This window comes from Tachypleus tridentatus, chromosome 7 (assembly GCF_004210375.1).
Source record: "Tachypleus tridentatus isolate NWPU-2018 chromosome 7, ASM421037v1, whole genome shotgun sequence".
In the NCBI taxonomy this organism is placed as follows: domain Eukaryota; kingdom Metazoa; phylum Arthropoda; class Merostomata; order Xiphosura; family Limulidae; genus Tachypleus; species Tachypleus tridentatus.
In genome coordinates this window covers 155,387,710-155,459,798 of record NC_134831.1, presented here as the reverse complement: position 1 = coordinate 155,459,798, position 72,089 = coordinate 155,387,710, and the positions used below count along the sequence as shown (strand labels likewise).

The 72,089-nt window shown below is 33.6% G+C and overlaps 2 protein-coding genes across 4 annotated transcripts; both read left to right on the top strand.

The window, feature by feature from the left end:
- The first annotated feature begins 323 nt into the window (after positions 1–323).
- On the top strand, positions 324–35,647 carry ND-13A (NADH dehydrogenase (ubiquinone) 13 kDa A subunit). Its single transcript, XM_076514909.1, has 4 exons — positions 324–597; positions 3,988–4,041; positions 20,741–20,863; positions 33,276–35,647. Exons 1-4 carry the CDS (start codon positions 457–459, stop codon positions 33,345–33,347), a joined length of 390 nt encoding a protein of 129 aa, XP_076371024.1. The 5' UTR covers positions 324–456; the 3' UTR covers positions 33,348–35,647.
- An 8,618-nt stretch (positions 35,648–44,265) lies between these two features.
- On the top strand, positions 44,266–69,890 carry LOC143256965 (uncharacterized). 3 transcript variants are annotated; one of them, XR_013031641.1, is made up of 4 exons: positions 44,266–44,541; positions 53,126–53,476; positions 67,067–69,565; positions 69,762–69,890. XR_013031641.1 is itself a non-coding variant. In XM_076514908.1 (3 exons), the coding sequence occupies exons 2-3, from the start codon at positions 53,130–53,132 to the stop codon at positions 67,686–67,688; spliced, it is 969 nt and encodes a 322-aa protein (XP_076371023.1). In that variant the 5' UTR covers positions 44,267–44,541; positions 53,051–53,129; the 3' UTR covers positions 67,689–69,679. The 3 variants fall into 3 exon arrangements, 1 of the variants encoding a protein (XP_076371023.1); XR_013031640.1 differs by having other exon boundaries at positions 44,267–44,541; positions 53,051–53,476; XM_076514908.1 differs by lacking the exon at positions 69,762–69,890 and having other exon boundaries at positions 44,267–44,541; positions 53,051–53,476; positions 67,067–69,679.
- The last annotated feature ends 2,199 nt before the right edge of the window (positions 69,891–72,089 follow it).

Here is a 72,089-nt window from a genome sequence, read left to right as displayed (position 1 = left end):
ATAAACACTTCACAATAACACACAGTTATTTTATTGTACTGAACTATCCTTAGCCAATGTTTACTTTTAGTGCTACGTGCTAATGGAAATAGCCGCAATACATGTGGTATATAAATATCTTTCGTATTAACGTTATTATGTAGCATTATATTTATTATTTGTTGTAAATATATATATATATATTATATAGTTAACATGTGACCAAAATAATCTAATAAACAATATATTTTCTTGGGAGACAAATGTGACATTTGTAAAAATATAAACTTATTCGAAAATTATTTTGAAACATAGTATTACAAATATAAGATAGTTTTTGTGCTTATTCTCGTCACCAAATTTAAGACACAATATGTAGTGAATTAGTAGTAACACTTTTGTTTGATTAGACCTTACTGAGATTCGAGCGTGAAATAACGAGTGCAACGATTACGTTTGTTTTTTTTTCTTCGTATAATGGCGCATTTTGGACTCTTAATTCGCTCGAAGATTGGGAATTTTCTCCAATCTCAAGAGGTGAGATGTTATTCTACAGTGTTTCATTTTGGTAAAAAGAAGCAGTGGGAACCAGAAGAAAAGAAAACTCACACTGGTCAGGTAAGTTTTTTTTTTTTAAATAATAATATACAATTGTTTACCTCTTTTTTTTCTTCTGGAGTTTTAAGTTACAATACAACAATAAAACTTAAAATAGAATTAGGCTAACGCTGTAAGTACAAAACTGAAAAGTACAATTACCGTTGAGACCTAATCTGTTTTTGAAATACTGTTTTTATATTCTGAATCTAAACAATATTATGTTTGTAAAGTCCATTGCGTTTCATGACTGCATATAACTTTCCCTAGCTATTGAGAATAATTGCGGTAGTTATTATTATAAGTTAAGGCACTGCTAGGGTTTTCGTGTGTTAGAAATAAAATAAATGATTTTATCCCCCACTCCTTCTTTTTTAACTGTATTGACATCAACAACACTTTATAGTGCTTGTATTGCAGTTCTGTAACCATATTTATAATTTACTCATTTTGTGTGCGTGTTTTCGCATAGTAAAGCCACATCAGGCTATCTGCTGAGCCCGCTGTTCTCATTTTGTAAAAATCGAAGTGGAAAATGTATTTACTTACTATGTAAAAAACTAGTTCATAGTATGTGATAACTGCATAGACTGTTACATTTCACTCAAAAAGGAATACAAATAGAAAAAACAAAACAGAGTAGAAATGATAATTTAAAATTGGAACACTTCCTAACTTTGACAATACATTAATTCTTAACTTAGTTTAAGGCAATGAACAGTATATAAAAAAGAGGTTTGTAATTTGTAATATATTCAGGTTCATTGTGGATATTGAGATATAGCAGAGTGACTTAAATTCATTGGTTAGTAGTGTAAAAGAAAAGGGAATTGAAGCCAGATGTCTGAGAGCATAAGAAGCAAAATAGTATAAGAATTACTTACTTAGGTATTGTGAGTTATAATTAGAAAAATTTTTTGCTTTTCAGTGTTGAGTTTTTCATAATTATTTCTACTGAAGTTGTATTCTTCAGTTAACATAATGTTTTGGGACAACAATGAACCTATTGGTCTTCCTTGGCTGTTCCATCCCATAAATGAAAACTAACTATATTTAAAAAAAAACAAGTCATGCCTCGCAATTCATATAGTTATCAAGCTTTCTTCTAAACTCATTTAAATGTTGTGCTTCCATAACCCCTTCTAAAATCAACCATCCTGATAGAAAAATAACTGCCTTAGCTAAAGATGACTCCTACCCTTCCAAAATTTATATTTGTAACCCCTAGTTCTACTATTCTCGCTGTTAAGTATGAAAAAAAAAGAAGATGCATCCATGCTATCAATTCCCTTTACAACCTTAAACACCTCAATCAGATTCCCTCTCTACTCTTCTTTTTTCAAGAAAAAACAATTTGAAATATATCAAATTCTCCTTATATGGCAACCCTTTCATCCCAGGCATCATTCTAGTAACTTGTCAGTGAACCTTTCCAACAATTCAATGCCCTTCATAAGGTCAAGATCCCACAACTGAACACAGTGCTTCAAATGTGGCATAACCAGTGACCTATACAATGAAATTATAACCACTTTGAGACTTGTATTCAGTATTTCTATTGATACGACCTAAAACCATGTTTACCCTACCACCAGCACCTGCACACAGTTTGGATGGTTTAAGAAAATGATCAGTCATTATACCAAGATCCATTTCTTTTTTTCTTAACAATGTCAAGGTTATTTCCATCCAATTTATAATTCAAATGATCATGACCCACATGAGCATTGCCTTGCATTTATTATAATCAAAAATGATTTGCCACTTTTATCCTCAATTCATTTAATGATCTAAATTATTTTGTAAAGCAGCAACACCCAAGATCTTAATATCACTAGTAAGTTAAGTAATTTACTGACCAGTTTTTCATTTGTGTTATTGATGTAAATGAAAAAGAGGAGAGATCCTAAGACTGAGCACTTAGGTATCTCACTTGTAACATTAATCCATTTTGACTGAATTCTGTTTATAATAACCTTCTGCTTTTATCCAATTAGCTAATTTATCCTCCAAACCTATAAAAATAATTTTTTTACAAGCCTTTTATATGGTATCTTGTCAAATACTTTCTGAAAATCAAGATACAGCAACCCAGGGGGATGCAGGTGACCCCCACAGAATGACTTGAAAAATTTCACACGTGCTCATCACCTATATAATGAAAAACTGGTAGATGAGCACATGTGAATTTTTTTAAGGCATTGTGAGGGGGTCACCTGGAAAATTTTCCAAAATCTGAATGATTTGATATGGAATGACCCAATTGCAAGATGGTAACAGTTTGAGAGATTCAGAAGATGAACAAAATGGAAAAGATAGTGAGGAAGTAGAAATTCTAAGCCTCTGTTGGGCCATAAGATACATGTACAAAAATGTAATTCAAGTTAGTTATATGATAAGACAAAGTCAGTTAGATGGCTAGCTTAATTTAGACTATGTGGTTGTGAATTTTAGCTATAAAGAGCATATAGTGGAGATTTTTAAAGTGAAAGTATCACTGATTATGTTGCAGTAATAGAATAATTCATGTTTACTGTTGTGTTCAAAAGTAATTGAACAAATGCAGAATTTGATGAAAAAAACAATTATTTAAGGTTTGGATTCTTCTGTGATAACTGACTGTGCAACAAACATTTGTATATAAATTTGACTTGTTTTATTATATTATTTTTGAACAAGTGTACTGTGTACTGTTTCTTTATGGTTGAAATTTATTGCCAACTAGTAACAGACACCTACTGTAAAGAATTGGACTCATACATGCATAAAAAATGGAAATTATATGAGGCAAATGACTTTTCCTTGTGCTCTCACAAATATTGCATATTGATCATTTATATATACAACTTTAATGAATTTAAGTAAAATCAAACAAAATTAAAATGAAAAGTTTGTTTCATCATTGAAGCAATTTTATACATAACTCTGTCTTCATTCATTACTGCTTTGATGATTACTTCACATTTACTTTATTTTAGTTGATTGCAAGTAAAAGTAAGAAGTTAAAAACAAGTAGGTGTCAGTAGACTACTATTACATCATTCATTCAGTCTCAAGAAAAGTGAGGACGACTGAGAACTTTCTGGCAAAGTATTTGTTGTGCAACTCAACTAGAGTCCTGTGTTCTGTCTACTAAAACATTTGAAAATTGATTTGGTAATTATTCTCTGCACGGTTTAAGCTTGTTAATTTCAACTGAAACTACTCTGCTGTTACTTTTCATTGGAAGACATTATGTATTAAATGTATTTCATTTAAACTTACTTATTCAAGAAAGGTGACTAATGAGAATAAATATAATTACTTATGTTTAGTCTAAGCCTAAAAATACAATCAGATTGTTGCATTGTTTGGCACAGATATAATTTTTAGTTCAAGAATAATTATTGTATTTTTTGCATTTTGATATAGGAATGGAGTAAAGAAGATTACCGACTTGTTAGATTTGTGGATCGCCCAAAACAGGTGTGCCGAGATTTATGTTACAAACTAACTTACTTGTAGTTGGTGTTGCAACTGTGGCACTACACTTAGATTATTGTACTTATTTGAACTGATTGTTATTTTATGTAAAATATGGAAATTTTGTGTGAAGACACTTTCATACATGTGTAAATGTATATGTACAATTATTTATAATAAACATACATTTCAAATTAAAATATATCCACGAAAGGGTAGCAGCCAATATAAATGTATACTTTTATATTTTTCAAAGAAAACATACTCTTTTTACTTATTGTTAACTTGTAGCTATTATATTTTGTGTACGAATGAAGTGTATAAACATGAATAATAATATATGAAGTATGTGTATAATGTATACTCTTCATTTCATGTTTCTTTGTTTTTCATGAGTTATTGAGACAGTAAAATTATCATTTTATTAGTAAAACTAAACTATTTCTGATAATATTAGGTACAATCAAAATATTCTAATCTGTTTTCCAATGATACATGAATCATTTTCACATTGACAGATTCTAAGTTTTACAAATCAAATACACAAATTATACCAAATAGTTAAGAATTTTATTTGTTCTTGGTAGGGTGAATTTTGAAATTGTTTTGTAAACTGTTTTTGCTCTAAAATACATTCAGTTATAAAATATTTCCTTGCCACATGCTTGGAACATTTTTAATTAAAGTTAAATATTATTAAATGTGGCAGTCAATTGATCATTTGGCTCTGTAATTGATTGCATTCAACTAACTGATTATTTTTGCACTTGGATAGGTGGAATGATTGGAAATGCTAACTCTAGCTAATTGGTTATTTTCTTCTTGTAACACTAATTTATTTAAGTTGAACAATCTTGAATTAATGAAAAGCAATAAGGAGAAATCGTAATGGCATTATACTGATTACATGGATAGCTGATTCAAAAGCATTAATAATCAGAAACTGTAATTTTTATTGACTATTTCATGTTATACTGGTCAAAGTAATTGATTCTCATAGGTGATAAGTAATGTTTAATTGAATTTATCACCCAACTTTAGAACACTAACAATAAAAAAGTGGTGCCTTTCTTGTAACAGTAATGGAATAAAGTAGGGTTGGTAGATATGGATAAATGAGCAATTTTCCATTTTCTATAGCTTGAACTGTTGTAATTTAAACTATCATATATTTTCAGCAAATTTGCTCTACTGGACTCTGACTTTACATACCAAGGCAATTCATTAAGAAATACAGGAGGTATAAAATGTTCAGTTTTGTTTGAATTTCTTCCTTTTTGTACCGAAAGTGTGGAAACTTTATTTGATAGAAAAACATATTTTCATGGATATTTAGAAATTTGTTATACTGATAGACCTTTACTTTACAACCTACAGTTGTGTCTCATATTTGGTATAAATACTAAATATAAGCCATTTGTGTAAGGTTATTCAACAAAAAACCACTCAATATTGTCCAGAATATTTGCACACACTTATAGCAGTTTCTAGCTCAAGTTTTAAAAAGAATAGTTGAATAGTTATTATTGATTGCCAACTTTTAAGCAAAATTTTGCCAAATTTATGAAATTTTCCTAATTAAAGAGTATTTAGCATTACATGATATTAGATTAGGCAGTTAGTATAAATAATGGTGCTTGACATGGCTATACCAAGTGCACGTGAATGATGACAAAAAAAACTTAATCTAGTTTTTGTGGTATTGCCATAAAGGAACTTATTAACATTGTTTTAGAGAGAAAAAGTACCACAATATAATTTGAAGAATCTGGTGGATTCTGCAAAGTATAGGTCTGTTATGAATAATAGGATTGCAAATCTAAAGTTCATGTTAGTTACTGTTGAGTATCACTTTCTTATTTTTTGTGGTTTGTTGGTGTCTATTGATAGAAAGTCATGATATGTAATTATAAACACCTAATGTTTGAAAAAAAGGGTGCATCCAAAAAGAGATTGAGCATATGGCTTAAAGGATTGAAATCAAAATTGGATTTGTTCTAGACATGGCTTTATCAGTGAAGGAAAATTCTTGTCAGTGACTACTCTAAAGTCTGGTCTATTAGAGACTTTTTTGTCTCTCTTCACCAGTCCTTGGTTTCCATTTTTGTCTGATTCTGATACATCTGTTATTCAGATTTCTTCCTTTTCTTTTCCATTTCATTTGTTCTCCTTCATCTTCAGTGTCTGAAAGATGTGGACTTAAATCTTGTGGCCAAAAAAATGCCATTGTTAGGGTGTTTACCCCAACACCTGGTTATTTCACTGCACTTTTTCCACTAAAAGACCTTTCCAGCAGACGACTTATAGGGATCCTGACATTTCTTTAGGTCTCCCTAATGTGAATTTCCCCTTTCTTCAAGTGGAATACAGGAGACTCTGGCCACTTACCAATTTCTAATTTCTGGGGTGGTGGATCTCAAAGTTTCTCACTGTTATGCAAATCACAGTAAGATGGGAAGTAGGGCAATGGTGCAGAATGCCATTCACCTCACAAATGGCTTGTGTCCTTTTGCAACAGAAAAGGTTTGCTATCTCAATTTCTGTCTATCCAGTTGAATCAAAGTACACACACACACCAGACAGTGTGATTACACCTTACCCACTTTTGCTTATCACTGTAACATTTTTGGGTCTTTTTATCATCCTTCTGTTTCTTTCTGGGCAAAGAATATACTTTGTTCAAGATGTGATTTTTCACAGGTGTGTTCCTATGGAGCCCTTTTTGAAGGGTGTAATATCCTTTGGGCTTTTTTGACAGGTGCTTTTTGAAGAGGGCTCATCTTATCTTAATTTTGCACTGGTCTTTCCATTATTTCATTGTGGGATTCTAGCTATTCTGGTTGTGTTGAGGTATTTTCTCTGAAGTTAAATTTCAGATATTTCTGTTATTCATCTCCACACACCTGTTCTCTCCATTTCCACTTTCTCCTTGGCTCAGTTAAGAATGAGGCTATTTCAAAATCTATCAAAAGTTAAAGTACTTTACTTTCTTTGTATACAAAAAAATTATGAAAAAATAATCCAATTTTTAATATTATATAAGTTTCTTAACTTCTTAATTTCATAAGGCAATATTTTAAAAAATCCTGAATTTTGCCTAGTGTGAGAATTGAGAAATTTTCTTTCCAAGCATCCTTTTTCTCTAATTTTTTTACTACCCCAACAAGAAGTAAAAATATTAATGTAAATTACTTATTATAATGTTCTTAGTACTTACACAAATCATAATTTTTAAAACATTCAGTGTTGTTTAGTTACAGAGAAGTAAAATGGAAACTCTGATCCCTCTTGGCCTGCCCATCTGTCACATTTTTTTTTCCAGAAATAGCCAATAGTTTTCTCTGACACTCAGTACTGTATTATTTATAACCAATAGGAAGTCAGAGTTTTCATCTATTAAATGTATTCTATTACATTGCTTTCTAAACAGAGAATTGTTAATACACTCTTCAGTACAAGCTTGATTCCTCTGAGAAACACATCAACTAGCTTAGCTGAATTTGTAATGGCTCTTGTCACACAGAAATTCAGAAATATTGTGATATATGTATATGCAAAAACGGCTCGTTTGGGTTGAGAAAATATTTTACATAGAAGAGTGAACAACCCTGACGATGACCGAAGAAGGTCGAAACGTTGTTCGCTCTTCTATGTAAAATATTTTCTCAACCCAAACGAGCAGTTTTTGCATATATATTTCCCTACAAGTGGGTTTTCTCGACATCACTAAATATTGTGATAGTTATGAGGCATTGTCTACCTTTTTGTATTTTAACGTTGTTTCTTTGATGCATTACTCAAACAAATAAAAATTTCATGCAGTTATTATTATTATGTGTAAAAAAAAAGAAAAATATAGTTAGGTGTCATCATCAGAAAAAAAAAGCCCATGGAAGTACAATTTTCTTGTTTTTAATTTTCATTATTCATTTCTTATAATAGAAATAATGTTTAAATTTTAATTATTTCTGTTATAAGAAATAAAGAATAAAAAGAGGATTTACATGTGCATTGTCAGATCATGTCAGTTACAAAACAAGTCTGGTACATGATCAGAGTAACTGAAATCCTTCTATTTGCTGTGCTGATTATGGTATTTTATATATTTCTTTAAAAGCCCATTCTTGGGATTTTTAACCTTGTGATGACAGTATATTACATTGTAAGTAGAAACTCTTATGAATGTTTTTAAAAATAAGTAGTTTCAGAATAATAGAACATTTAATTTTGATTAAATTTCATTTGTATAATCTTTAGAACCTTATAAATAAATAGAAGAAACTTTTGAGGTAAATATGTCTTATTTTACACAAACTACATCTTTTATCATCAACGTACAATGCAATTAAGTGTTCAAAATTAACAAATAGAAATATGTACATACCTTTCAAATTTTTATAGAAATCCACTAGAATAGCCCCTCACTGTGGATTCGTGTATGTGGTGAGGGGACCTCCCAAGGAAGGTTCTGTTCTTTCAGTTTACCTCCTCTGGGATCTAAACATCCACCCATGTGTTTGCTGTGGTTAGCAACCCGTGAAGGGGAAGAGAGGATCCTGGTGGTTGAGAGGTCCAACCCTAACAAATCACTTTGGCCTTGAATTCCTGTAGATGGGTGGCCTTGGGGTGGCCCCCCTTGGGTCAGTCGGCTGTTCTACTTGGGCTAGGGTCAACCAAATACTAGTGTTGGATGTTTTCAACAGGTGTTGTGGGCATTATATCTGATGCTAGTGTTTGGGTATAGTGCACACGAAACCCTGGCGTTGCTGCAGTGTCCTTGTTTGACATTGTAGTGCGTCCCCTCGTAGGGCTCCATGGTTTGTGGGGTCAGTGAGCACTGAAATTTCCCTCTCATTATTATGGATACTTTGATTAAAAATCCTGGCGTTGCTGCAGTGTCCTTGTTTGACATTGTAGTGCGTCCCCTCGTAGGGCTCCATGGTTTGTGGGGTCAGTGAGCACTGAAATTTCCCTCTCATTATTATGGATACTTTGATTAAAAATCCTGGCGTTGCTGCAGTGTCCTTGTTTGACATTGTAGTGTGTCCCCTCGTAGGGCTCCATGGTTTGTGGGGTCAGTGAGCACTGAAATTCCCTCTCATTATTATGGATACTTTAATTAAAAATCATAATAAAATAGTGAAAAAACAGTCTACACTTAAACAACCACATCTTGAAGATTCTGAGCACCAATCCTCATCATTTGTACCACCTGTTGTACCTCATTTTCTCATATTGCATTCACTTTCAGACAAACCTTTCGGGCAAATGTCTCCCTTTTTCATTCAGAAGGAACAAGAGGGATTAGCTGGCTCTCCAAAGTCAGTATAAAAGCTTCAATCTGGTGACATATTGGTGGAAACATCCACATCTCAACACAGTGAACTCCTCTTGCATTCAGAGGCACTTGGGGATATACCTATTGAGGTTACACCTCATGCTACTTTGAATTCATCATGAGGAGTTATTGTTGAGAGGGATTTGAAGAACATCCCAGAGTCGGAGATTCTCGCTGGTTTCTCCACCCAAGGAGTTTCTGCAGTGAGGCACATGTTCATTTGCAAAGATGAAATTATGGTGCCGACCAATGTCCTCATTCTCACATTTACGTCACCACGTCTGCCTGCCACCATAAAGGCAGGTTATTTTAATTGCAGAGTACGGCCATACATTCCAAACCCTCTTTGATGTTTGCAGAGTCTAAGGTTTGGTCACTCGAAGATGTCATGTAGAGGTTCCTTGATGTGTGCTCGTTGCAGTGACAAGGACCATGATGCCTACGAGTGTGAAACGTACCCTCATTGTATCAATTGTAATGGCTCTCACTCATCCTACTTTTGTTCTTGCCCTAAATGGTTGGAAGAAAAAGAGGTGCAGCATTCAAAAATGATTCATAACATTGCTTATCCTGAGGCTCGAAAATTGCTGTCCACCATCTTATCTCGGACATATGCTGTTGCACTTCATTCCACAACTGCAGTGGGAGTGCAGACAGATCTCTCTGTGCCTCCAAAAGACTTGTTCTCCAAACAAATGAAAAGTCTTTTGACCTCCAGGGTTAAAAAAGTTGATGCATCAACTTTAACACCTATCTCTGTACCTTATATACATTCCAACAAACCCCAAGATCCACATTCTTTGGTTCCAGGTACAGGCATTTTCTTGGATACATCTTCTTCCCCCACCCCAAGATGCAAAACAATCATTCATTTATGTCCTCAGTCACTGGAATCCCCTTCCAACAGCAAAGACCTGCCCAATTGTCCCAGGGCAGGATCCATGGAGGTTGATAGACCTCCGTCAAATAAGGAGAGTAAGGAAAAAAGATGTGGTCATAAACAGAAGGGTTCTCCATCTAATACGTCTACATGTAAATAAAAATGGCCATCCTGATACAATGGAACTGACAAGGTTTACATTCTCATCTGGATGACATCAAAACACTGATTGCTTCCTACCATCCTGTTTGTCTTTCCTTACAGGAAATATTTCTGAAACCTGCTGATACTGTCACCTTTCAGCAGTTTTCTTTATACAGAAATGATAGGCTATGTGATGGACGAGTGCATGGAAGGGGTAGCATTGTTGTTTGATCAGCATGTGCCCACGCTGTCTTTACTACTCAACACATCATTGGAAGCCGTAGCCATCTGTGTTTCCTGTGGTCATACCATCACTGTTTGTTCTCTCTACCTGTTACCTGGAGAGACATATGATCAATTAGACCTTGATGCTCCCATTAAACAGTTGCTGTCTCTTTTTTTAATCCTAGGGGATTTTAATGGACATCATCCCCTCTGGGGAAGTGCTATTATTGATGGGAGGGGCCGATCTGTAGAGCGGATGCTCTCTGATCACAACCTTTCTCTTTTCAATAGCAGTTCTTATACTTATTTTCATGTATCTAGTCAGTCCATCACTGCTATTGATCTTCCAATTTGCTCCCATTCATTATTTTCCCATTTTTCATGGAGGGTAAACAATAATCCACAAGGCAGTGATAATTTTCCTATAATCTTGAGAGAGACTGGCTGTGGTTGATGCCACCTGACCCACGTGTCCCAGTGGAAGCTGGATCAAGCAAACTGGCCCTATTTCACTGCTCTTGCATAACTTTATCCTGCTATCGTCTGTAAGCCTTCAGCCTGTGGGAGCAGTAACTGACTGTACTATACAGGCAGCTGCTAAATGTATTGCTAAAACCTTGACACGTTTTCCATGATATCCTCGTCTGTGGTGGAATCCTGCCTGCCACATGACATGGAAGGCTCAAAAACAGGTCTGGGATACTTTTGAAAAGTATCCCACACTCTTGCACTGCATCTTTTTCCAGCAGGCCTGTGCACATGCTCATTGGGTAAGAAATAAAAGCCAGAAGGAGTCTTGGATTAAGTTTGTAACCATCATATATTCTACCACCAGTTCCAAAGTCATATGGGACAAGATTTGAAAGGTCAGTGGGCAATATAATTCTATCCCCTTCTCGATCTTGCTCTCTGATGGCCAGAAATTAGCTGATACCTGGAGCATGACACACATTCTTGGCGAGAGCTTTTGCCTCCACCTTCTTAGCCATCAAGACTTGGGTAGAGCGATCATCTCTTTCCTTTTGAGCTGATTGTCTCTATGACTATAATCATCCCTTTACACTGGTGGAACTCAAACTGGCCCTTCATTGGTCTGGCAGTACATCAGTTGGACCTGATGATATACACTACAAGATTCTGCACCATCTGTCTCGTGCTTCTCTTGCTATTCTTCTGATTGTTTTTAACCAGATCTGGCAGGAGAATGTTTTTCCTGATGCTTGGTGCCAGGTGATTGCCCTACCTTTCTCTAAGCCTGAGAAGGAACCCAAGATTCCTTCAAACTATCATCCAATTGCTTTGACAAGCTGTCTCTGTAAGACCTGAGAGAGGATGGTTAATGTTTGTCTTGTTTAGTTCCTCAAATCAAACAACTTCCTCTTGCCCATCCAGTGTGGGTTCCAACGATAGTATTCCTCTGTGGACCACCTGATTTGACTTGAAACGTCGATCACAGAAGCATTTCTAAAACAAGAACATCTTGTATCAATATTTTTTGACGTTGGGAAGGCTTATGATACAACATGGAGGTATGGCATTTTGCGAGACCTCCATATATATGTATTACATGGCCATTTGCCCAATTTTATTAATTTTTTAATGGACAGGAGATTCCAAGTTCATGTGGGTTCGACACTTTCCCATTCTTTTGTATAGGAACATGGAGTCCCTCAGGGCTGTGTTTTGAGTGTCACACTTTTCAGTATAAAGATTAATGCCATTACTGAACAACTCCCTCTCACTCTTGCAAACGGGCTCTATGTTGGCAACTTTCACATCTCATGTCAGTTGTCGAACAGGAGGTTTATTGAGCGACAGCTACAGACTGCCCTCAATCTATTACTGAAGTGTACCACAGCAAACGGCTTTAACTTCTCTCTCTCTAAAACCATTTGGATGCACTTTTGCTTCCAAGGGGGTATTCACACTGATCCTGAACTCTGTATCGGTGAAGTTGTGCTGCCTATGGTCCCTGAGGTTAAATTCTTGAGGCTTATCTTTGACTGTAAGCTGACCTTTATACCACACAATAAGCAGCAACAGATCAAATCTACAAGAGCACTGAACATCCTCCGTGCCCTCTCTTCCACTACTTGGGGAGTGGATCGATGTTCTACGCTAAAGATATATCGTGCTCTTTTTTGATTGAAACTTGACTATGGATCACTGGTCTATGGCTCTGCCAGAACCTTGGCCTTAAAGATACTGGACCCCATTCACCTTTAAGGACTTTAGCTCTGCACTGTGGCTTTTTGCACTTCCCCAGTTCAGAGCTTACACCAGGACTGGAAAGGCCAACATCAGGTGACTAACGCTGCTGTTTGAATTACCCATTAGTCATTCTGGCGAGTTGTTATTAATATATTGCTACACGTCTTGAAACTTTTATTACTTTACTTTTTGATAACGGCCATAATGACACATAACTCAGAACCAGGACTGGAAAGGCCAACTTCAGGTGACTGACAGTGGTTCTTGTACTTACCTGTTAGTCTTCCTGGTGGGTTATGATAATTACCATTATGCTACAGAATGTCCTTTACAACTTCTCTTACTGTAGTTTCTCTCTTAACGTTATAGACTAGATGTCAACATTGGTTTTATGCTATTTATGTTTTTAAACTTTTTTTTTTACCTTCATTTCCTTTTATGAATTTTACTACAATTTACTTTATACTTTTACCTTTTTACTGGATGTTTGGTGCAGATAGCCTAGCTGCTTTGTGCCATAAAACACTAAATCAACCAACTAACCAACCTTTCACATACATCCCACTGATTTGCTGGTGTTTTCAGGGTTGTATACGCCAATTCTGAAATATGAGTATTGTGCTGCAAGGGTAGAGGAAGCTACCTACACTGGTATAGAGGATGCAGTGGGGTTGGTGGAGGGTGGTTGCATGATCAACACATTGCTGCAATGATACAAAAAAATATAGGGATATAAAAGACTTGTGTGGTCTTAAAATGTTTACCAATGTCCAGAAAGCAAATGGAGGTCAAGATGGTTGTAAGTGTGTAGATAAATATTTATCTGAAATACATTTTTAGATTTAGAAAATGTTAACTTGTAAGGGTACAAGTGAACTGTTGCAGAAGTTAAGGTTTATTAAAATGCTTGGATCATGTGACATGAAACTTCAGTTTAAGTATTTTTTGAAAGATTTCCTTTGAAACAAAGTAATTAAAACTAAGATGAGATAAAATTTCAAGTTATAACATATAATGTTAATTTGTTTAAAATACACTTGTCTTAAAATGATTCAACTAAGTTTTGCAGGTAATTGTAACATGCACAGAATGAGGTTAATGGGTTTAAAAATAATATTTTAGCTATAGAGTTAAGGAATACTGTTATATTTATGATTTTTGGACTGAGTTAAGAAGTGCTAAGTAGCATGAATGTCCTCCTTAAATATGATCCTCTGTTGTATGTTATTTACAACCAATAGAAAGCATAGGTTGTAATTTATCAAATTATGTGTTTTCTACTCTACAGAGAATTGTATATTTTGCTTCCAGTTTAAACTTTATTTCCATAGGAAACACTGATGAGCTTAGCTGATTTTTTTACAGCTCTTATAGCATAGTTAAAAAGCCAGAAAATTTGTGCTAGTAATGGGACATTGTTTGCTTTTTATATATTATCATTCTGTGTTCTCTGGTACATTATTTAACTACGTAAAATAATTTAGTGCAGTGGTACCATTAGTGTATAAAAAATAAAAAAATGTCGGGTTAAGTCAATGGCAGTCAACAACCAGCAACAAAAGAAATTCTGGTAAGTACTTTATTTCTTGTTTCTCACATATATTCTTTAATCATTATTATGATTCTAACTAAGATATAAAACTTGAAATCTTTTGAGGTTAGATTAGTTAAAATAGGGCGATGATGGTAAGTTTTCATGAAGTACACATGCAGTCTAGGAGCCCATGAGTTATATAATTCAATAAGTAATGTGAGCTACACATACATCAAATGATTTACAACTTGTATAAATATGAGTTAGATGTGGCTTTAAAAGACAACACATATAATAAAAAGTTAAATATAAATGATGTATATTGTTACGAGTTTAAAACTATGTTAGAACTTGAATCATTCTAAAAAGAAAAAAAATGGTAATTTAGATTTAGTATGAGTTTTTTTCATTTTTTTTTGTGGTAATATGGTTGTTCAAACTGACTGCTTCATATTGAGTTAGGATAGATTAAACAGAATTAAAATGTAAAGTTTGCTGAAAAAAAAGTAATTTATTTAGGAGGTTTTCAGATTACTCAAATGGAAATTTTGAAATGAAGAAAAGTATATTTTATCATAACATGATAATAACTTTGCACTTGGAGCATTTAACACTTTAACTCAATACATAAATGGAGAAATTTTTATTGAAAATGCTCACTTAACAATTTTGAATTTTTGTATACCAGTGACTCAATGACTAGTTAAAGCTTGTAAAATTTCCTGAAGATATATAAAACATATTAGAAATTATTATGTGGAAACTACCAAATTCAATGTGAGGCCAAAACCTTGACCAGTTTGAATGAGCCCATATCAACTTTCCAGTTGGAATTAATTGATGAATAGACAATCAGCCATTTTACTGATGTTTATTTTGGTTCTGTATTCAAATTCACATTGTGTTTCACACATCACATTGATAGATATACACTGTTATTTTAAACATAGAACTAAACATCATATCTTTATTAAGCCTGCAGCAGTCTCCAATCATATAAATTCTTTGTTCCAAAAATATATACCTCCACTCCCACTTGTAGCTATTAACCAACTGCCAGGGTTTCCTTTTTACTCATTTAAGCAATGGTTTTTTATACCCCACTCAGTTATTCTTGGTGATATTTTCCACCTACAGCAATGCACCATATTGCCTGATACTGTATATAAGCACCTCATTCAGATTATTTCATTGCTTTTTTTTAATAACTGTCAGAAATGGTATTTGTAATGAGACATATTCAGATCTGCGTTGATCCTGTGTGGGGCTCTGAGGCCGCACTTGAGGGCAGTTCTCGACATTTTGGAAAGTCCTTTCATTTTCTTTATCCTCTGTCTTCTTCCAGTTTGTTGGATTTAATCTTTCACCCCCGTATAGTCAGTGATAAGTTTGAGGATTTTTTACGTACTTTGATTTTCTTTCATTGGTTCTTTGAGTGTTTATGCAACTTAATTGATGGTTGAAAGGTCTGGGAGGAATTTTTTTTCCACACCTAGAAATTATGGTAAATGCTGAAAGGTTTCCTTTTCAGTTACATAAAAGGACAGTTAGGTTTTATCTGGCATGCTGTTGGAACTTCATGATTTTGCCCACCACCACTAGGTGGATGCATTTTTCTGAATTTCAGATATGTTCTTCTCCTTTAATTTTGGGATTGTAAGGTGGAGTTTGTAGTTCACATATGTATATGTCTGTGTACACTGATGGCACAGAGTAAGTCTACAGATGCAAAATTCACCTTCAGCATTTTGTGTCCTTTTGCTTTTCTTTGTTCAAAACTCAAGATCACCTGTTTTATTGAAAATGAGGTTGATCCATTACTAGCATGCATGTTGGTTCACTTTTCAGTTTCTGCATTCCTCCTGATTGTTGTGAGTTTCAACTTTCATTGGCTCCTACAGGGGTGTCATAGATCCACTCCTGTTTGTGAGTATTGTTTCCCAACTTTAGCTCCTCAGTTCATTTGTACTCACAATATATGTTCTTTATTTTCAAGGTTTTTACTGGTTAGTTGGATCTCCAGCAGCATTGGTTATTGTAAACCTTTCAGGTGCTGTGGAGGGTGTAGTTCTAGGATTTCTGAACATGCAATTAGTCCAGAAGTTTTGCAGGTTCTTGGATTGCAATTAGTCATTCAGTTTGCATCTTTCCTGCTATTATTCATCAAACCTATAGGGTTTCCATTTTTCACAGTTTATCACAGGATTTGGAATGTACAGTTATGACAGAAAGTGTTTGTACCCCTGCATCCTGAGTAGTTTTTTGCTCCTAACTTAAAAACTATCATGATTAGGCTAATAGATGTATCATATATTATAAATATTATACTAACACACATCTACATAAATTTTTATGTAAATTAAGCACACAACAAAATATGTGCAATCCTGATTGCAGAGGAACCACACAAGTGTTCTGGAGTGGCCATCTCGGTCACCCAGTCTCAATCCAATTGAAACTGTTTGGCATGAGTTGAAGACCAGGGTTCATCAGCGTCATCCGACAAACTTGCAAGAGTTGGAGGCCTTCTCTAAAGAAGAATGGAAGAAAGCACCAGTCAAGTACTGTCAAACGATCACAGAGGGCTATGAGGAGAGATTACGCTGAGTAATTCACCTGAAAGGCTACACAACTGACCATTAAAGTAGATGCACAAACACTTTCTGCCCCTCCTATGTTTGGTTATTTGTTTATAAACAGTTTATTTGTCATTCAATTTACATAAAAATTTATGTAGATGTGTGTTAGTATAATATTTATAATACACTATAGTTTCATTATTCTAATCATGATACTTTTTAAGCTATGAGGAAAAACTACTCATGATGCAAGGGTATGAACACTTTCTGTTGTAACTGTAGTTGTAAGGTTATCTAAGTCTGTTTGGTCTGGCAGTTTGGAGAAAGCTGGGCTGAGTCTTCAGATATTTTATTTCTGTTAGTTGTTAAACCTATGAAAACAGGAGATTGGATTGGTGTTCAGTCATCAATCTTTTTTATCTATATTAATACCTAGATTATCAGGACTAATCTTATCACCTATCTAGCTTGCCATGTTCCATGGGTGATGCTTGTAGTAGCAGGTCCTTTATCTCAGTTCATACAGATTCTCTCAACAGAATAAATGTTGCATCACAAAGCTCAGTTGCATTTCTTCTCATTTTGAAACTGTAATTAGTGGGTTGGTCTCTCATTGGATCTCCAAACTATTAACAATTTGGTTTCTGGTATCTCATCTTTGGACCTTTGCCATAAATGCTTTCCATCTGGATAGGACAAGATTACCACTCTGTCTTCTCTCCACTTCATATGTTACCTAGGGTATGAAATATGATTTGTTTCAACCTATTGCAAGATCCACTTGAGAACACCAGATTAGTAGCTACACCCTGGTTTCTGCTTTTTCAATCTCTTCTTGTGTTTCCAACTCCTTTTATACTTTGTGTATTTAAACAGCTACATATCTTTCACCATCTTAGCTTAATTCACACCACTTCTTTGTTGTTGCCATTCTCTTATCCATTTGGCATTTTTTCATTTCCTCCTCCTTTTTTGTGGTTATGATCAACTCTTACAGTTCTATAAATCATTAAGGGGATACTTATCCCATGACTGTTTGCTTCCATTTCTTGAACCTGCTTTGTGGACTTATTCCCATTGAATTTATCTCATGTATAGTCATGTGCTTGGGGCTCTGAACTTGGTAGATGTTTGCCTATCTTAGTCAAGTAGGGTTCTAATCATGGCATAGTAACTCCACCACCCCTACCCCTCCTCACTTGTCTGTGTTGGATTTGCTCTCTGGACATGTCTCTTATTGATGTCATCACTACTGTCAACACTGTATTTCCCCATTCCTGGTATCCAGCTCCTCACCTTTGTCTCTATCTAGAAAAGATCTTTCTTCCCCACTTTTCAGTTGTTCTGGAGGGTGTTTATTTTGTACATTTTGTCACATCAGTTTCTTCATCTGTTTTACTCTCATTTTCACCAATCCTTGAATGATGTCCTTCAGTCTGGCATGTAAATGAACTCACATTGGTTTCCTTTATCTTTGCCATCTGTTTGTTTTATTTGCTGCAGGATTTCAGCTTCTTCTAGTTGAGGTTTTTTCAATGTAACTACATATTGATTCTGAAAAAGGGAAGTAACTTTTCTTCAGAGCCTTTTTTTTCCTTTACTGAATCCCACAAATTGGTTGGTGTTGCCTCTTAAGACATGTCTATGTCAAAAATTGCATTGGACTAGGGGTAATGGAAAGCATTTGCTCCATTTACTCTGGCTCCACCAGTACCCATTGTTGAGATGTGTTTTGTAAGAGTGCTAGAGATAACTTTGTGATATGCACAAGACTCGGTTGTCCTATCCGTATTATACTATTCCATGGACTGTCATGCATATTTATTTAGTTTGTTCTAGTCAGTTTTTAAAAGTAGGGTTTTTTGTTCATCCACTGTAATATCTTCAGTAAAAGACCTTTTCGGTAAGTGTTCAGTTGTAATCCATGGACTTCATGTCTCTTCAATGAAAATTTCTCAACTCCCTTCTTTTAGTAGAGCATGTGAGAGACACTTGCTACATACCAGCTACTAGCCACTGGGATAGTGGATCTTGGAGAATTCCATACCAGTTTACACAGCATTAGTGGGAAGTAGGGCAGTGGTGACACTGTTCATGTAGCACAGATCACCCCTCACATGGCTAGTGTGCTGTCCTCCTGCAGTGAGAGTTTACCCAGTGAAGTTGAAGTGAGCCATAGAGCCTGTTCATGTCATAACCACACTACAATTCTTTGCTGACTGCTTGTTTGTAGGTGCTCAGTTGGTCATGATCAACTCTTACCCATCTCTCTGTAGTTTCTTTGTTGTTTGTTTTTTTCCTTCTGTTTCCTTCTGGATGAAGAGTTATACCCAGGTCATGACAAGATGTGGCCTTCCACAAGTGTTCCTCTATGGACCCGTTGCTACTGGGTATCACACTCCATGAGTTTTCTTTCAGGCACTTTCTGAAGGAAGCTTACATAGATTTACTTTTTTGCTCCAACCCCTTCATCATTTGAGTGTGGTAACTTAGCTGTTCTTTGTGCAGAAGTGAGGCATCTTCCATAAGATAACCTTTTCATTATCTGAAAGTGTATTCCTGATAGTTACTTACCTTTCACACATTTCCACAATCCTTATGATATCTAGGATGAAACAAGACTATAAAAAATAACTTTGTAGAGAAGTTGACTTTGTTTCCTTGTTAATAGTGAAGTGTGAAAACTAATAACACATTCTATGTTGTGTAAAAGAAATTGGGAAAAAAAAATCACAATGGAAATTGAAAGGTAAGGTATTATGTTTGTTCTTTATCAATCTTACTTTTATTAAAGGTTGTAACCAAATAGCTTGTATTCAAAAGTACTTTGTTTACAACCTTGTATTAGTATTTTTATACATTTTACAATACCATGAAATGCAACAAGTACACAAAAATTTTTGAGGCTCTTGAAATCTGGCTGTTGGTCCTTAAATTTTGTCTGGATAACTTTAGGAATCCTGCAAAGGTATTTAGATTTTAAAATTAATATGTGTGTGTGTAAATTTTCATTGTATTGTGATATATTTATTATATATTGTACAAAGTTTCACAGCTCTCATTAAATGCATGTAATTCTTACATATTTTTATATTTCCAACTTGTAATCTTAACCACACAACTTGAACTAAATATTGCCTACTAACAATGTGATGCTCTTACTATCACATCGTATGTGATATGGACATGTGACCACGCTGTATAAAGTGTATCATGTGGTATGAAGCTGAAGTTTTATTTACTATCACTAATTAATAAATGTGATTGTATTGAAGTGATGCTTGCATTTAATACTTGCATGTAATGTGAAACAAACATATAAACATCATTTTTTTCATGTGGTACAGTGTCACTGATTACATACACTTGTCAGATTTGATAATAAATAACTTTAAAACAGAATTGTCTTTGAGAGGTGTAGAGATATTGATTTTGTACTTTTCAAATGTCAAGTAAATTTTATGAAAATTTCTTATGGTTTATTATTGATTACCAGAAGTTCAAGCTCTATCACAATGAAGTGAAACATGAAACTACTTAAAGTGATACAGAATGTTTTGGTTTAGATACTGAATGTAATATATATAGATGTATAGTATCACTTGAGAAATCCTTAGCCTACTTGTATGTAACTTTAAGTTTTATGTTTTAAAGCTACATTAACATATGAAATAACACATATATAAATGCATAGAAATGTATATTTTTCTTTTGTTAAACTTGCATGTAATAGGCTTGTGACCTTTTTCAAAGACTGTCAGTTACAGATATTTTCTTTTTTTTTTTTGTAGATTAATACAAGATTTGCTATTAATCTAATTCAAGAAATTCCTCCTAAACCTGTGGACTCTCGAGTTACTTGGTGCGATGGTGGAGGAGGTCCTTTAGGCCATCCAAAAGTCTACATTAACCTGGTTAGTCTTAATGAACCATATAATGCAAATGAACTGTCATATTCTTTGTTCATGTATTTGAAAAACTTAACAAGAGATAAACTTTATAACAAAACCAGACTGAATATTCACACTAAGAAGGCTTTACAAGAAATGGATATGTAAATGACAATTTAGTTTTGTTATTAGTGTTACATAATTTACAGAAGTCAAAATTTGCCTTATAATTTTAATGAAATTGTAATTTTGCTGGTAAATATATTGATTCAGAGTGACCTAACTTCTTACTTGTTGAGGGTGGAAACAGATACTCTAATCTATCTCTTTTGTGATTTAGGCACATAGAGGGAGTCACATTCTTCATGTGGGTTTACTATGTTTCTATTGGTGGAGAGGTTATGCATGATGATTTACATGAAACACGTTAGATTCACTTGATTACAATAAGAGGGGTGGAATGGAAGACTTTGGAATTGAGTAAAGAAAAAGTTGGCATACAGAGGGTGGCAGTGAGGGAGAATAGCTAATCTTGTGAGTGGACCAATTAAATATGCATTTTCAGTATAGAAAAATTACAACTTTAAGCATATGTGGATGCTCTAGCCCACAGCACCCTACATCTTTACCTCCTTTTGCTGATGCAGCCAGATGTAGGAAGGTGATTGCTTACAAGAAAGAAACAAAACAAAAGTATTCCAACCCCAAAATGATGTTTTGATATAAATACAAAGATGAGAAGGTATTACTGTACCAAGCTCGACCAGTATTATAAGCATAGCTCCCATATTCTCCTCTTCCATGCTACTATGTGAATTTTCATTAGCCCTGAAGTGATCCATGCAGTAGAAGGTCTAATATAGGAAAGATATACAATGCCCAATAATTACCGTTACTTCCCCTATGATAAATTTTAGAAATGATTTTTTATTGAGAATGTTATATTATCATTTAATTAAATATTTAAATTATTTTATAATAAATGTAAAAAAATATTTATACAAATTTGAAAATAGTGATTTAATCCTATGCCAAGAATTTTTTGATGAAGGTTTCACATTCTAGCATTTCTAAGTTTAAGGTCAACCATCCCCATGTGCAAAGTCAAAGCTGTGTTTGAAGTTGAATGGCATGCTTACAAACAATAAAAACAGGAGACTTTACACTTTCAGTTAGATACTGAAGAAACCTCCACCACGTATAGATTTGTTGCATGAAATACAAAAGAAGATTGGTTCATTGTTTTCATGAGGTGCACTTGGTTCTTGGCAAGTGTCTCTTCCCTTGTATGTATCAGTTTGCTAAACATTACAGTTGTATTTATGTTTTCCATTTATATTTTAACCCTTTTTCTCCTGGCCAAGTATAATGTACATGAGTGAAGTATTTATACTATAACTTTTGATGTGCTACGTGTATGTTCACAAAACTTGGTAGACTTTTAGCAGATGTTTGAAGTGTTTTGTACACAAAGTAGTTTCTGTTGGTGAATTCATTTTTACGAAAGATTTGTTTGTGACAATATTGAGTCCATTTCATTACTAGTTTGAATGAGAAGGGATTTTTCATATTATGAATAAAAAATTATTCTTCATCTTTAAATACATTTCAAACATTTGTTTCCAATAAAACTTTATATTCTGTCTGTTATTTTCTCCACCCTAACTACATGGGGTCTACCAAGTTGACCATTCACATAGTCACCATAAAAAAACTTGGAAATATGAACTGTGCTTGTTTTTTTGTTCAAGAATGACTATAGATTGACACAAAAAACATATTTGTATAAATAGCTTAAATCTTTGAACTTTATACATTCATTATTTTTATTGTACTGACCTTCCAGTTATACATGGTTAACAGTACATTGAAAAGGCATATGTGCATTCTTGTTACCATATCTAAGAATATAAAACTTTACAAAGTGATCTGCTTTGGCTGTGTTTATGTGAAAAGTACAGTCACATTTTATTTATAATACATTATTACTATTTACAAATAAACCCTTGAAGTTATTTTTCTTAAAACACAGAACAGTAAATAAAAGTATAGCAAAATATTATCTCTTTTAGTTACAAACTTTGTGCTTGTTTGCTACTTGTCATAGATTGCTAGTCCTATCAAATTTCACACATGTAGGTTGTGAAATGAAATAACTTTTAGGTTTTATATATACATTTAAAATAACCAAAAATCATAAATTGTTACATCAGTACCATAAAATTCCACTATAATTTGTCAAACGTACTAACTAAACTGTATTTAGGTCTGAAATCTTGAGCTGAAAACAAATCTTACCAGCTTAAAATCTTGGATGGAAAGAATGAGTTGGTGTCATTACATTTTAAAATGGCTGAAAAAGCCACTAGATGGACATTTTGAGCTTTCAGTTAGTTATTCACATAACATAAGTAAAAGTACGTGTGTGTAAGGGAGTGTTTCCAAAAATGGGAAGAAGTGAGAGTGGCCATTGTGTATGTTTTAGAACATGAGTAATGTTTCAGCATATAGAAAAGATAGGAGGCTATTACTCTATATTCTAGCTGTTAAATGTCAATTATTTGAGTTCCAAAGTCATACAGAAATATAGATTTTGTATTTTGACATCGTAAACATATAATTTGAGCCAATGCTCCATTCAACATACCAAGTGGCATAAAAAATCTGGAATTAATTGAGTGTGTCCTTCTAATATATACTTTTAAATTAAAAATTTAACTATTGTATATAATACTAGAATGTTAATTATAGTCTGTAATTGAATACTAAAGTTATTGACATAAATTCATAAAATAATATTTCAATGAAATTTTGAATGCAAGTCAACAAATGTGATGACATGGCTTTTAACCCATTACCTATCATAATATGGTTAAAGTTTTGTTCTTGAACCCTTTAAAAATCAAATCACTTTATAGACTGATATATTAATATTAAATATTAAAAATTGTACATTATTACAAATTATACAAAAATGTGAAATGTAAAGTCATTTCTTTTGTCATAAATATTAATTTTAGAATGATTGTTAATCATCTCATTGTTTAAATCTAAATAATGTACTTCAAATTATACAAAAATGTGAAATGTAAAGTCATTTCTTTTGTCATAAATATTAATATTAGAATGGTTATTAATTATCTTATTGTTTAAATCTAAATAATGTACTTCAAATTATACAAAAATGTAAAATGTAAACTTATTTCTTTTGTCATAAATATTAATTTTAGAATGATTATTAATTATCTTGTTTAAATCTAAATAATGTACTTCAATATTTGATGTAGCAGTGTTATCAGTCTTTAGTACTGCAGGATATATGTTATTTGTGTAATTACTTATTTCTGGGTTAATACTAATCAAATTTTTAATACGTCTGTATGTTAAGAAAAATAACTCTGAGTTTGAAAATTAATGATTTATTTTCGTTATAGTGAAGGTATAAATTGGTAACCAGGTTGAATAATTACTATCCATTGGTATACCTATTATTTGTAAATAAATATACTCATCAAAGTAAATATAGTTGTTATGTATGCACAAACTAAAAATGCTTTTAATCTTATAAGCACTAAGCTTCCTAAATTAAACATTACTTCTGTTCACATAAATTGTTAGTTTCATTTAGTGCTGCTCTGTATGTGCAAAATTTCTTTTGCATTCCACTACCCTTGAAGCTCCCACTGATTCAAATGGGTCTTTCTTGCAAATCATCAGGTGACAACCCTCCAGCAATAAAAATGTAACACATGTGTATGTGCCTATTTCTATTCAATTAAACCAAACTGTCACTTTTCATTTGGCAGTGTTTGTGTTGTAACATTTAGTTTGTGCTCTCTTCAAGTGTTCATTTTTTTTCTGTATCTTTGTGTTAATTTCTCTCAATAAGTTGACTTTTTTTTATACAGTAGTATTATTTGTAACTTTCTGAGTTATTCAGAAGTGGAATTATTTTCTATTTCTACCCTGTTATAGAACTTATTACTTCATTGCAAATACTTTTTATTTGTTCATGCCAACACAGTTGTGTTTGGTTACTCATTTTGTATCATGACTCCCGTGTTACCACTTCAGAGGATATACATTCTAGCAGTACATTTACGCAGGCTTCAGGTATTGGTACTTCATGGAAAGAGTTTTTTACTTTTGTTCATCGAGTGATTGATCATCTAATGATCTTTGTCAGGCCTTGCATCAAGTTGAGGCCCACACATTTTGACATACAGTACATTGACTTTGGAGAAATAAGACATTATACCATTATGGTTTTTGAATAATTTTACTTTTAATATTATTATTTATAGTTATTTGGATTCTATAACATAAACTTTGTTAGACTGGTTAATACTCATATTCTGGTTCAGGTTAGCAATTAGTCTTAGTTATATATTTATTCTTATCATTTGCTTTGGCTTAACGTGGTATTTGTTATTTTAGGATTACTTGTAATTCATCTTGCTAGTATATCAATCATTAGTTTAACTATATTGTTTTTCTTCTATACATTGCATCTCCTATATTTGTTGTTATTACTACACGTACTTAATTTTATACAGTCACATTTATGTCATTTTTGTTCCTATTAACCTTTTATCCTTCTTCCTCTTCACTAGGTTTGTGTGGAACCCTTGAACCAAGGTTCATACAAACTTCTTCCAATATTGCACATATTTATTGTTAGTTTAATATTTTATTTTAGTGTTAACTGATATTCTTTATGCTGTACTAGTTGATTAGGCTTAACAAATGTTTATTAATTTCAGTTTACCTGCTATTCTCCTTCTGGGGTAATTTATAATTGTGTTAAATATCTTGTTCAATGAGGTTTAATAAATTTTTATTTTTCTTCACTCATGTTCTTGTTTACTGGTTAATTAATAATTAGATTAAATATCTTTTCTTCAACACAACATTACACGCCTAGATTTCCATATACAATTTATTGACTGTTTCATTTTTATCTTTCTTCATAGTTTATATTTCTTACATTCATTCTGTTTAACTTGTACTTCTTACCATTTATTTTGTTTCTGAAGCCCCTCTGGAGGCTGGAATCCACCCTATCTGCTGCCAAGTTATTTGCATTTCTTCTATAATGGCTGAACTTATTTTCCTACAATCCAAGATTTATTGTGGATTACATTCCACGCCTTTACTGCAGAATTTGACGAGACTGTTTCAGTTTTAGTTTTTTAGATATGCTTCACACTATATTTCCTTCTTTTGACATTGTTTCACAATGATCTTTTTTGTCTGTCTTTTGAGAGTGTGTGCTTGCACATTTCATCTCATACAGGCTTTAATTTAAGTATTTTACTTCTTGATTTTTTTCTCATTTGTATCTGGGATAATCCTATCAATTTTATCTTCTACATAGTTTCTTCAGCATTCCACTTATATTTAGGGATTTTTGTGGGATATCCTTCCATATTGGGGTGTTTGCCATTCTCATTTACATCCCTTTACACAGAGCTCCTTCACTTTTGGAATCACATAGGGTGGAACACTGCTGTTTTGTTTACCATCTACTGCTAATAGAGACATACAAACAGTTTTTTCTCCACCAGTCTATTTTTGGGATTATTCTTGTATGTTTAGTGTCATTTGGGGCTTCTGTAATAATATATTTAATTTTATTTTGGTTGATCTTTAGTTTCTTTCTGAGATATTATCAATCAGTTTTTAACTTTTCCCATTTTAATGTGTAGTCTTTAACATATAGCTAGGCTGTTTTTGCATGGCTGCAAATGCCCATGGTAAAGGTTTTTATCTTGGGTTTTTTAATCATGTAATTTGGTACCAATTTTATGTTTTTACTTTTGAACATGTATCCAGTTCCATATGTCTTGTGGAGCAATCTGTGCTTTACCAGACTTCCACATTTTGGAGGATTTGAAGAACACCATTTACTGGATATCTACCTTTGATTGGCTCCTTCCAAATGGCAGTGGTCTTAACATACTCATGTACTTCTTACACAGTCAGCTCTGGTAGTTGTATATGTCGGATATGTTTTTCTTGTTACATACCTCACATTCTAGTCTCTTTCTGGATCGATGTTTTTAAACACGTTTCCATCAGGACCATGCATTCAGTACAGTTTCCTGTTATCTGAGCTTTCACTTTGGGTTTGTCTTAATTTTCATCCTTTCCTGTTTCTCTATATGTGTTGACAGCTGACCATATCCCCAGTGATTTTATGTGTACTGCTTCTTTCTCCTTTTCTGTATTGTTTCTCTTTTTCTGCACATTGCTGAGATGAGTTGTTCTACAAGATTTCCTGTAGGTTTATCCTTATGTTATGTTTGCTTCATTAGTTTGCCCCTCCAAGACTGTATTTAGTCATGGACTAGATGGGTAAAGTAGAGTGGGAATAGCTGCTCATTCCTGCCCATGTCTTACACTGAATAAATTGTTATGGTTTTGTTGTCACCGAGTGCACTGTCTCAGGTGTTGTATGTGATGGTCAATCCCACTATTCGTTGGTAAAAGAGTAGCCCGAGAATTGGTGGTGGGTGGTGAAGACTAGCTGCCTTCCCTGTAGTCTTACACTGCTAAATTAGGGACGGCTAGCATAGATAGCCCTCAAGTAGCTTTGTGCAAAATTCAAAAACAAACAATCCTGTGGACTTTCCACCATGCTTTCTCCCTGAATGAAGTGGTGGACTGTGGAACATTAATGAAGTGTATTTGTGTGTAATTATAAGACCTCTCAGTTGAGAGTAAAGTGGTGGTGTTAGTTATACTGGTGTGGATTATGAGATATCCTCCACTATGTAACATTGGAGTGAGCCATTTAAACTGCAGTTCACCTCCTTGATCCTACCTTCTTGTGGATGTTGGTTCTCAGTAGTTGGGTTTTGGATTTAGACCTGAAAAAATTAGCACAAGTCCTTGCACATGTATTGTAGATCTTCATTCCCTCACTTATTAACATTTTTACTACTCTGTCCATGTTGTGGATCATGATGGAGATACTTGCAGATTACCATGATTCTTGTCGTGTACAATATATTGTACCCTTCCTATTCTACATCTAGAGGCCCATTGTTTTCATCATACTACTCACTTTTATGTTTTATGGGATTGAGTACAGTAAATATTGCATGGTTCTGATCCTTATCACATCATAATTCTCTTCCACTTGGATGTGGTCTTTCATGTATGATCTTTTACTACAAGGATCTACTCTTCAGGAGTGTACTGCAGATGTTTTCAAAGGATGCTTCTTTGTTTCTCTTGCACCTGTGAGAAATAAATTTTCAGTATAGGAAAATTAAAACATTTGTTTTTTATATTTTTATGAGTGGATCTATAAGTTCATATATTAACAAATTTATTACTATTACCAAATCATTAAGTAGTATAGACATAAGCATAGTAAAATCATATGTATGAATTTCTGTTAATAGCATTTTATTTAAATTTTCTAAAGTTTTTAAGACACATTCATTATATTGAATTATCAAAAAATCATGTTATTACTTGTATTTTGTTTTAATTTAACAAATAACTGACTTACTAATTTTCTTAATAAAACTGTTGGTTGTTCCAGTATAGTGTTCACCAAGTTAGGGGGGGGGGGGGGAAGGGAGGTTTATATAATTTGGTATTGAATATAAATATAGTAATTCTGTATATGGATTTGTTTAAATATCAACTTTTTATAGCTTTCAAGTTTTTTAATGATATATTTAGATTTATTCTACAATTTAAAAGTCTGTAGTATCTAGCTCATTAGTTATAATTTGGGCAGAATGATGTTTACAGATAAAGCTGAAATTACAATTGGTTTTATTAATAAGTAGTATATTACTATTTTGTTAAGTTAATGAAAGCTAATGTTTTTGAAGTTCTATTGAATAACATATTTCTACTCTAAAAACTAGTTGGAGGATAATATGTAGAATTAAGTTTTGAAATATAATTATCTACTCTTCCTTTATGGAATTTAGAATATCTAGTTTCGTACATTTGGTAACTATTCTGTATTTAATGCCTTTTTCTTTGGGTTTTATTGAAGTATTGTCTTTAGTTATATTCAAATTTCAATAATAATATGCTTATGAAAAAAAAATTGTTAAAGAATTTGAGTCATCCTTACATGGGAAATTCTTCATAATAGCAATAACTAAATTATTTACAAGGTCTGTATAATTAAGTATAAGTGGTCCTGTTGGAATTTCATATTTAAAACTGATAACAGGTTTGTCAAACTATAAATGGACTTTTCTCTCAGTAAGAAGGCAGAAAACTTACAATAAAAGTATTTTAACAGAGAAAAGTCCTTATATAATTCTTTGTATTTATTTACCTACTTTATGGGCCTTAAACAACAACTGCTAATTGGTTTTAAATATTTTAAAGGAAAAATATTTTGTGTTGCATGCAGAAACATGCAAAATTTTAGAAATTTATAAATCATTAATAATTGTTTGTTTAGTATTAAGTATTATATATCACAATTTTTTTTATTGGCAATTCTTTGGTTATCATTTAAATTATTTGCCTTAAACCTAAATTTTATAATTTTGGAAATTGTGTTTAACACGATTATTTAGAGACAGTTGAGTTTCAAGTAAAGTGTTTTTATATGTGTGTGCGTGTGTGTTTATATATATATATATACAGTCATATAGAAATAACCATGAATGTTAGTAAGAATGTAAGAAATTGATCAAATCAACTCGTTTAATTTTACTTTTTACCTTTTTCTCTAATTTCCTTTTTTTACATTTCTTGCTAATTACTATTTAAATTAAAAGAACAACCTAACACAATTACTATTACATAAAGCTATCCATTATAATATCAGTTCAGACCATAAGGATATAAAATTTTATATTTAAGAATGTAATTTTTTTTCTGATCTATTTATATCTCTATTAATGATTTCTAAAATTGCAATTACTATTAAAATAAAAGGATGAATTTTGAGATGTTCTAATTCAACCATATTTACCACCTTATTTTTACTTTGAGATCTATGGAGATACATGCAAACATGTAGAGAATTCGAAATTTGTCCCATATATATTACACGTGACATATATACTTGTTAATAAATAAAATTACATTTTTTAATTTGCATGAGGAATAGTTATCAGTAATTGGATAAAAAGAACTATGAAAAGAACAGGTGAGGCATTGCTTACTATCACATTTAATGACATTTGAAGACAGAATAAAAAAAAAATAAACAGCTAGCCAGGCTGAATATGTGAAACATGATAGATAACTAGTGCCCACATGTTTCAGAAAATAAAATAGTAATGATATATGTAGGTATGTAAATGAGATTAGCATGTGCATAAATTAATACAGCACCACACAATGTTCATTAATAGTAATTATTTAGAAAAGTAAAAATTAAAGAAGAGAATTTTTCATAAGGAAGGACAGCACAAATGTTATGCAGCATACCCAACTTTTATATGAAATACAATTAAATGTAAATTCATGATAGAAGATACCAAACACCATATACAAACATCTAGCATTGAAGCACAAATCATAAGGTGGGTCATCATATAATGTGCCCTGGTTTTTGGAGTTACACGCACACACATATATTTTACAAAATACCATCAAGCTTATCAGAAATAAGAAAACATTAACAGAACAAAATTCAAACGTAAAGTACAGGATGTGATAATTAAATATGACAGTTATTGTGTCAGAGTATTTTAGTAAAAACCAGTTGTTGCTGTCTATATAATTTTACATTAAAATAGGGAGTGAAATGAGTGTGTAAAATGAAAAACTATAGTGTCTTAACCTTTTCTTTCTCTTCTAAGTAAAAGGTTAAAAGTTAAGTAGGAGTGAAAAGGCCAATGATATATTTAGCAGTTGTTTACCCCAAGTCAATTGTCAATTGGCATGAAACCTTGTTCTAAACATAGGTTTAAAATTCATAAATGAGATACAGAAAAGTTCATTGTGGCAAGGAGAGGCTGACTTGGCTGCATGTCAACTAGCTCACTCCCTTAGATATCATCATGGCCAGGAATACAGGTAAATTGAGTGAATAAAGATTGGTAGAGAAATAGGGCAAGCAATTTCTGATTATCCAAGATAATAGGGTTTAAAAAGACTTTTAAGTTATTTTCAGTCTTCAAAGAAGTAAGTAGATATAAATAATGCAGTTAATGTATTGCTCAGTTTTTTTTTTTGTTTATGCTATGTACAGTTCAGCAGAGAATACAAGGGCACCAGATTTTGAACCTAACATAGAACACAGTATGTAAAAATGTTTCTGTAAATGTTCAATAGAAAGGTCCAACACTTCTAGTCAGGAGTATTATGACTAAAAAAAAGATATCACAATAAGAGATGGTAAACAGTTGTAGAAGGATGGGTTAATCATCAGCTTCAACAATGTTAGCCAGTAATAGGCCTATTACAATAAAAGTTTTACAGATACAGTGGCAAATGTTAGGGATAGTTAACAATATGTTTACCAAAAGAATACTCTACTAAAGCAAAATGTATGTTTTTGGACTGGAAACCTTGGGAGTAATTGGAACTTTGCAGCATACTGCAAAGACAGTTGCAAATGTTGAATGTGTTTACTGGAGGTTCATAGGACTTTTTATACAAATGACTTTTGGATGGAAGTAAGGAAGCCTCTCTGCAGAGCTGAGGCCTTTAATGATGTATAGTGACCAGCATCTTAAATTTAGATTTTCGGGCAGTAACATAGACCAGAAACACACGAGAAGGAAAAAAAGGCCTTGAAGGTATTCATTGTTCTTGAACATTTTACATTGAGCTTGTACATTTGACTTCACACTGCTTCATGTGTGGAATAAAAACCAATTTAGAAGATTCAGTAAGTTAGTTTTAGCTGCCATAAAGGCCTTAGGAATCAAGGTGCAATTTTTGCTTAGTGGAACTACATGCAACTGATTATTTCAAATATTGAGGATTTAAAACAGCTTTCAGGGATTTGTGCTTGCAACCTATTGAGGAGAAGGATTCCATGAAAAACATTTTAAGGTTTTGCATATAACTTATTTTGTCCACTTAGTAATGAACAGATGTTCAGTTAACAATAGCAGAATCAAGCTTTACATATGAGTGGGGGAAAGGTCAGTTGGTTTTCTCAGCTTTCTTTGTGGCATACGAGTTAGAATGCATGGAAGATATATTGAGATTTTGAAAATAATAAGTACAAAAACTTGTTAATGGCTCAGTGTTATGTTTATAACTGTGGGATCAAACTTCAAGAAATATGGGAATGTAAGGTCAGTTGCCTTGATATCATTATCAGTTACTGCTTCAGCTCTATCACTATCAGATGTTAGGTTAATGATGGTAGTACCATGCTTCAAAACAGTGGAGAAGTAAGACTAGTTGGCTTTCTCAATTTTCCTAGATAGTACATGAGCCAGTATGCATTTACAGTAGTCATTCTTTCTCAACATAATAGGATAGTAATCACTACCATTTGTATTATTTTTCTCTTTAATATTTATAGTATACTATACTTTCATTATCTTAATCATGATACTTTTTAAGTTATAAGGAAAAAACTACTCATGACGCAGGGGTAAGAACAATTTCTGTCGTAACTGTATTTGTTTAAACCAGATGTGAGCTACTTTAAACATATTTGATCTTAATGAAGATTAAAAATATTTTATTTTATTTTATTTGTACAAGGAAAATAATTGCTGCTTCAATACAGGCAGGTATCTACATTCCCTTTTCACAATATATATTCTGTGAAATTGGGTAAGCCTGTTTGTCAACAAGTGACTAAGGATCAGGAAAAAAAAAAGTTCTCCCTGTAAATTTATATATTTAATTACTACATTTGGCTTTCTTCTGTAAGTCCTTGTTGTAAAACAAAACACATCATTCTCTTTCTACACACACACACAGTTTAAGTTTTGTACTTATGCTCAGAGGTATCAGCCAAACAAAGAATAGTTACCACAATACAGATTATACATGTATTCACAGATGCTTATACCTTCAGATTCTGTAGTTACGTACAAAGCTAGATAATAATGTGATATTTTATGTTATCAAAAGTGAGTAAGTTCCAGATGCATGAAATTCCTTAAGTTTCACAGGAACAAATATTGCTAGTTAACTGATTATGTGAAGTTGTTGCCTGAGTGATGATAACTACAAAGGTGATATCAACACTTTTTGTATCATATGTATCAAGACCTTTTGAAACATTCTCAGTTATAAATTAAATTATAATGATAATTTAGCAATGAAAAATTTACAATTTAGTTTGTGGTGAAAAAGAAACAGTTGTTGAGCAAGTTAGATTGTTTAATTGCAGCTTAATATACATGATAAACATTATTTACAATGTTTTACTCAATGGTGTATGATTTACAATGTGTGTTTGTGTTTGTCTTTATTCATACATACTTTTGAAACATTTTTTTGACTGTTTATATTTTCTTGCTCTCAGGATCAACCAGGAAACCATTCTTGTGGATACTGTGGACTGAGCTTTTACTTGGATAAAGAACATAGTCATTAATAATAGATGTGGATCTGAACATGAATAAACAATTCTTATTTAAGGCTATAGATAGAAGTTTGATATGGTAATAAGTGGAAGCTAAATGAGTGCATGATATACTTTGTAGTCTGGTAATGTACAGATTGTGTACCTAGTTATGAAGATATACATGTAAAATATCTTATTATTTTGTGGGTAAAGTGACTAAAGTAAATAGTACCATCACAATTTGCCTGACATTCTTTTTATTATGTTAAGGTTTTGTGATACTCGTCAACACTAATTTTTTATAGACACTTATTAATTATTATTCTCCATAAATGTTTTGTAGACAGTAATGTTAAACATAGACAGTAGAGGAAAACAAACAGCATCAGTGATTGAATAAAACAACAACAGTTATTTGTACACAAACCAAATTGTATTTTACCATAATTAGATCAATATTTTTCATGTATTACAAGCAGCAGTTTATAGATTGAGCTAACTTAAGGTACAACCTCTGCTAATCACTGACCAAAATACATTTCTCTACATAATCTTCATTAGACATTGTCCTTATTGAATATTTTTGAAAAGTTTGGATGAACAAGCATGTTCTAGAGTACTTGATCTATTGTAGACATTTTTATATCTCCATGCTTTCTTGCTTATGTCTGCACACATTTTGTGATGATTTTAGTACAAGGACAAACAAATTGGTAAACCACATTTGTTATTTTCATTAAGGAGATTCTATGTTTATATTCAACGAGAAGAAAACAACTGAAATGTGTGTGTTAGTATATTGTACTAGTACATAGTTTTCAAAGTGAAACAAAAAAATATATAAAGGTATAAAAACTTAACATTTCTGGATGTGGAGTATGCTAGCTTATTTTAGAGTTTTATTTGTTTAAACTACTATAAGGTATTCTGCCAATCAAGCAAACAATTAAGCTCGTCCTGGACTGTTAAAACTGTCAAACAACACATACAGCAATTCATAGATGCTTGAGATTTAAAAGAAAAATGAATTCAAATATCAATTTTTTTCTTGAACAAAGTGGTTTCTATCTTTCATAGTTAAGGTACCAGTTAGTGAACATATTGTGCTATGGTAAACTTCACATAGGAAGATATTATTACAACTATTCATACATACTATATCTTAAAAAATCAAGTGAAAGATGTTATTGGTGTACAACATTGAATGAAATACTACTGTTTTTACTCTACTCTCTATAGATATTTCATGAATTGTTCAAAATTGTTTTTAAATCAATAAAGATGATAAAAAATATTTACATATCTTCAGTAATAAAAGGAAAGATTAGAGATTCATCTGACTATTGCTTTTTATGAAAACAATAAAGATTAGGCAAAGAAGGATTTATTGTTTAATTTTGTAGTGCATATTAGTGAATAAAAGACATTAATAATAGAAATAAACAACCTTGTAACACATATATATTGTTATTATTTAATTAAACAGTCATCATTTGTTTTTCTTAACAGTGTTTACTAAAATTGACAGTATAAAGCTTCAGATATGTTTGTTCTGTGAGTGTTCAAGTACTCATAACAAATCACACATGAAAATAGCCTTTTTTTTTTTACTTTGTTCTAACACTTTTGCATGGTAATGAATGTATATACTATTTCTTTTGGATTTGAAAAATATTAAAAACTGTTATAGTTTAACTTGATTTTTTTGCATGCACATATTTGTTACTATTCTTTTATACCATGCATCACATGCACAGTCTTGGAACAATTGCCTCCTGGTATTTGTTTAAAAAAACAATAATGGCAGTCTGCAGTCTAATAGAATGCAAGATTTTTAAGAATTTGAATCTAATTTTAGCCTTGACCAGCTCGGAGAGACATGAAGTAACTTGAAGAACAAATGAATGTGCTAAATTTGTTACTGTCATTGTAAGACCAAGTGCATTTTAATACCACCTGAAAGACTTAAGTAAAAATTGAAAAGTAGATGCTATAAATTATTGTAAAAGTGTATGCTCTCTTATTTCAATTAAGACTTTTAAGTTTTTTTATAGTTATGAAAAAGTAGCAATTTTTCCATTAAGTGTTGGAAAGTTTGGTTTATTTATTTGATATATACATAATATTTTGATTTTCAACATGTTTTCTAATTTGTAGATAGTTGATTGATTGCTCCAGTGGTGAATCTCTTGATAAGAAGTACCTTAAGAGCAAACTGAGAGCTTTTGTTAGAAGATAATATAAAACATTGTTAGTTGCCTTGATTGTTAGAGTATTTAGACACATTTTACAATTGAGAATAATTTGTATAAAATATTTTAGAGAATTAATCATTCTGAGTCTGGAACCTTTCATTTCTCAATGCCAATCTTCATAAGCTGAATGAACCTTTTTTTTCTATTCAACACTGAAAGTATTACAGAGATATATATTCATGATACTAAGAAATCATACGTGAACCCCTGACTCGGAATTTTTATCTTGACAAAGAGACCTCTCAGGAAGATTCTGCTTTTACAACTTAACATCACTGGGATTCAGGCATTGACACCACACCATCTTGATCATGTATGGTGACTGTGAAGAAAAAAAGGGGTTGATCCTGACAGTTAAGCAGTGCCTTCAACAATGTAATACACTCATTGAATGTTTGTATATAGGAGGCATGAAGGTGGCTCTCTCAGAGTTAATCAGTTCTGTTTTTAACTAAATGCTAATATCAGATATTTTCAATAGGTTATATAGACTGCCACTGCTGTTTGGTTATAGTAGCTACAAATCTGTAGTAATAATTATTATTATGATGTTTTAACTTTCTCACAGTATAATAGTCCCAATTACGAGACTTTATGGTGAGTTGGGCCAGTGAACATTGAAAATTTTATCTTTTTCTCAGAAATGATCGACAAACAAACACAAATAACAAGAAAACCTCATTATCTGTGACTTTAAACAGTCTCTATCATCTACAGATTCTATATTTCAACTTCTGATTTTGCATACCATATCAGAAAATCCACTTTATGAGCTGTTTTTTCATTTTCAAAGGTATTAGTGGAGCTTACTGGCTCTCTAAAGTAGAAGAGAGATTAAAACCTGGGAATTTGCTGGTTGAAACATCAGGACCATAGGACAGTTAACATCTCTTGCAAATGAGGCAAAAGCTATTTGGAATATACTTACAGAAGCAACCCCATTAAGACTGAACTCTCCAAGACATTGATCTCCTTACATCTTTCAATAGTATATTTTTGTTTAACTTTACAGTAAATGTGTTTCAGCTGTTAAGTAAGTTTCCATTTGGAAAAAAACGTATATACTAGTTCAGTAATGTTATAGTTTTTAGGTTTACATCACTGAATCCCAACACCAATCTGATGTTTTCATTTTAAGTGATTTTGTCACTCAGAAACACCTTGCTTTAGTAGCTATTTGGTCTGTGTGTAATTATCTTTATTTCAACTCATCTTTATTTAATTCTATGCACGTGTGTTGATCCAGTACACATATACTGAAAACTCTGTGGCCATATATGCTAGAACTGTAGTTTACTAAATATTCACGAAATTTGACAGGTGTGGTGCAAGTATACAGGAAAAAAAAACACCTAGAAAAGCATGCGGATGAATTTAAGTGATTTAAAATTTCGAGCTTTTTTGAAACTGTTCACTAAAGTAGTGTCTTGATGAACATTGAAAATGCATCAATATTTTGTATAAGCACAACAACTAGGAAAATATGGCTCATCATTATTTCCACCATTCATTAACAAATTTAGGTTAACAATAGCAGGATCAAGTTTCATAAAAAGTATTAAAGAAGTCCAGTTGATTTTTTCAAGCTCTCACTGTGAAACACAAATGAGCATGCACAGACAATGTATTGAGATTTTTCAAATAGTAAGTATGACACTCAGTACAACATGGTTAGTCACTTCTATTCAGTATTTAAGAGGTGTTAGAATAATGATGCTAGGGTCAAGCTTCAAGGACAGAGAAGAAGGGCCATGTGACAGTTATTAACATATATTAGGTTGATAAAGGTAGGGTCAAGCTTCAAGATAGTGGGGAAAGAAGACTAGTCATCTGGACATTATAATCTGTTTCTGCTTCCACTCAGCTAATAACAGATGTTAGAATCAAGCTGCAAGAGAGTTGAGAAGGAGGTTCAGTTGGATTTTTCAGCTTCTTCAATAGCACATGAATCAATATGTATTGATTGCAGCTACTATTTTTGAAATTGATAGAAAAGTGTTCACTACTAGACAGGTCAATATCAGTAAATGACTTTGAACATAAAAATTGGTATAATCTTCAGTATTGAAGGAAGAAAGGCTGAGACTCAATACTCCACAGATCAATCCCTCTTATAAATTTACCATCCCCCAGAATGTAATGAAACTAATCAAAGCACCAACGATGATAAAAGTAGATGGCATTTATTCAAAAAGACAATAAAACCTACTTGAATGACCCCTGACAACAAATAAGAGATTACTGTGATGATATGTTTAATGAAGACATGAATTACAGTGGGCTAAAAACTTGTAGTAAATGATATACTTATGGTGAGCTTAAGAGATTTACTGGTATTTCAACAAATTAAGAAGTTGTGTGATTCAGATTTTATATTCTTACTTTTCATTGTACATCATTTGTATTTTTATTAGACAAAATGATACAAAAGCAATATTATTGAAGTTATAGCATTTAAAAGGATGTTTGTTTTTTTAATTTTGCGCAAAACTACATAAGTGCTAGCTGTCCTCAATTTTGCAGTGTAAGACGAGAGGGAAGGTAGCTAGTCATTACCACAAACTGTCAATTCTTTGGCTACTTTTTTACCGATGAAAAGTTGGATTGACCGTAACATAATAACGCCGCCACGGCTGAAACGGCAAGCATTTTTGGTGCGATGCGAGTTCGAACCCGCGACCTTCATTATTACGAGTCGAGCATCCTAACCACTTGATCATGCCGGGCCGCTATTTAAAAGGAGGAATTCAAATAACATGCATTACGTGACAGTGAAGTAAAGATCAATAATTTATTTAAATGTTTTCTTTTGAAATTAAAACTTAAATATAGAAATATATATTGTACAAGTTCCAAAGTGCAAAACCATTGTTTGTTCTTACACTTACTCATTGAAACGTTATCTATATGATGTACATATTTTCCTTCCATCCTGGTTACGATTATTGGAGATCAAGAGATATACCATTGAAGAAGAAAGAAATTTGTCTTTAGGGGAAGCCACAAATTCTCACCACCTGGATTTCCATAACACAAACACAACAGAACTGTCAAAATTTTCGAACAATAATATAATCCTTTATTCCTGTTTTTGTGTGCCTCTCTTTATATTAGATATACCTAGAAACTGATGATTATATTACCATTCAGATGAATTCTTTAATTAGAAGAGACAGGTAGTATGATAGTTCACGAGAGAGTTAACTAAACATAACCTATTCTATGGTTATGGTATATTGATGGAGAGGATGATCTCTGGAGCATGTTTTCTCAGATCACAATATTTTTGTATGCAGTACTGTAGAGTATTCCCATCTCCATCCTCCAAGTCAATCTATTATTTTCAGTGGTTTTTCAATTTGTTCATATTTTTCCTCCTTTTTTTATTGGAATGTTTATAATGATACGTGAGATAGTGATTATTTTTACAACCTTCCAGTGAAGACTGGATAATTGATGCCAAACAAGAGTGTGTGACATGGTGAAAGTTGAAGGTGGACAAATGACCCTTCCTTACTATTTTCTTAGAGCTTCATCTAACCATTATTAACCTGACATATGTTAAAGACTGAATTAATGCAGTAATTAATCATAGTGTTTTTGCAACTGTAAGTACCATTTCCAAAACCCTGATATATTTTCCAATATCGTCCATTCATCTGTAAGAATGGCTCTAGCTCTATCATTGTTAGCTGTAACATTGTTGCTGTTCACATGATATCTTCTATAGATTTTATTTGTTTTTTATGTTATATGAACCTTAGTTCTCATGGATTATAAAGATGGTATAGAAGCAAAATGCACATTGATTTCACTATTAATATTTACTTGCCCAGTTCTATAAATGATCCAGAATTTCTTAATACTTGTTCGTTTGGATACCTAGAAATGAGTGGCCCATTTCTTTCTCATTGTTATTCATCCAAATTTGTTGGATTCTTGACTCTGTCAACATTTGAGGGAATGAGCTTGGTAACACTGTCGTCAAATGAGTCCCCACTGGTAAAATGAACCTTGTACCTATTCCATGTATGGATTTCAATTCTAGTCTTCATGGTGTGGCTTTGTGTCAATTGGAAGAGGAACTGGTATGAACAATAACACAAGCTTATCCAGATTAAACTAATATTCAGTGACTGACAATATAATTTGTACAGTAACTGGAAGTTGTCCTAACAAAGATCTGCACTGGTTTGTTTCTAATGCACTGATTTCTCCTTCAAGATATAAATTTGCTAACGTGTGAGCCATTTCACGTTCTAGTTACAGTTGCCCACACTTTACTTTTTCATGTCACTCCACCATTGATTAGAATTCCTTTAGCTTTGGGTAGTGTTATCGGAAATGAAACTGTCCAAACTGATCGTGTGTTGTAAATTTAGCAACTTAAGTCATAGACCTGTTTAATTTAATTTTAATCTTTAGAAGAACATCTTATATTTGTACAAGTAAATTACAAAATCCTTAAACAGATTACATCAATAGGAAAGATAGTATGAATTTTACGCATCATATTCAAATTATTAAAAATTAGCATTACTTCTGTACAGAATTAAAATTAATTACACAGATTACACGCAGCATATTTTTATTATAAACGATATTTGTAGAAGTGGTTATTTATTGACATCATTTAATATGATTTAGTGCAACAGGAATTCGGTGAAAGTGCTTGAGTTCAGCAGACAGTTAATATTTTATAACTGCAGACAGTCTTTCAGGCAGTGTTGCAACATATATTAAATCAAAATGTCCTTTGTAATTTTAATTCCAATATATCTAATACATTCCCATAAAGTTTCTTTGGAAGTAAAGTTTGATTTGTCAAGTTTTTGAACTATGAAATCCCAGATCTGTTCAGTGGGGTTAAGATAGAGACCCTGTGAAGACCCTTGCATCATTTGAACGAATCCAGCAACTTCTTTCTTCTCTAAATAGTGTTGATCGAGTGTTTGGGGTCAGTATCTTCTTGGTAGTAGAATCCTTTACCAATAGTTTTCAAGCCACTAGATATACTATAACAGAACAATATTTGATTGTACTTGTGCTGGTTCATTGTTCCATCAATTTTCCAAACATCTCCTGCCACTTTTGTAGAAAAACACTCCCAAACCATTACATGTCATCTTCTAATGTTTATGGTAGGTGCTTTACATTCTGTCACCTTTCTTCCGCCGAAAATAAACCTACAATTCGAACCATATATTTCAAACTTGGACTCATCCATTCATAACATTCTTTTCCTATCATCAATTTTTTGAAAATTTCAGTCTTTTGACAAGGTTTAGAAATCGTGATAAAATTTTTAAAACAGCTACACCACCAAATATTTCATTCTCGTTGACTCTTCTTGATCTTGTAGATATGGACAGTTTTCTTCCATTTAGTACTGGGTCCATTATGTCATGTTTGAGGTTAGTGGCAGTCTTCTTTCTGTCCCAAACTCTGCATAAACAAAGCTACTTAACATCGATATTATTGTATTTAGATTTCTTCTTCTTTTTCTATTTTCAAATTTACCTTTTTTGGTCTCACGATCTAGGGTGTCCTTGACAGTGTGTACGGAGCATTACAAGTCTACAACAAATTATCGAAGAGTCCAACCAACATCACGTTAAGCTTTTATGCAAACTCTGCTCTACTGACAATTATCTACATTTTATCGGTATGTTCATTCAAGTGAATCCTTATGATGTGCCCTTGGTACAAGTATATGGAAATTCTAAAGAATGATATGCAACTGCAATAAGTTATCACTGAAGTATTACCTTAGTGTTCAAATTTACATTTTGTAATAGTACGGAAGAATTAGTTCTATAAAATGGAAAAAATGACAAAATATTCTTTTGTCCTAACACTTTTGCATAGCACTGTATGTTGGGTTTATTACACTAAAATAATCTAGAACATTCATTATGTCATTATAATCCATTTTGTAGTGTCTAGTTGTATTCGATTTGATGACCACATATCTTTACAATGGCCCTGCAGTACAGTTTCTATTACAAACAGCTCTATCTTCAAGCTTCTGTGTTCAAAGCACATATCGTTCTTTTTGCGGCATTTAATAATCCCTTTAGCTTACGATGTCAAGAGCTTCTTTTAACAATCCATTCACACAGAAATTTTTAGGCGCTGCAAACAGCAACTTGACCAATCTGTATTTATGTGGTATAACATGGATAATCATTTCATTCTCCAACTACTTATTATATGCTACAGTTAAACTAATATGTCATAAATGTAAATTGTATACAAATGAAGTGTCTCTTCTCATATACTGTTGTCTAGGGCATAAAGTGGTTTTCTCTCTGTCCTTTGTGGTTGTGGATTTACACTTATCACAAAATGTTCCTTTACTTACCATAGATGAGGTACAACTTGCTGCATATGTCTTTCTGGATAGCCTGGTGTCCCAAATACATCGATATTAATTTGCTTTCCAGTGACATTACTTATAATGGCTACACCCATCTTGGAATATCTAAATCTGACATCTGAACGACTTTGATCTCAGGCCTTAGTTTGTGAATCAGAAGACTTTTACATGAAGTGTTCTTTCATCAATGACCGTAGTTACGATCGTAAACAAGCTGAACGTGACAACTTTACAATCACCTTGGATATGTTTAACTACACTAGATTTGGTAGGTGATCTGATATCAGTGTGTTCTGTTATCCACGTTATTAGTTTTCTTTACATAGAGCCAATTTAACCCTCCTGGAAGCAAGGGTAAGTAAATCTGCAAACTAAGGACGACTGTAACATAAAATATGGTCAATGATCCTAAAAAAAAAAAAAGATTGTAGGAGACAAGTAAATTTGAAAACGGACCATAAGTGTACTTGTGGATATATCCTATGAGTGATCTTACTTGACTCATAATAACTAACTAATATATACTATTAAAATAAATTAAAAAGAAAAGAGCACTACACTTGGAATGATATTATACAGATTTCTCTTATTTTATTCACGAAGCATTTTATCAATCATTTAAATATTAAACATGTTACACAAACAAATTTTTGTGCATACTATCGTATTTTAAACGCACAATGAATCCAAATTTTAACTAAGTTTTCATTGAAGATATTCAAAATGAAATATTCAAAATTAGAGTATAAATATATAAATATTTTCTCATGGCATGTCATTTCACATTGGAACGTGACATCTTTGTTACAAATCAATGCCCAAAACAGTTCCGAATCTAGGGTTTGCGGGGGCTTATTTGAATATGGCATGCAGGGCAAGCTTGGTCCTTTATATAGGCTATTCTAGTATTTTTTTGTTTGTTTGTTTTTTAATTTCGCGCAAAGCTACACAAGTAAGGGGTTACTTCCATAGACCAATAAAACATTAAAAGGTTCTCCTACTACACCCAGATCCATAAAAATATAAAACATGGAGAAAGCCTACTTTGTTTTTGAGTTTTGAGAAAAGCTACACGAGAGCCATCTGCGCTAGCCGTTCCCAATTCAGTTTGTTTTTTGAATTTCGCGCAAAACTACGCGAGGGCTATCTGCTCCAGCCGTTCCTAATTTAGCAGTGTAAGACTAGAGGGAAGGCAGCTAGTCATCACATTCCACCGCCAACTTGTGGGCTACTCTTTTACCAACGAATAGTTGGATTGACTGTGATATAATAACGTCTCCACATCAAAAACAAATTGTGTGGTCACTTAAATACATAATTTAGTATCTAAGACAAATTATTAATTAATTTCTTTACCATATTATATACTAACAACTAAAAACTGCTTAGGCTAAACGCATATAAAAAATAAAATATTTATAACATCTACGTTGTACAAAATACCGTTTATATTTGACAATCTTTTATACAAGTGAAATTAAAATGAGCTTTTAATTCTTCAAATATCGTGTAGTACGAAATAATACAAAACTTCAAGAACCTTTACATTTGAGCTTGATAATAGTTGGAAAAGTTAGAGAAAAAATTATAAAATTGGTTTCAGATCACTATCTTCTACTAGCAAGTTTTAGGGTAAGATTTTGTTATGTGGAATAACCAGGATTAAATGTATAATGCCCTATTCGGTTTTTTATAACTCCAACATAAAACCTAAAATAAATTTCAAAGATTTGCTTTCTGCATTATCAATGTTATTATATACACAAACCTTTAGACCTTGGCATAGTAATTAAGAAAATTTGAGTCTTCCCACGTAAACGTATTGAGAAAGTTGAGTGAGGTTATATGCCTTATAACTGCCGTAATGTTTTGAGCATTTTATAAACCGTTCAGCTACGAGACGAGAAAAATTAAGTGTTGGACACTTAAAAGGTAGTAAAGATACAAAGTTTACCTCAAAAAAGTCCTTGTAATTTGCTAAAATACAGCGTTTAATATCAACTTCATTAAGTTGATATAGCATAACTTTAACAATCACATACACTTTTCCTGATGTAAGATGATCGTTGTTTCTTTGCAAACTTTATTTTTCTGCATATATTTTTGCAGAAATGTTATGTATGTTGTATTAAAGATGTAGATAATGAATCTCGTGATAATATCCAATATGCCATTATGTGATATTTATATATCTCTGTAGTTGTCCTAGAAACTATCATTCAATATATATTATGTTAAGTTGGTACGTTATACTGAATACAAAATTACATTTTTTTTCAGTAATATGCGTCACTCACTGTTTTGACTTTCACGTCGTGTGAGGTTATAGACTGCGCAATGGAAGAGGTTTGGACACGCACAATTTCACACTGTTCTGGACACACCCTATGCATATCGATCGAACAAGACTTTTATTTTGTATGAGATAAAAATAAAACTTATTACAGAATGACCGCGTGCGAACCACGCCAATAGTCTGTCCGAAGAAAGTCTTGCTACGCACCGATTAATCGATTTGCCGTTATGAGTAGATAGGAATCTCATTTAGAGAAACCACAGGCTGCTTTCCATCTGAGTATTTCAGTGCCAGGTAGGACAATTTTATTTGGCTGTACGTTTTATGACAACTTCTTAAATATAGATAAGATAAACTAACAATATTGTATGATACAATGACAACTTATATTAATAAACTGACTGTAATGAACAAACATTGTGTGTAGAAATACAGAAGGTTTAAACCCCAATAGTCTGAATTATAGATTTATATTTATTTAAGATAAATCCAGTTGAGGTATTTATAAAGGTGGGAAATTACGCCATAGTACAAGCAAAATAATTATAGATAATCTCTCCAAGCTTAGGACATTTTTCAGTAAAAATATCAAGCCTGTAATTTTAGAAAATGGTATAAAATTCATTTATAAACAATATCGTTGTAAATAATTCTTTTTTTTAAATGAAATACCTAAATGTTCTGTGATGTAAATAGGAACAAACTCGCGAATATTTCGAACTTAAAAGGTTTTGCGTTAATTGCTTATCTGTTGAATTGAAAACCAGTTGTTCTGTAACATTAAAACTTGTAGTGATAGAATACACATGTGATGTGAACTCTTAGAGACGGGCTGCTACTTTCTGTAAAATATATAATGTAATTACTTCTTTCTAAAAGAATATACATGCTTTTATACGTCGTGATTAAGTCATTTTTCTTGAACTGTTTCTGATAAAGTAAAAAACAAACACTTCTCTCCTTGTAACTATGTTAATATATATTCACAGTTACTATCTGGCGTCAGAAAAAACTTTCTATGAAGTAGTAAACGTTACGTCCCCTTGTCGACACGACATATTAACAATTCATGTCAACCCATAACCGCAACATTCTTAGGCTGACACGACATCATTACTATCCTGTGATGTTGTATTTATACTATTTCCATGCTCACGTAACACGTTTACAATTCTGTGATACTTTATTTGTAATATATCCATGCTTAAAATCCTGTGAAGCCGTGTTTGTACTATTTTCACGTATACAGGACATATTCACAATCTTGTAAAATTGTATTTGTAATATTTCCTTTCTCACACAATATGTGTGCATTCCTGTGAAGCTGTGTCTATACTGTTGTCATGCTGACACGACATATTTTCAATCTTGTGAAGCTGTGCTTGTATTAATCTCATGCTGACACAGCATATTAACAATATTATGAAGCTGTATTTGTGCTATTTGTACGATGACGTGTGATGTTTATAATATACAGAGTAATCTCTTGTAGCTTTATAATTCTTACTTCAAATAAGAATATACGGTGACTGTCTAAAGTTTTGGATAACCTACTGGAGCCTTCATTAAAACAAAAAAAAAATATATATATACATATAATACCTTTGAAATTTGTCGCTGATAATTTACGGACTTGCAGTTAAAATATATAGTAATTATTGCACCCACCATTGGCACAGCGGCATGTCTGGAAACAAAGAAACCATACACTGTTGATAAATACTCATTAAATCTAATCGTTCCTTTCTTAGTTAAGAAAAGTTTCACACTGAAATCGCAAATTTTAAGAATAAGAATAATGTTTTATCCTTAAGTTCAACCACAATTGACATTTAAATCACCTTTCAAAATACAAAATATACTCCGATCTAAAGACCTATTACCTACAAGTATGCGTTCCAGGATTGTATATACCGTATTTTTCGGTGTATAAGACGCACTTTCTTTTTCGCAAAAAAAAAGAAAAGAAAAGGGGGGGGGGTCTCAAATTTTTTACCTACTGTGTATAATCCTATACATCGCAGGGCAGAAATTTTAAGCCTCCCTATGGCGAGTAAGCATTTTTTTCCTTAATGTTTAAAAGTACCAAACCTTTTTTTTCTTCTCTAAAGTGTGAAAACTGTAATAAAGGTATTTAAAAAAAAATATGATGTGAGCAATTGCCTGAATGACACCAAAGATGATTTTGTTTGAAGACAAGTGAGAGTGAACTTTCAGAACTTGTTTTCAGTGATGCAAAAGAAGATTTTGGAAATTTTCATAATAAACGAACGACGTTTTGATGTAAATGTATGAAACATCCATATTTTATTTTATTATGGACACTACTTTTGAAGTATTCTAAAGAATAATAAAAAGGTTATGCTGTTGTTGAACAAATAAATAAATGATGACTGTGAAAAATATTTTTTTTCCCTGAAGATTGCCTTGAAAACAGGGGTGCGTCTTATACACCGAAAAGGCCCGGCATGGCTAGGTGGATAAGGCACTCGACTCGCAATCCGATGGCTCTCTGCTCTAGCCGTCCCTAATTTAACTAAGACATATTCATAAAAGAGTTGTATACAGTTAAACTAATTTCTAGTTTATGTTTTTATTTTTTTTCTGACTATAACATTTCGATCATTGCGTTCAAACATATAAAGTGTTTTTAATATAGCAAAACCACATTAGGCTATCTGCTGAGCGCACCGGATTGTAGTCTGGTGGATCTAATAGTTGTATTTTACTAGTTATACTTCATACTTGTGTGTGTTCGCAGGTGTAATTGACGTAAGTGTCGCTAATTACAGATACCATATGTGCACTTACCGTATTTTTCGGTGTATGGTTTAGTTTGTTTCGAATTTGGCGCGAAGCTACACGAGGGCTATCTGCTCTAGCCGTTCCTTAATTTAGCAGTGTAAGAATAGAGGGAAGGAAGCTAGTCATCACTACCCACCACCAATTCTTAGGCTACTCTTTTACCAACGAACAATGGGATTGACTATCACATCATAATGCTCCCACGACTGAAAGGGCGAGCATTTTTGGTGTAATGAGGATTCGAACCCGCGACCCTCAATTTACGAATCGAACGCTTTAATCCACCTGGCCATGCCGGGCTTTACAAACGATACTCAGTCTACTATCTGATTTGAAACTGAATCTTTTATTGACGCTTCACGGAGAGCGAAATAATATGTTGATGCACTTGAACATTTCGCTTGACGGCTAGCTAGCTGCTTCACAGGCACGCGTAACGTTTTCCCCGCTGAAGTCGTACAATGTCTTTTGTACAAATACTTAGGTTCGAATAATCTTTAGGGGAAGTTCTCGAAAATTCACTTGGCCCAACAATACTGGTAATCATTAGTATTTCACACACGCACAGTATATTGTTGATTCTTACAGTTTTAACTTCCGAAGTTCATAGTATACTAACTGTATCGTTTTATAAACTTTAAGGCGAGATTCCTGAAAGTTCAGTTGACAATAATAATGACAAACAATAGTATTTCACATGCACGTACAGTACATTGTTGATTCTTACGTTCGAGAAACTTTCTACATAGTTAGAAAACAGAAGGAACTTTCGCAACATACGCTTAGCATTATAAGTTACATTGATGTCTAAAATATACTCTTCAAAAAAAGAAACGCAAACGGGCGTTGTCATGTTGAAAAACGTCGTTGACTTTCACCATGATGGGTTGCACATGGGGCCTAAGAATCTCGTCGACGTATCGTTGAGCCGTAAGATTCCCTCGAATGTGCAAAAGGTCTGTTTTGGCATTGTAGACGATGGCAGCCCACATCATGACGCTGCCACCACCAAATCTGTCAACATCCTGCACACAGTTTGCTGCAAAACGTTCACCTCGACGACGATAAACACGGGTCCTTCCATCCTGCCTACGAAGCATAAAACGTGATTCATCGCTGAACCAAACATGCCTCCATCGTCGATGAGGCCATACCCGATGTGACCGAGTCCACTGCAGCCGTGCTTGACGATGTTGCTGGGTGAGGATGACGCCTCTGACTGGACGTCGAGGCCGGATTCCTGCATCTCGTAGACGGTTGCGTACGGTCTGATCGGAAATCCAACGCAGCCCTCGTATGGTTGAGACAGTAGACGTCGCAGTGGTGGTCCTATCCCGAAGGTGACGTAACCGGATGTTGCGATCTTGTGCGGGCGTGGTCACACGTGGTCTGCCAGATCGTGGACGGTCACGAGTTGATCCATGTTGTTGGTGACGATTCCATAGCCTTGTGATGGTGCTTGGGTGGACATTCACAGGTCTGGCAACATCTGATCGAGATTCGCCTGCTTCCAAGCGACCAATGGCGTTGTTGCGTTGTGCTTCAGTCAGTCTTGGCGTAACTGTATTGCGTGTCGGTGGCTTAACACTGCGCTATGGAAACCGAGAACCCGTCACTTTTATAGGGATTTTGCACATGTTGCACTTGCAGAACATGCAGATCTCTCAAACAAATTTATTGGACACGCATGCGTTTTGGCAAAAATCCGATGTTTTCCTCCGTTTTCAAAGTGCACAACTTTTATTGTCATTTGGTCTGAAAATCAGTGCCTTAACACGTGTAACATCACATACTCTGAGCTTGTAACGTTATTACATATATTTCTCTTTAAAATAACAAAAATATCCCTTTTGCGTTTCTTGTTTTGAAGAGTATATATTCAACTAAAGAAATATCGATATTAAAATAATTATATAATATTAGACTCGGTACGCTATATAATAAAACATATATAACTATATAATAAATATATATATATATATAACGTGAAAAAAATTGCAAACGAAAAGTATTTCGGGAAGGCACAGACATATATAAGAAGAATGATCGACATAATAAGTAGCAATTAAATAGCCTTATACCATAGAAAAGTGTTAGCTTTTGGGATTAATGGTTAACAACTCTTACTAATTCATAGTATTTACACCTTGATCATAAAGATTTTAGTTTGGATATTCAGAATATCCTAAACGAAGGTATCTTTTGTATATAATGACTTTAGAAAACAAATACGAATCGATTTAGAACACCAGAACCATCCAGAAAGAGACCTACAACAAGTTTTACCCCATTCCTGGTAAACACAGAGCAGCTTTCTTTTAAACGTGATATTCCACGAGAAGTCATGTGCTCAGTGTAACAGATTTACTGTTATAAGTTTGTTGTAGCGCCTAAACTTATTTCTGTATGATTTTTTGTTTTTATTTTGCATGTTGCATATATTCTTGACTGTGTATTGCACAAGTCCCGCCTATTCTCGAAACTTGTAGGGAATTCTTGAACATGAGAAGCAACAACACTCGTTTCAGAAAACGCGCTAGATCATTGTTGCCAATCGAACTTCGAAGGTTCTACAGACTCACGTGATTTGTATAAAAGTGACACGCCAATGTTATTAGACAGCCACTGTCAGTGTGCTTTTGGCCTAGTAATCTAAAACTGTAATTTAATTTATATCAATCGAAAAACTGCAGAATTTGACCAGATACGTTACAGATTTCGAACATTACAAACCGTTCAACTTCAGTGAATTACTTCGGACGTTGTTATTTCTACGAGAACATTGAATATTTTTGGAAGGAGAGAACTTCTAACCAGTAGGAGGCTAATCAAGAAAGACGTCGTTTGCTCAAGCGAGGTGCAACAATAGCAACTCAATATTAATTTGCTCGTCGAGAACCTGGATTGTGGATAAAATATTTAGTTCTAGATTAGGTATAAGACTCGGCATGATATGTAAGTTTATAAAATGGTTGTATATAAACAATCATTTGTAACAACTGTTATTGTAAATTGTATTTTTTATGTTTGTATATTAAACTATATTTCTGTTCATGAAAATGGAGTATCAATCTTGTTGGCAAATAAAATAAATTAAATACATATTAACATTTAAATAACTAATAAGTTGAAATTCAAAATTCTGGTTATTTGAGATAGTAGTACGTTAACATACGTAATATAATAAATCGTAGATTCGTCCAGAATAAAATAATACGTAACATCAGACAACAATACACAACGTAATCAAGAAGGATCTCCGTTTGGAAAAGCGACATAAGTCACGTGTACGTAAATTCTACGACATGTGCATTCAACCATCTTTTACTTTAGGCATCTGAAGAATGATATGAGTGTTCATGTTTGTTCATATGTAAACATTCGTGTAAAGTCGTCGAATGCAGCCTATATGGATTTATCTACAATCGGACTGTTGGAATAAGTGCTGGAAAAACCATTGCATTTTTACATCAGACAGATTATGGAAAGCTGCTTGGGAGATAGGTGTGTGCTTTTGACACGAACCCTATGGCTGAGGTTGTTTTTTTGCAATGGAAGCTACGGATTTGGTAACTTGGACTGTAGCAACATGGTGAAGATCCAAAATCGGTTTAATGTAACGTACTCTGTTACATAAAAAAAAAACAACAACAAAAGGGAATGCCTTAAAGTAAGAGTCAGAAGGGGTACGTAAGAACGTAGAAGGGATTTTTACTCCCGTTGACAGAGAAGATACCTTCATACAGCTAATAGGAAAGACTTAAACATACCCTTCACAGTGAGAATATTATGGTTAGGAATTAAAAGGAGCGGTTAACTATTAGAAGCGGAAGAAATACCTTACAATACTTCTTACAGGACATACGTCTGTTAAATGGCAGAAGTATCTCAATATGTTTACCAAAGGTGCGTGATTCTCGGATGATTTATATATAAATATGTATTTATGTTCATGTGCGAGCATGACAAATTCAAGAAATAACACGTTGAAACAAAAGATGAATTAGGTAGAGATATTAAATGTGAAGACAGGAGAGATAGATTAAAGGACACAAAAGAAAAGTCAAAATATATACCTACGATAAGTAGAGAAGTATTATAAAATCGAAAAATATAGGAAATATTTTAAACTTATGATCAAGAAAGTTATATAATATTACAAATTACATGAAAGAAAAGGGAGAAGTGTATTAAATCTGGAAATGCTAATGGATAGAACATGGTAGTGAGGTACCTGTGTAATAATGAAGTGTGGAAGATAAATGCAAAAATATGCAAGATCAGAAAATATATGTATAGGTACGAATAAAGAAGACGTTAAATATGGGAACGTAGAAGATACGCAACTTCAAGAAATATGTAGTCAAATACAAGGTGGCCCGTAAGTCCCAACCCATCCATATATCTTTTGTATCCAGTGTATCTGTGTGCTGTCTCTCATTCGCGCTGCATAATATGCGTACTTGTCACAATACGCTCTTCAAGTGTAAATGGGCTTACATCGGCCATATTTCTCTGAAAAAAAAGAAACAAATTTATAATACATGCGTAATTGAATATAACATAATAGCATATGGATAGGTAGGGACTTACGGGCCACCCTGTACATTAAACGTGTTACTTGCGATAACAGAATGGATATCTGTGGTCAACTAGTACAAACATTTGTTAAAAAGGAAAGCATATGATATATTTAAGGATAGAAAATACATGAAATATGTATTTATAGAAAGAAAATATTGATAATAAGTATACTCTATATACAAGAGAGAAATGTTTTAGTGCCAGTGTAATGTAAATAACATACGCAGCATTGTATTCACAATATTAGAATGACTTTGTATAGGCAGAAATGTATGACATATAGCACCTATAGCTGGTCAGTCAGCTGGGCAACTATTTAACATAAACTAAATCTTTTGGACTTGCATTCTGTTTTCAGTGTTAATGTTTGTGTTTCTCTCTCTTAAATAAAAGAAAATATAGTTCGTCTGCAGACGTCTCAAGCCCCAGTTACGCTTGCTAAAACGTATCGCCAATTCGCAAGCATTCCGCTAACCTCAAACTAACAAACGATATATTTTTCATTTATACAGGATTATTATGAGTGGATTATCGTAAGGCAAAGTCTGCAGCAGAAGTTAACAGATACGTATGACATGATATTCTTTGCCAGGAACTATTCTAAAGTAAACTTTCAAGGTGTCTTGTAAAATGGTAAACTGTAAATCTAGAATGTACTTTGAGGTACAGATTTTACCCTTTCCTATAGGACAAAAAATTAATAACCCTAGTTACTGATGCCAAAATAAATACAGTACGTTAGACTACACATCATTAGATAGATGTAAAATATAAGTCAGGAAGTAGTTTATATGATAGAAAATCAGACTAAAAATGTGCATCGCTTTTTATTTATTTAAAGAAAGTGGTCCCAGTTATTTTATTGCCGTCTAATATTCATAGTAAATGTCGCTCACCTTTCAATTCTTCCTTCAAAACAATTCTGAAAAGGATTTGGCATGGCCAGGTGGTTAAGGTGCTCCACACGTAATCTGAGGATCGCGGGTTCAAATCCCAGTCACAGCAAACATGCTTGTCCTTTCAGTCGTGGGGCATTATAATGCGACAGTAAATCCCACTATTTGTTGGTAAAAGAGTAGCCAAAGAGTTGGCGATGGGTGGTGATGACTAGCTGCCAAAGCTACACAAGGGCTAGCTACACTAACCGTCCCTAATTTAGCAGTATAAGACTAGCCCTTGTGTAGCTTTGCGTGGAATTCAAAAACAAACAAACAATTCTGAATGATTTGTACTTTACTAACTATGCATTTCAGCTTTACATTTAATGCCTCATTTCTTTTGTTAAAGTCGCTGTAACGGTTTGGATATTGAATGTCGTATTTCACGTTAATCATGTGTGAAAAATAGATATTGTAAACTTGGAGAAACACCACTCTTTAAAATAACGTGATGTCTTTCTTTTGTATATCCTTAGAAAGTTTTTGATATGACATACTGAAAAAAGTGCATCGCACTTCAAGTTTGTTCGGTTTATATGTTGACTTAAAAGACAGATGGCGTTTTTACGACTCGACGAAGAAGAAGTACCCCAGCAAGTGTCGCTGAATTTCTTGGATTTCAGCAAACTGAAGATTCGCTCAAAAGAAGATTTAAACAGTGCTTTATGGAAGCTTCCCGAGCTCCGACTTCGACCTGAGCAACTGTCCGAGCAGGACATTCTTGGTCTTTATCAGATAAGGTCTTCTTCTATTGCAGCATTAGGACATTACCAATTTATTGACCCCGTTCCATCGACTATGCAAAACATTAAGATCAGGGATTTAAGTCAAGTGGATATTGATTGGAGGATGTTGACCTTATCTCGACCCCAATCAAAAATTGACGAGGATGCTTTTAGTAGGTGAGAAACCACTTAATAACTTTTATTTTTTGTTAGAGTAATTATATTATGAAATTTTACCTTTTACGTTTAAGTGATATTGACATGGTTTTTTGATGTTAGCATATGAGTAACTTCGACATGGCATACAAGTACATGGACGGTATTGTCATTGCATCTTGTTTATGATGTTGGAGGCCTTGATATAACTTGAGCATTTATTTATTGACTGACTATATGACATTTTACTGTTACTAGATGAATGATGATAATATTACTTCTGCTATTCTCAGATGGATATCTATTTCAAGAAAAAATAGTAAAACCACCATTTATTTTTTTTCACGATATCATAGCTTCCTTCTGCAAATTTTTGTAGAGTGACAACCTCTACGACCTGCGTATGATAACTTATTCCATAAGATAATCTTGTCTTAACTGGAAATGCACCTGCATTTTTCAGATTTTTAAATTGTGTTCTTTTGTATTGCTCTCTTCTAAGATACTACAACACTTCGGATAATCTTGTAAATTTCAACAGGCTAACCCTTTACATTTTCATTTTTCAAAAGTTTTAAATTTCATAACGTAAAACCTTCAGATCATTTGATGTTGCGCCAATTAACGTGCTCAATTGCGGATCTAAAGGCCCCTGGTTCACGTCCGGTTACCATAGAAAGTAAATCGCGCTCTGTCCTTTGGAATCGTGGGTGTTTTACGATTAACGATTCGATTAGAGTAGTCCAACAACTCAAATGGGTTCTTTAATTAGCTGCCTTTTCCTATAGTCTTCCAATTCAAAATTATGGATGGTAGATGGTTCTTGTGTAGCTTTGTGCAAATATCTGAAACAAACATACAAAAGCCTTTGCTGTCATGTTTCATTTATTTATATTTAAAAAAATATCCGAATCGCTTTATTCACTTATTAATTAACTTCAAAGTTTTTTACATTTGAGTTGTTATAAAGTCTTTGCAATATACTTCCAAATTTTGCGATTTTTGCATGAAATTAGCTGCACTAAAAATTTAAATTCGAAGTTAGATAAATTTTGATAACATTTCACATTTAGGTTTATCACAGAAAATTATTTTAAACCGAACGCCAGTGTAAAACCTTTCTTCTTGAACGATAATATAGAGAGACAAAAAACGTCTATATTGTGAAATTTATTTCTATAATCTTCATTGAAATAATTTATGGTAGTGCTTGCTGGTTGGTTTCATTGTACAAGTCTTCCATTGATTTTGGATGTTAGAACATATAAAGGTGATACTTTACTTTACATAAATTAGTAAAGGAAGGATAAGATATAGAACAATGATTTAAAAAAAATGAAAGGAAATCTTAAAGTAACCTCTGAACTGTGTATGCAAAGTATATGCGTAAATCAGAAAGAATGTAAATAACGAATAGAATTAAAAATAATATGTATATATATATGCAAAGGGGGGGGGATGCATTAATACTGATAGGAATGAAATTATCAGATATGTTTTGAACAGTTAAAGACAAATTTAGTTTTACTGACTAGGAATAAGTTAAGGAGAAAAATATTGATGCCAAAATTAAGGTTATCATAAACATAAGCAATGTTGAAGATGACATATAACAAAAAGATATATATTTTTACCTCCGCTACCGAAGGAGATGGTGGATATTTTATTTGTCGGCTAGATTTCTCTCGAACCGCTGAGTGGATCTGGACTATAACCCAACTAAGAAGTAATTAATTTTTGAATGGTCAAGGTCAGAGCAAGGTTACAAAAATACAAAAAAAAAACTTTGTTATATTGTGGATCAATTTTTCACACAATGTTTGCTCTGTAACTTAGTCGAATATGGTAAAATGTATGAAACGTGATGGACAGATATAGAATAGTATTCCTTATTGTCCTTCACTATAAAAACTGTCACCTCTCTCACACTAAACGAAATATCACCTATACTCAAGCTCTTAGAATAAAGAATATATACTCGGATGAAATAGACTACACAAAGCACACAAAGGATCTGAAACAAACCATGTTACAAAGAGGATATAAAGATGCTGAAATCGACAGACAGGTTGAAAAGGCTAACAATACTCAGCGGAAAAACATCCTACATCAGAGTAATAGTAAACTTTCAAATATAATTCCTCTTATTATTACTTATCAGTTTAAATTCAAAAATGTTTCACAAATTCTGAAAACAAAATAAAAACATTTTCATTTCCTACAGCCCAACGATCACCTTGAAGAGACATTTTTGAAAGTTCCAGTTGTCTCTTTCCTAAAAAGCAGAACTCTAAAAGAAATTCTTTTTTCTTTAAAAAAAGTGGATTACATCCCACCAAAAACTGGTTGTCGTCCATGCAATAAAGCCCGTTGTCAAATCTGCAAGTTCATAAAAACTACTGACTAATTTTCCGATAAGCACAATCAATGAAACTAGAAGATATGTAAAGAAATCACTTGCGAGAAAAACGAAAAACTATATATCTTATACATTGTAAAAATGCAATCATCGATATGTAGGACATACACAAAAAACCCTCAGAGAACGTTACAAAAACCATAAATCTTCTATTAACACCGAAAAAATATCTCCCTGTTGCTCAATACTTTAACTAACCTTCTCATTCCATTAACGATGTTACTCTCATCGGCAATGAAACAGGATCCAAAACTAAAGCAGATGGAGAAATAAAATAAGCTTATTTGGATTGCTAATCTAAACACTTCAGTCTTTTGGAATTAATTCAGATATTGGATTGGTGATCTCCGTTCATTAGTTTCATCTCTGTCAGAAACATGATCATCGAAGAAAGTCGAAACGTTGTTCGCTTCTCTACGTAAAAAAAATTCTCAACCCAAACGAGCTGTTTTTACATATATTTTTCTCTACAAGTAGGTTTTCTCGACATCAATGAATTTTATTTTCTGCTTATTTTTTAATGTAATATTAAAGCCTAATTTCCCAAAACTTACTATTTCTTTAACTGTTTAATATAATTTTTCATACCTGTTTTATAAATTGATTAGTATGACATATCTTTTTCAGTCAGTCTCCAGGTGTCATCTTTATTTTACTTAAACACCTAAGCATAGTTTTAGATATACATATATTTAACCATTTTTAAATTAAAATATTCCTAACACCTCTTCACATACACTGTCGCCATCGACTATATTGTGCGGGAAATGAGACTCTTACAATATTACATACAGAAATAAATATTTCCTGGAAGACCAAATGACCTTCATGATGTCACTAAACTCCCTCTATATATATCACTTGTTCAATTACGTGTGTGTTTTCTTATAGCAAAGCCACATCTGGCTATCCGCTGAGTCCACCGAGGGGAGTCGAATCCCTGATTTATTTTAGCGATGTAAATCCATAAGTTGCCCCTGTTTGCCCTTGGAGAAGAAAGGTCCACCTTTTGAATGCTAATGGTTTGTTACGAATTTTGCGCAAAGCTACACGAAGCTATCTGTGCTAGCCGTCCCTAATTTAGCAGTGTATGACTAGAGGGAAGGCAGATAGTCATCACCGCCCACCGCCAACTCTTGGGCTACTCTTTTACCAATGAATAGTGGGATTGACCGTCACATTATAACGATAATTCCCTCATGGCTGAAAGGGCGAGCATGTTTGGTGTGACGGGGATTCGAAGACTCTGATTACGAGTCGAGTGCCTTAACCACCTACCTTGCTGGGTCTTCCACCTTTTGAAAACGCTCTGGTTACAAGGCTTCTATTTCATTCCTATCAAGACTTCTTGAATCTACGTGTTTTTTTTAACATCATGGGGGTAAGTAGGATAAACTTATTTCCTGAAGTTGTCATTCCAGTCCCGATTATGGTGGTAAGGCACTAATTAGTAGCCCAGTAGACAAATTACATTATGTAACAAAATTTTTACTTTTTCTTGTTCCTGGACAGAAAGTGTTATTTCCCAATTGTTTATGCCTAAAGTAAATGGAAAAGACATATTTTTCTCTTCAAATTTTTGCTTTTGTGACCAAGGAGCGTACAATGAATACATGATGGGAGACTATATTTGGGGGCTAATACATGGAAGTGATTTACATTACAGTCGCCAATCTCGGAAAACCACTCGCTTCTAAACATTTATGTATAACTTTAGTATAAATGCATGTAAATTTTGATTCATAAGTTGTTTTATTCAGACCTTATGTTAATGAAAATGTGCAGAATAGCCCGTTTTTACATAGAAAATAGGCTACTTTCTAATTTCATTATTCAGATCACAAAAGCAAAGGTGTGAAGGGAATAATGTCCATTTTTTGTACTTTTACAACATAAGCAATTAAAAAATTGCACATACTATCCAGGAACAAAATTTGTGTTAGTGTTATACTTGATATATGGTTTATCCTATTTTAATAGTAATGTACCATACTCCTCTGATATAATCATTATACCTTCACAATTATTCAAATTTTGTAAAATTATTAATGTTTAATTATTTATGCAAAAGTTAATTATTAATATATTTAATAGAGAAACTAAATAAAATTGTTAAAATATTCTGTGATAAATATAAGAATGTATTCAATAAATATACAAAAGTAAAAATTTAAGGAAATTTTACTGAAGGTTCGATAAGTATATTTAGTTGTTAATAAGGTAATTTAAACAACTTGTCAATACTTTTATGTGGATAAACACCTTATCGCATATAAAGGCTTGTTTAGAGTATGAAAATTGGTAGTTACAGTGGATTTAATGGGTGGTGGTTGGTAGTAAACTAGTTAGTGTAGGTAACTAGTTGGGACCTTTTATACCTGTACATTGTAGTGTATTAGTACGTAAGTATTAAGTCTGTAGAATAATGAAGTTGAGATGACGATCTAAACTGTACTTATTACAATTATTTAGTGATATAGTGGGTATTGCGTTATATTCCCTACTTGATAGATTTATTGAGTATTGCAAGTCCTCACAATGACATTGCAGTACCAAACTTCATTCAACATCCGGTATTGTAATGCTTGGAATTCCTTTACAGAGTAAAGTAGTTATTACACAATCTCCTATAGACATCCTACCAGTAGCTCACAAAATAAAATTCAAAACGTTTTTGATTTCAGATTCTGTAGCTACTTAAATGTTGATCCATAACAAACCATGAACGCAGTGTGAGTAGTTAAACCCAGCCGAACAGTGGCGTTTCACTTGATCATCACAGCTGTCATATCACTTCACTACTAGCATTTCGTTGTATAATTCCTCATGAAATGTCAGATACATCATACCTGTAAATATATATATGCTCATTAGTTCAATCGAGATTGCACAATACAGTATTCTTGCCATAAGAGTAAACATGTCCAGTCAGTGCTATTTGCTTGAGAAACCATTTCTCGACAGCACGTAGAGACATAGAACTTCAGTTTTACAGTGTTTAGATAAACTTACTCGCGTTACAGGGTTGCTGAAGCCCAAAACATTTTGTTAAGCTGTCACATAGAAAGATTAATCCAGATAGATGCAAGTTTCCTGCTACTACAGTTGTACACTATAGCCATATACATTTACCAGGATTGAATTTTGTTTTGCTGCTGTTTTGTCATGATATCAATTTTGGCATATAACTATTTTATTAGTTTTTCACGTTAATAAACCATTGTGAACACAGACACTCCACAAATTCCTTTGGACAGTGCAGTATATTTGTATTGGGGTTGGGTAGAATATCATACTGAAGGCTCACTGGGGCTGTATTTCTTATTTGCAGATAAAGAGCATTAGAAAAATTACTAATCAGCAGTTTATGTTTACAGTATACATTTAAATATATAGTAGGCACTCAAACAGTCAATTTGCTCAGGTTTAATAAGCTTAACAAGCTGCTTTGTATAATCAATTAAGACATCATTTGACTAAATATTATATACTATTTTCACCTTGCTCAGCACTCAATCCTGCAGGTTGCTGTTGTTGGACTTGGCTGTGTAATGGAAGGCTAGTCATTTGGGGTTTGACTTTAACACCAGTTACAAATGAATTTATTTAAATCCAGTTTAGGCAGTCACAGGTTAGAATGCAAGCCATCAACTCGAGGAAGTTAAAAGCTAGAATAAAGAATTGACTCGGATACTGAGATACAAATAACAATTGAAATATTAATATATTCATCCACGTCTACAGTTCATCAATTACCTTGAAAAACATCATATTTTTCGTTCTGAGTAAGAAACTGTTTGTTTATTTAACTTTCAGCAAAACTCGTTGAATTGGACACTACATAAACAGATTATCAATTAAAGTAATACGTAAAATAAATATCAAACATAATTAAATTTAGATAATTTAACTAAAACCCCAAAAATTTCTCTGAACAAAACTATTAATTCTTTAACTAGAGGGACATTTAAAATAGCACATAGCACATACCTCATACAATAAGTGCTGATCATATTCAGGACTCAGCAAATATGAAAATGTGTTCATATATCTGTCGTTATCAATGGATACGGACTATCTAAGGCAAGACAATGAGGAATAATATTCTTCATATGTCTACCAAGTTTAATCAGAATCTTATTTTTGACTGAGCTATAAAGCAAACATGCTATGAAAAATCAATCCCAATGTTAAGAGATAGATATTTTGCTGCATTTTCACATCTTTACTGTGACCTTGCCTCTGCAAAAACTAGATACTTTTAAGTTGCATCATAGTCCAAATGTATAACAACTTTCATCCAAATCGACTCGGTCATTTTCGCAAAATCTTGCTAACAGACATATACACGGGTAAAAACATGATCTCCATCAACTTCAGTGGCAAAGGTAATAAATCATATTAAATTTACCATCAACTTCTCTTTTAACATTTTATTATTTGTATATATCATACATCATTTTATTATATGTTTTAATACTTACTAAAAGTTTGCATTGAATATTATTAACAGATTGTACTATAGACATTCTTTGAAGCTTCGTCAGACATAACAGCTTTCTTCTGATAGTCGTGTTTTATATGGCTCATTTCCTGTTGTCAATGTCATTAATATAAACATTTGTATCCTTTCCCTTTGCTGCGATTGCATCTGTCTAATATAGATGAGACAAATTATTGCTTTCTGCTTCTTATATTGCAGATTGAAATGCATCTCAATCAACTTGTGTTTGCTCTAACTTTTTCATTTTCTTTATTCGGGCGATCGTCTTTATGAAACTTCCATTGTACGTTGACTAGTGTTCCTATCTTTTTTCACTTGACACGTATTTGTGTCATGCATAAAGATTAAAGAATAATTCAATTTTTCGTTCACATAAGCATTTGTAATTTTAATGGAATGATTCAGCTTCTTGATCTATGTGCTCAAACAAAACATCAGTAATGAAATGCGCTGAAGTACTGACCAATAGATATTTTCTATGTTATTTGGTAAAGTAATTGATCACATGCAGCAATAATGTTTCAGACAAAGGACCATTTATATTAAGAGCAATTTTTTACAAAAGGAAACCTACAGTTGTACTGTTCTACATCATCTTTCAATAACTATGCACAAAGGTAGCCAAAAACCTGTTTATGTTGTATCATTCCCTGATGTATTCTAATTCTTGAATTACACAAAACCCAAAGAACATCCTGTGTTTGAGGATAGTAGCTGCATCAAAAGATGATTACCATGTTTGAGTGACTTACAAAGATAGTACAGTACACAACTGTACATTTGTAACTTACTACTGATACTTCCAAAGGTTTTGCGCATCACACAGTAATCACCAATTTATGGTAATTGTGCTTCATCGTACTATATACTATTTCTCATGCTATGTTTCAATCTTTCTGCTGTTTCCCAAAGTTCTAGAGCAGTAACATGTGGTATTCATCCATAGAAGCGTTTTTTAAATGGCTTTGACCTCATTATGACATTCAGAATCTCCAAATTCATTAAATGGTCATGCTTTTAAAATTTAGTTGCTAATTTATCACCATTTCTAAGCTGGCTAATGTTGTACATGAAGTTGCAGACTTGTAGCAACATTATCCAATGTGCAATTATAATTTCTGGATTTTTGAAGTTCATTGTCTATTTCAGTGATAGGTGATCAAGAGGAGGGGTAAATTTCCTACGATACACAATTGAAGAAAACAAAGATAATGGTACGTTTCACAAATATGTTGTTTATTATGACCATGGTTTCTCGAGTAAAGGTATAATGAGGTACAGCTACAATCATTTGTGGTAATGTTTATCAAATACCACATTTACAAACTGATCATCTTTGTTATACATTATTGCCATTCAGGAAGTGTAAATTTATGATTCACATATAAAATACAAGTCCACATAATCCTGTGTTTATAGCAGTTCCTCTCCAATCTTGTAATATCTAACACCTGTATCCAGTATGAATGGAATCTTTGAACTTTTGACCAAAGCAAGAGTCAATGATTGAAATGCTTGCTGTCTATTTCTGTATGTTCTCCCAAAGTTCATACATAATTTATGTTAATAAGTGCAAACATTGATGTGTCCATGTTGGAAAAACTGTCTACGAACTTGTCAATAGTATGACATGTTTAGTTTCTCGCTAAAACCAGTTTTCACTGGTATAATTATTCACAGGATAAGTTGTCGCACACACCAATCTCTTAATTACTCTTACTCAGAAATCCCAGTTCTAAGCACATGCTATGCACATATTCCTAAATTTAATTTATAATTTTCTTTTTTAATGTGCTAAAATATTATTCAGAGCTTTTATGAGTGTCCTGGAATGGGCATTCAAAAATACTAAAATCTCATCTTTCTATCAGCTTAAACTTCATTGGTCTTTTTAATGTAGCAAGTTTTACATGTCATTAGGCAGAATTCATATGCTCTATATGAAAGAAGTCTTGGATCTACAGTTATTGTCGAGTTATTTTCCAGTAGCTGGAAATTATATATGCAATGTAATAAACTAACAGGTGTAATCGACTATTAATGCAAAAGTAGGGACATTGGCACATTCTGTACTCACCAATCTAAAGATCATACAGAATCTTGGCTGTCTGTCATTCTTCCTCATAATTACTAATAGAGACCTCTAACCATTCTCTGAAGGTTTTGCTATCCCATTCCTTCGCATTTTCCTAATTTTTAGTGAGCATTAAAGAAATGCACAATTATTCTGTTATCAGACCTATATCACTTGTTATTATAGAAAAACTAACTTATTTTTTCTAACTCGAACTGCATTTTGGAAGTGTATTAACTTGAAACAGTGAGATAGAAAGTTAGTTAAGTGAGTTTAACCATAAATAGCGTATAATGTCGATTTCTAATGTGAAATTACCAAATTTTGTATTGCAATAACAGAGTAGAGAAGAAGAATTTATCTTGTCAGTTGTTTTCTAAAGTAATCAAACTAGCCTGTGTGAACTTTGACCAAAGAGAGACGATTATGTAAAGCTATAGTTATAAGTGTGATAACCAACAGTTATATTGTTAATTTTAAAGTGGAATTATCACAGATTGTACTGTAATAATAGCGGAGCAAAAAATAATTCGTCTTGTCAAAATGTGTAGCTTGTTTCTGTTTCAGAATCTTTAATTTAAATAAGTTATGGACTGAAGATTTTGAGATGTATTTGTTTTCAGTGTGTTTATCATAAGGCTGGTAAATTTTAATGATATATTTTAACTTCATATATATATATATATATACAGCAATAAAGTTATGCTTATGAGGATAAAAATTGAAATTTACAAAATTATTCTGAATTTTTTGTCCACTTTCAAATAGTTTGTCTCCTAAACAAAACAAATACTTGAAAATGTAATATCTTAACTGCCAAGTGAGGCTTACACTTTATTTATTTCCAAGGAACATGTGGTATTGCTCAAAATAAAAATATTTGCATAGTCTTATTTGTGAGAATGACTGCAAGGATTTTCTGACACTTATTTGTTGCGGAACTAAGTTTAGCCGACAAACAACGTTAAAATAATTGGATGGCATTTAAGGTTTTCTGGATAGTAACTGCTAGAAGAGCAGGCACTATCTTTCTTTGATCATAAGAACTGAAAGTACTTACTAACATGAGCACAATAAATTAGATGGATGTATAATTATCTGAATATTTCACAACTTATTTCATTGTATGCTTATATGCCGTATGACATATGAGAGTTTAAAGGTAACCGCAGTAACAACGTAAAAAGCATGTCTTTAAATACGGATCAATCGTGTGTTTATTAGAAAACCGGATTGCTACTATTTCGAAAAAAAATTCCCCTTCCAAGTATACGTGGGATAAGACCAAATTTCGTGTCATTATGAAACCAACTGAAGATGAACTTGATTAATCTTTTTATCTTAATGAAATAGTGCGGAAAACCTTATTTTGAAGGAATGGAAATAAACTCTATCTTACCGAAAATATGGACAGGCCAACACGCATATTTGGCTTTAACCCAACCAAGCGCATTTGGAACACGTTGTAGAGACAACTGCTTGTGCTTTCTTCCTTTAGGATTTTTAGAATACATTTCTAGAAGAATGTTAATGCATACATGAAATCAAGATGATATGTGTCACATAAATTACAATATGTGATTCAAACATGAGGAACTCGTACACGTTGTTAAACCTAATTGTCATGCTGTTGTAGTTGTTGAAACTGAGGGAATGATATATGTTTACAGTATGCGTATTATTAGCATGGTATGTGAATGGTAATTCCAAAGCCTTGTGTGAGGAGTGTGTAAGTGTATAGTATAGTATATGAACAGCCTTAAGTTAAATATTTTCAACCTGATTTGGTGAATGGTACTAAACTTAATTATAAAGTTTTATTTCACGTTTGTGAGGCTGTTTACATTAAAAAAGACTGTTTCTAAATTGAAATATTTGTGTTTGTTCTTTGTATTTGGATATTTTAAGTGGCACATTTTATTTTCACAATTATGGATATGAGTTCTTGCGCTATATATTTTACTTTTATATTTAATAATTACTTACTATAAATGTAACCAACATACACTGCTGGCCAAAATCTTAAGGCCAATGAACATAAAAAAAAATATATGCATTTTGCATTGTCAGACTTAACCACTTATTTGAGTAGAGCTTCAAATGATGAAAATAAAAAAAGGAAAAAAACAAACTTTTTTAGCATTTAATAGGGAAAATGTGAACACTATGAAATTAGCCTAAATACTAGCTGGTTTTGCCCAGCATGGTGTTTAAAACCATGCCAAAAAGAAGTATATAAAATGCCCAACGAGAGATCTCAGTAGTGACTTGCACGGCCGTCATTGCGAATAACTGTAAACATTCGCTTTGGCATGGTAGATATGAGCGTTTGTAGAAAGCTGGCTGGAATGTTATTCCAAGTGGTTAAAATGGCTTCACGAAGATCATGCACTGTTTGGATTTGACGTTTATTTCTATAGACTTCCCTTGCCATCCATCCACAAACATTTTCAATGGGGTTCCGTTCGGGCGAACATGCTGGATGGTCCAAAAGAATCACGTTATTCGCCATGAGAAAGTCCTTTGTTCTGCGGGAATTGTGGATTGCAGCGTTGTTCTGCTGAAAGATCCAGTCATTTTCACACAAGCGAGGGCCCACTGTGTCGTGTAGAAAATATCTCCGGTGGGGTATCCTTATTGTGCCAGTAACGTTGGAAGCCACCTGGAACAGCCAGGTTAAATTTTTTCTCATCAGAGAACAAAATCTTCGTCCACTTTTCTACGTCCCATGTTTGGTGCTTCTCAGTAAAGTTTAACCGAGTTGTTTCGTGGTGTGAAAGGAGGCGTGACCTTTGTAGACATTTACGGTTTTTAAAGCCTTTCTCTCGCTGTCGGGAGTAGCCACGTTGATTGTATGCAACATTTTGGTAATGGGAGTTTTGTGGCGACGCTGGCGTCAGCCACTCACGCCCAATTCCTGCTGGACCGAGGAGACTTCCCCTAAGATGACCAGCGTGTGACTGTGGAGTCGGCCGGTCCCAACATTAAGTGGGTGACTCTCCGGTCGACCCCGTTCGAGTTGTTCCACGACGTCGTCAAGGACGTATTGTCGGCGTATGGGACGGTGAGAAAAATTGAACAAGAGGCGCACCAGACGCGCCCGAATGTGTGCACCGGGAATCGGCGAATCTGTATGGATACGATGACGCCGAGTCCGAACTTCTTGTCGGTGAACGGTTTCCGGATAATGTGTCATTACCCGGGTATGCGACGGCTGTGTCGCTGCTATGGCCTCGAAAGACTCCTATTAACTGAGTGCCAGACACCACGGTGTGGAATATGTCTGGCATACGGACATGAGGACAGTTCGTGTACTGTCTCTTGTGATATTTGTAGTGGTGGTCACACGCTATCGCGATGCCTGAGGCGTGTGGCAAGTTATGCAGCTCCTCCTCCCGCGTCGTCCACGGCGGCTGTGGGTGGGGTACCCGAGGGGGTGCCTGTCCCAGCGGCTGCCGTGTCCGAGAAGGGAGAGTCCGGTCCCCTAAGGGGCCTACGTCTTGCCCGCCCAGTTCATGGAGGCTGCATCCTCTAGGGTGGAGGGTGGTGCTTTGGGTGTCGTTCGGGTATGGGGGGCTCTGAGGAGGAGGCCCGTCCTTCAGGCCCTGGTTTGGATGGGGTCCCTGTAGGGGTTCAGGGGCTGTGTGGGCACCCACGATCCTGCTACCCCTGTAAGTGTTGGGGTGGGTCCCTCTGTGGAGGGTCGTGCCCCCTGTTTGGGATGGGTCGGCAGGGGTTGATGGGGACTCCGTGGAGCCCCTATCTTTCCTTGCTGGCGCGGTAACGGCTGGGGATTCCGAGGGATCCTCGGTACTGGCTCTGGGATTGATGGATGTTCTGGCCCCCGAGGCCGTAAAGGCGCCGACTTCGACACTGGACGAGCTGCCGTCACCCAGCTCGTTTGCCTGTTATTTGGACTTCCCCAGTCTTCCCTGTCTCTCTGGACTGAATGAGAACAGTGGGGTGGTACGGGGGCCTTGCAGCCCCGTTTTGTTACTGGACTTTGGTCCGGATGTCCTTGTTGTGCAGCAGCGGTGGTCGGATGTCGGCGGCCGCTGCTGCGAGGAGGGAGTGGGGTCGGGTAGCCTCAAGAGGCCGTACGCTCCCTGTCTCCGTCTACTCAGTCGAAGCAGCAATGTCAGTGATTTCTCCCCTGTGATTGGTTGATGGGTTTTTCTTGCTTTACTTTGAACATCCAGGGGATGCGTAGCATTGTTAAGCAATTCTATGTGTTCTCCCTGTTCAACCGCTTTGCAATGGATGCCATATTTTTTGCAAGAGACCCATTTTGCCTCTCGGAGGGACCATTTTTCCTTTTCTTCTCGTTACCTTGTCCGTGCCTTCTGGTCGTCTGGCACGACACGTGTGCGGGGTGTGGGAATCCTCTCTCAGTTCACTATTTTTAAGTACAAGTTTGCGGACTTAAAAATTACAAATAACGAGAGTTGACTTTCACATTTAAAGAGCAAAAAATTTTGAAGTATGAAATTTGAGAAAAGTAAAAAAGTAAAAGTTGAACCAAGTAAAATGACAGCTGTTGTTGTTACTTTAATGACATGACGATCTTTATCCTTTGATCAAACTAATACATATATTGATTTTATTTTCTTGTAGGTTTATAGAACTGGATAAACTTAGTGTAAAAACAATGTTAACAGATAGAAATGTTATATCTAAAAGAAACGTGGGTACAGCCGGACGTTTTCGGTCAATAAAACCTAGAAGGTCTCTTCTGAACGTAAAATCTTGTTCTTCTGGTAACAGAAATAAACACAATACTGATGAATCGGAAGAAGAAAAAGAACAGGAAACCCTGCAAGAATTTTCTTACAGTTTTTACGAACGTGAAGCTCGGGAAGAAGAAAGTCAAGAATCATCGGATATTCCAGATTTGCTGGCCTTAACTGAGAGTCTTTTCATACCGGCAAAGCAAAAAGGAAAAAGAAAAGACAAAGTTAGTGCTGAATCATCTAGACCTAATGAAAAGCGAGAGATCATTATTTCAAAACAGAAAGGCAAAAAGAAAACGAAGAAAAAACGTTCGTCCTCCAAGTTAAAATCACCTACAATGTTGGACATTAAAACACGTTCAAATTCGGTTTCTGATCAATCACGAAGTGTCACTCCTACTCCTTTTGGAAACAATGAACATCAACAACTTTCTACGATAAAGAAAAAACAGAAATCTAAGAAAAATGTAGATATTCAAAAGAATGCCACAATTCCAGTCAGTTAAGCTAAACCTAACAACAAATGAATAATTACATACATGTTTATAAAATATTTATATATCCTTTTGTGCATTATCATATATATTTAATTTGCATTGCGTAATAAAACCTGTGTGTGTATATATAATATGTGTATGTATGTATGTGTATATATAAACCCTAGTAGTTCATAGTTGCCTGTTTTCCTCCTATTGAAGTAAGGGTTTTAGTTCTGTTTAATATGTTTGTAATTATTAAATGAAAGGGTGCAGATTGAAAGCCTTAAAAATATAGAGTGGTCTGTTTCTTCTATGAGAAAATTTTTGTCTTTTTGCACATCTCATTAAAAGGATGGAGGTTTGTAGTTTTACACTGTAGGAAATCAGTGCAGTGCGAGTTATTTCAACTTTTAGGTTGTATTTAAGCATTAAGAATATTTGATTTTCCACAACTGGTTGCAGACTCCGAAAGGCAGTGGGAGTTGATACATTGTGGTTTTAAGCACTCAACTTCTAATCCTTAACTGATTTTCCTTGCTTGCTAGTTTGACATCAGCGTCTGGATCTTGTATAATACAAGAAACAAAATATTTGGCTGCTATAATTACAGACATTATCTACTACGAGCAGATGACAAGGAACCGTGGTGGAAAGATTAATTTTGATTTTTTCGTCTCTTTGTTATATATTTTATTCGTATAGAATAGTCACCTCAAAGCTACATATTCAAGGTATACCAACTCTGCAACTGGAAACACATGTAGGCATTACACTGTCGAATAGTCGGGAATTTGCGGTAAGAAATAATTAGTATGTTCTAAACATGTTCATATCTCTACCATCGTATTAGTATTAGTACTTTTGTATGTCTTTAATTTTATTTGTAATTATTTTGTAAACCTGATGTATCTTTGTAAATCTTCTCTTAAATTCCTATTATTTTCATTCTCAATTGCCAGTCACAAACCAGATTAAATTTTTGTCAGTTATAGTTCATCACTAACCATGCGTTCACCCGCGCTTAGTTACAGTACCTATTGCAATAATCTCAGGCAAACAAATGCCATATTCACATAGTCCTGTGGTGTTCTCTTGTGTGGATTGGCTTTTCGGGATATCAGGCAATTGCCCAACGAGATGATGCGTTTGATGCTTTCTTAAAAATTAATTGTACATTTTAATCGTTTACCCACTGTGCAATGGTCTAGCCATCTAATGTCAAACCACCCTGAGTGTTCTAATGGTCTACTTCTACATTTTAGTGGTAGGAAATGGTAAAAAACGATGTGCCAGAGGTACCTGTGAAAGTTACACAAGGTAACTAAAACGTATGGAAGGAAGAGTATTCGTTATTTCGTTCTCAAAACCAAACGCAAACTTCAAAATTTGTTGACTATCGATCGAGCTTTATGAGAAGCCATACGACTAGCTAAACTCGAAATACATGTACATAAAGACATCTATGCCATCTCTAAGATAAATGTACTACACATAAAAATAAAACATTATGTGCTTAACCTTTTTAAAGCTCCTCCAACTATTGATAATTTGTATTCCGATATCCTCGCGTGATGTTTGAGTATGTGTGTGTGTGTGTGTGTGCGTTTCCTTATGGCAAAGCCACCTCGGGCTGTCTGCTATGTCCACCGAAGGGAACCGAATCTTTGATTTTAGCGTTGTAAATCCGGAGTCTTACCGCTGTCCCAGCGGGGTGTGTTTGATTGTTAAACTCTGAATATTATGTACTTTGCTTTAAATAAAAACTGTATATTTTTGAAAGTTGCTTGGGACGAAAGTAGGCTTATAATACTCAAAAATAATAGCTTTTGTTACAGTTAATTCATTTAGTTGACGCTTTTATGTCAAACGATTTACAGAATTTCGAATAATTAAAGTACAACATGGTATGTATATATTTCACAAATATATCAAATAAAGTGAAATAACAATTCTTATATAACACTAAAATCATTAAAAATAAATATCTCAAAGTGTCCAAAAATTACTCTGGTAATATTATGTTAACGAAGCTCATCATATCTACATAACATGTTAAATGAAAAGATGAACCTTTACTTCATTATCCTTTCTTTTTCTTAGGATTTTGTCGATTGTCGAGAATTTGATATTGTAGATTTACCTCCTGAAGCACCGTTTGTCGACTGCGGGACAAGATTTTATCGGTTTTTGAAAAACAGGCCTTAACTTTTTTCTTGTGACTAAAGTAACATGGCAACAACAAAGGTTTTGAAGAGGGCGCTGTTAATGTTTTTTTTTCCCCCGATTGGTAAATTTTCTGTTTCTTTCTTCTTAATCTTCTTTCCTTTCTATACTTTTTTTTCTTGATATTCTTTCTGCCATTTCATATAATTTTCTCTAATTTACCAACTTCGTTTCAAGTATATGTTATCTTGAGGTTGAATTTGGACTATAATTTATTTCTATTAAATTTTATTTGCTAAATTAATAACCAGTTTTTATCAATATGCATAACTTTACAAACCAACTACGTTTAACATGAATTCCATTTGCTTGTTAAGTTTTCATTCTATATAATTCTTTAAAACTACAAACTAAATACTCACAACATTGAAGTAGTTAACTAAATGGCAAAAAGTGACAGCCAAACTGATTAAACCATGTACTGATTACTCATTACTTGACTGACAGACTCATTAAACCATTATGACCTATCTCGTTTTCCTTAATTAATTCTGGAGAAGGTCATGTTACAACTCATGAAACGACTAGAGTTAACAACAATAATATTTTGGATAAACTTTTAACAGATACGATGTGTGATGAATTCTAAGTTTTATTGAAAGGCTTATGAGCATAGACACGTCTGCAGACAAACTTTATATTTAAATTTCTGGTTTTACACATATCTGCTTTACAATCTGTAATAGACTAAATAAAAAGCAGGGCTGGATGTACAGTTTGCGGGGTGCTACGCAAAGGTGGCATACAGAGCATCCTTGGCTCCCTATATAAGCAATTTTGGTCATGGAAGTTGCTAGTCTAAATTTTGCAATACTGCGAGTAGCTACATTTGACTGATATTTGAAGAAAAACTGTCATCCACCAATTTAGTTCCTAAAAATTATTACAAAATACTGTTTATGCAACTTATTTATTTAAAAAGATAATTTATGCAACTCGTATATCGACACTTAAAACAAATATGGAATGAATACAAATTTCATTGCATATGCCAATAAATAAAATATATACAAATTTTAATGCGACATTATTTTAGAACAATATTTTTTTATTCTTTTGCGCACTGAAATCTTACATCAGATAAGAAAAAATTAGATACTTTGTTACATCTTTTTTTATATATATAAGTAACATTGCCAACAAGTATAGTCTTACTTGAGAAAGGAAGCAAGTTTTGATAAGCTTAAGACGAAAGAAACTTTCTGCCGAAGCTACGTAACTGGAATAGTTAGGACTATGCTAAGTGTTATATATATTTGGGTAGATCACGTAAGTTATTTTCTATGAAAATTTCAAAGCACAGTTGATGTAATATTATAGGGTATAAAAAGCACTTCAAGCTCCTCGTATGTTTCTTGATTCATTGATGACGCAAGAGCCCTTGAAGCTGAGTTTGCGCATAAAATCTGTGCAGCGTTGCAAAAAATCTGCTGTTGTAACAGTGTGAAGTTGCCTAATGTTATGTGAAAATTCAAAAGTGTCTGCGTATTTTTAAGTCTATTCGTGTTTCAGTACTTAAACACATCTTATCAACGATAACACAAAAGTAACGGATCTCGCGCACTTCTTTAGAATCATTAATACATTTATCCTCACAACCATAATTAATTAATATTTTTTCTCTGTTTGCTGTCGTAATTTTTTAAATTCTTTTTTCAATATCTAAATTTTCCTCAGATCATTTGTGCTTGAAAGGGTCGACTCAAAAACAATTGATCTATATTCACCAATTAATTAAAAAAAAAGTTAATATGCTTTACAATGCTACCTAACTACATATTACTATTTTGCCATAGTTTACTAGTAGCACTTATATTTATTAAAAGATCGTACCGTATGACAAGAAATAAAAAAACTAAAATATCGTAATCTCAATAATGTGTGAATCACATTCACCACTTGCAGTTGGTCGTTATTTTCGTTAAAGCATCACATATCTCTGCGAGAGCCCGGCATGACCAGGTGGTTAAGGTATTCGACTAGTGATCTGATTGTAGAGAGTTCGGATCCCCGTCACACCAAACATGCTCGCCCTTTGAGCCGTGGGGGCGTTATAAAGTGACGGGCAATCCCACTATTCGTTGGTAAAAGAATAGCTCAAGAGTTGCAGTGGATGGTGATGCCTAACTACCTTCTCTTTAGTTTTACACAGCTAATTTAAAGACGGCTAGCGCAGATAGCTCTCGAGTAGCTTTGCGCTGAATT

What these genes read in the sequence shown, in the direction of transcription:
- LOC143256965 (XM_076514908.1), top strand. Translation starts at nt 53,130, where the DNA reads ATGGCGTTTTTACGACTCGACGAAGAAGAAGTACCCCAGCAAGTGTCG. An exon ending in GACGAGGATGCTTTTAGTAG is followed by an intron (nt 53,477 to 67,066) that starts GTGAGAAACCAC and finishes ATTTTCTTGTAG; the next exon opens with GTTTATAGAACTGGATAAAC.
- ND-13A (XM_076514909.1), top strand. Translation starts at nt 457, where the DNA reads ATGGCGCATTTTGGACTCTTAATTCGCTCGAAGATTGGGAATTTTCTC. An exon ending in AGAAAACTCACACTGGTCAG is followed by an intron (nt 598 to 3,987) that starts GTAAGTTTTTTT and finishes ATTTTGATATAG; the next exon opens with GAATGGAGTAAAGAAGATTA. An exon ending in TTGTGGATCGCCCAAAACAG is followed by an intron (nt 4,042 to 20,740) that starts GTGTGCCGAGAT and finishes TTTTTTTTGTAG; the next exon opens with ATTAATACAAGATTTGCTAT.